Below are 72,089 nucleotides of genomic sequence, written 5' to 3'. Positions count from 1 at the left end.
AATCTGCACTAGCAGCAGGCTCAAAAGGAGAAAGAGTGAGTTTCTCCAATACAAAGTTAAGGTCCCAGGAAGGAGTTGGGGCTCTCCTGGGTTGTCTTAAATTTTTGGCCCCTCTGAGGAACTGCTTGAGCAGTGGATGAGAGAAGAGGGGAGGTTCTGTGTTATAGTGAGCTGAAATGGCTGAGGCTTGAATTTTGATGGAGGAAAAAGAAAGGCCCTTGTGAACCATCTCAGTTAAGTACTGTAAAATCTGAGGTAAGTTGGGCGCTGCTGTGCTCATCCCTTGAGATTGGTTCCAAGGACAGAATCCTTTCCATTTTTCAGCATAAGACTTTCTAGTACTAGACCTCCTTGCCTCTAAAATGACATCCATCACTGGTTTACTGAGGGATGGTAAAGGAGAGATTAGGTAATTAGCCAGGCTGCTAGGTTCAGGGTTTGAAGCAGCGGGTGCAGAATCTGGTTCTCCTGCTGAGACAACAGGGTTGGGGTCTGAGGCAGGTGCCATGGTGCCAACAGTGACACACTGCGTAAGAGGGGGTACCAGTGTTGGCGTGGCCAGTCTGGTGCAATCAATATCATCCTTAGTTTGTCCTGTTTGATCTTTAGTGGTACTTTGGAGAGGAAAGGCATAAACGGATAGGTTTTTCTAGCTGAAGGACAGAGCATCCACTTTCCAAGCTTGTTTGTGGGGAGTCCTTGTGCAAAAGTTGTCTAATTGGTAGTTCTGGGGGGAGGCAAACAGGTCTATATCTGGGCTCCCCCATTTGTTTGTCAACATGTTGAAAGTCTTTGGTTTCATTTTCCACTCGTGTGGGTCCATGAGGTTTCTGCTTAGTCCATCTGCCAGTGTATTTAGTTTTCCTGGCAGGAATTGAGCTTGTAGATGCACTTGGCAGCTCAAGGCTGTGTTCCGCAGTGCCATGGCTAGTCTGCAGAGGGGGTAAGAATGGGTACCCCCCTGCTTGTTTATGCACCACATAACAGTGGTATTGTCCGTCTTTACCATTAGTTGTCCTGGAAGAATGTGGTCCTTGAAGGCTGTCAGAGCATTCTGTACAGCTAACATTTCTTTTTGATTGATATGCAGGTGCATTTAACTTGGGTTCCATTTACCCTGAATGCAGTTCCCTGCCAGGTGAGCCCCTCATGCATAGTCTGATGCATCTGTTATTAGGGTTTGGGCTGCAGGAGGTAGAGTGAATGGCAGTCCCTTGTTTTGGTGGCAGGCCTCTGCCCACCAAAGCAACTCTAACCGTAGGCAAGGTATGATAGGAATCATTGCTTCTAGACCCTGAGAATGTTGACACCATAGGCTTTTCAGATACCACTGTAGTTTCCTCATATGCAGTGTTGCATATGGAATTAGAAGAATGCTGAAGGCCATGAACTCCAAGGCTTGCAGTATTTGCCATGCAGACAGCAGGGTTTTTCTGGCCATTTCGTTGTCAAATGAATTTGTTTCTCTGGCGTGAGGGAAGTTGTATTCACACTTGCTCCCAGGAATATAATTTGTTGACAGGGTACCAAGTGTGATTTCTTTTCATTTATGGTGTACCCCAGGGACGTTAGCACCCTTTGTACAAAAGCCAGATGATTCCAAAGTATGTCCTGGCTTTCTGCCTGAATTAGACAATCATCCAGATATGGGTATATTTGAATATTTCTTTGCCTGCAAAATGCAGTGACTGGAGCTAGGCACTTTGTGAATACCCTGGGTGCAGGAGATAAGCCAAAGGGCACTGCAGAGAACTGATAGTGCATGTAGCCTGCTTTGAAGCGTAGGTATCTTCTGCAATATTCCCTGATTAGGATGTGCAGGTATGCTTCCTTTAAATCGATTGTTGCCAGCCAGGCATCTTTGCCTAGCATAGGAAGCAACTGGTGAAGAGTTAGCATCTTGACTTTTGGAATCACCGAAAAAGATGTTTAAAGTAGACAGGTCCAGGATAGGACGCCATGAATTGTCTTTTCTGGGTACCAGGAAATGTCTTTAGTAGAAACCTTGTCCCTTTTCCTCTTCTGGTACAGTTTGAATAGCCTTTGTGCTTAAGAGAGAGAGTACTTGTTTTTGAGCCTCTGCCCACTGATTTAGGGGTAGATCTGGCCAACCGTTTGGGGTTGGTAACGTGTGGAAGTGAAATCTGTATCCTTGGGAAACTATATTTAAAACCCATTTGTCCTGGGTAATGAGTTCCCAGTTTTTTGCATGTAGAGCAATCTTTCCCCCCAAAAGGGGTAGTCAGTTGAGAAGTGCTTGGAAGTTTTAAAGGTAAGTCATTGAGACAGTTTACTATAGGGGGGAGTTTTACTACTCCCAGATTTGGAAGTGGGGGGCCCTCCCACTGCTTAGTCCTGTGCGTACCCTGGGACTGATGCCTGGGTGTTCTGCTGGATCTGGATTTGGACTGAGAAGGCCTGGAAGAGGCAGGAAAAGACCAGTTCTTAGAGGGCCGATGCCTACTAAATCTTGGTGGTTGTACTTGTAAGAAATCTTTAACAGTTTGCGTAGATTTAGCTTTTTCCTCCATCTATTTAACAACTTCTTCTGCCTTGTTGCCAAACAGGCGATCCTGATTTAAAGGAGCATCCAGTAATTAAGCTTTAACATGATCTGGCAAAGATTGCTCCTTAAGCCAAGTATACCTTTTAAGTACAGACCCAGTGACAGCAGCCCTGCAAGATGCCTCTAGTGAATCAAAACCACATTGCAAAGTATGTTTTCCAACCTGTTCAGCAGAATGCATTAAATCCTGTAGATCCTTATTTTCAGCACAATCAGGAATCAACATCATTTTCTGTTTAAGCAATCTAATAATATGTTGCTGATACTTTAACATATGAAACTGGCAGTTTAAGGCCCTAATGGCCAAAGTTGCAAGTGTATACTTTCTTACCCCATCTATCCAGCACCCTGGAGTCTCTATCATAAAGGGTAGGATTTTTTGCAGTAGTAGCTTTAATGCCCTTGGGTCCTTGTGAAATGGTCTCAGGATCCGCAGTAGGATTTTTAAAAAGGAACTTGTGAGAGTCAGGAACCCGGTAATATCTATCAGGTTTTCTGGGAGCAGGAGGTAAAGAATCAGGGGCCAAGCTAGACTCCGAAAAGGCATCATCAACAATGTCTAGTACAGGAGGGATAGCTAAAGGCCTGTGTTGAGGCAGGAGTAAGAAATCCCTAAGCCTCTTTTTAGAATCAGAGAAATACTGATTTTCCCTATGAAACTGCTCCCTAAGAGTATGCAGGGTTTCACCAAAAGAGAAATCCTCTGGGGCGGGGGGAGCAGAGGGAATAGAGTCCTCAGCAACAGAATCCTCATAGGTAGATAAGGGTAAATCCTGGCCATCAGAGAAAACAGAAATTTCAGAATCCTGGTCAGACGTATCATAAGCAAACTCAGTCCTAGGTCTCTTACAGGGGGAAGGTTGGCTTCCCCTGATTAAAGTAATATGGTCTTCAGCCATTCTTATTTGTTTTTTAGGCATAGAGGCATGACCATGTGGTCTGGGCGTTGGTTTTCTAGGCATGGTTCGAGTTTTAAACCTTGAAGAAGAAGATGATGATGATGATGATGAAGAAGAAGAAAAAGAAGATGGAAAGTCAGTAGGCCTGAATACACCCCCAGAAGCCGGTACCTGCGTAGCGGCTCCGGACCCATCCAAGGTAGAAACATCTGCAGGTTCCACAGTTGAAGCATCTCGTGGCATACCGGACTCCGAATGGGTCTCAGTAGAGGCCTGCCAATCTGAAGTAGTGGGTATCAGGGGCTGAGAAAGCACCTGACTGAGTACCGGCAAATTGGCGACTGGCTTAGGAGAAGTGTCGTCGGCAGCTTTGGACCTAGGCGCCCTCTGTCTTTATCTTTGCGTTTTTTTCAGAATGTCGGTAGTTGGATGGCTTACCAAAGACATTTCTGGATAATTGAACCGAGCACCAAAAAATTTAGAAGCAAAAATATACCGATGACGAATAGTTTGTTGTTTAAATAAGGCACAAAACCGACAGCAAGGTACGTCGTGGTCAGGGCCTAGGCAAGGAATACAGTACGAATGAAAATCTTTATGAGGTATTTGCTTTCCACAAGAAATGCAATTATTTACTTTTACTGACATCGGTTTAGAGCAAGAAAAAGTTTCCTCAATGGGGTACTTGGCTTTTATTTGAAGACTTCGGTTTTGAAATACAAAAATTTCAGGAGTTGGCTGACCGGCACTTGCGAACTGCTTCTGCTTCGGGCACCGCACGGCAAGAAAGACTGATGTAATGGCATCAGCTGCATGCTTTATACCCCTGACTACCTGACGTCATGAAAGATGAGACAGCAACCGACACAGGACCCAAGACTTTGATAATCAGGCCGACTGAGGGCTACTGCAAGCAGATAACCCACATGTGATGACTGCAACAGTGAAACACAAAGAACATCCTCTTGATGCTAACCTGACTAATAACTATTCATCATATAGTTAAACTCCACATACTAAGCTAAGCACTCAACTTCTAACATGCACAAAGATCAACCAGTCTTATATGTTATTTTTCCACATATTAAATTCCAAAACTGCTATACTATGCATTCTCCAAGAACATAATCTGTCATGTCTTCTACTTATGCGAACCATAAAGAATAGTTGTGTAAAATCTTACCATAACCATAGATGTCCTTCTCTTCCATGTTGCAGTATTCATACTGTGGGATTTCCAGCCCTCAGGCATCCCGACATCGACTCTTATACAAAAGTTTAAGCCTGGCTACCGTAGGTGCGTGGGACGTCACACATAGGGCCATAAACTTTGGAGTATAAATGTAACGTCGGCACGCACAGACCTCAGAACTTGAAGCCCACAGAAAAGACTACAAGGCCAAGGAGACGCAAAAGTAAATGTCCTTGCAGAGCTGCAATGAGTGGCCTGGAGTGAGGGTATACCCTAGAAGATAGAGGTATCAGGGGGATGGAGGATGGGAAGGAATACTGCAACATGGAAGAGAAGGACATCTATGGTTATAGTAAGATTTTACACAACTATTCTATGCCCTTCTATTCCCATTTTGGAGTATTCATACTGTGGGAAGAGTACCACACCTAGGAGGAATGTTGGGAGGAGGCTAATATGGAGGATTCTAGGAATCCTTGCAGGATTGCTCAGGCAAATCCTGCCCTGGCCCTAGAGACCTGGTCCAGTTTGTGGTGCTTGGTGAAAGTATGGATTGTAGACCAGGTGGCTGCCTCCGTGATGGAAGCTGTGTCCAGTCCTTTCATGAAGGCCTTAGAGGTAGCCATGCCTCTGGTAGAATGCACTCACACTCCTTGAGGCAATGGTTTGTGATGAGAGTAGCAAAAAAGGATGGCTTTTCTGATCCAGGAGGAAATAGTTTGTTTAGAGAATGCCTTACCCAAGGATCTGGGATGGAAGGAAATGAACAGTTGGTCAGATTTTCTGAAAGACTTGGTTTTGTCCAAGTAGAATCTCAGCTGCCTATGTACATCTAGGGAATGGAGGATCCTCTCCGTGGGGTTAGTAGGAGAGGGGAAGAAGGTGGACAGGTGATCAGACTGGTTTAAGGAAAGCTCATTAACTACTTTAGGCATAAAGGAGGGGTTAGTGCGTAGGGAAACCCTGTCATCGTGGAAGGTGGTGTAAGGAGGGCAAGCCTCAGGGCCTGTAATTCAGACACTCTTCTAGCAGAGTGGCCACTAAAAGGATGTTTTTTCATGTGCACATTTGAAGAGATGCTGTGCTGGCTGGCTCAAAAAGTACAGTTTTGTACCTACCATAAATGTAGATGATCGAGTGCTAATACAGCTGCAGTAATCACAGATGGGTTTTCAGTCATCAGGCGGTCCCTCGGTCGGCCGAATTCCAAAGTCTTGGTCCGGCGTCGGTTGTCGTCGCTTACTCTTCTGACGTCAGGAAGGCCAGAGTATATAAGACACAGCCGACGCCATGTTCTTCAGTCTTTCTTGCCCCAGATGTCAGGTGCCCCCAAAAGGAAGGCAATACATAAATAAGGCTTATCCACATATGCAAGCAATGCAATGTAATGCAAAATCAGAGTAAGCAAGCAAATAAAACATAGCAGGATAACCCAGTCAGGTGGTATGAAGAGGTTGTTAGGCCCCATGCCCTTACCAAGTGGGGAAGGAGGGAGGGAAACCTGTATTGCAGCTGTATTAGCACTCGAACATCTACATTTATGGTAGGTACAAAACTGTACTATGTTCATCGTGCATACAGCTGCAGTAATCACAGATGGGTAGAGTCCCAAAGCTATGCATAGGGTGGTAGGTGCTATGAGGAACTGGGTTGAGCCAGAATGCCCTGCAAAACAGCAGTGGCAAAGCCTGTTCTTGTTTTGGAATATAAGGGCAGGTGGTAGTGTTTTGTGAAGGTATGTACAGAACTCCAAGTGGCTGCCTCCAAAATATCCTTAGTAGGAACACCTCCGAGGAAGGCTGTAGAGGTGGCTGTGGCTCTGGTGGAGTGAGATCTGATACCAGTAGGGACAGATTTCCCATGATAGGAATAACAAAACCGTATGCAGTGGCCAATCCACTTGGAAATGGTCTGTTTGGTAACTGGTTTCCCTTGAGCCCCTACTGCATAGGACACAAAAAGTTGTTCTGATTTCCTGAAGGACTTTGTTCTGTCCAAGTAGTAACGTAGCTGCCTATGGATGTCTAAAGAGTGAAGCAGCCTCTCCCATTTGATTTGAGGGTTAGGATAAAAGGTAGGAAGGTGTATGGCTTGGTTTAAGGCTACCCTGGATACCACTTTTGGCATAAAAGATGGGTTAGTACGAAGGGAAACCCTGTCCTGATGGAAGATGAGGAAGGGCTGCACCACCATGAGGGCCTGTAGTTCAGAAACCCTACGAGCTGAAGTGATGGCCAGAAGGAAAGCTGTTTTCCAGGACAAATATTGCAGATCTGTTGAGGCAGCAGGTTCAAAGGGAGGTAATGTTAATTTTTCTAGTATGTAATTAAGGTCCCAGGCTGGTATTGGTTGCTTCCTTGGAGGTCTTATATTCTTAGCCCCTCTGAGGAACTGCCGTAAGAGTGGGTGAGAGAATAAAGGAGGATCCGTGTTGAATTCTGCAGAAATGGCTGAGGCATGTATTTTAATGGAAGAAAACGAAAGTCCACTGTTCAGCAGTTCAGCTAGGTACTGTAAAACCTGAGGCAAGTCCAATTTTCTAGGGTCCTGGCCTCTTTTCTCATTCCAACAGCAAAACCGCTTCCATTTTGCGGAGTAAGCTTTTCTAGTAGATGGTCTTCTGGCCTCCAAAATGACATCCTGCACCTCCTTGGAGAGTCAGGTCTGTTGTGGTGTTAAGGAATTTTCCATGCAGCGAGGTTGAGTGTTTTCAGCTGGCTGTGAAGAGTTTTGTAGCTGTTCTGAGTCAGCAGAAGAGGTATTAGAGGCAGGGACCAGGGAAGAGTATGTGTTAGGCTCCTCAGGAGTGGATACCAGTGTTGCCTTGGCCAATCTGGAGCAATCAGTATCATCCTCGGTTTGTCTGTTCTTGCTTTCAAAAGCACCTTGGGCAGAAGAGGCAGAGGTGGGAATGCATAAACTGTCCATGCTGTCCAACTGAATGAAAGGGCGTCCACTTTCCAGGCCTTTGGATGGAAGGTCCTTGAACAAAACTTTTTCAATTGATGGTTCCTGTGGGTGGCAAAAAGATCTATGTCTGGCCTCCCCCACGCTTGGATTATCTCTGTAAACACCTGAGGATGTAACTTCCATTCGCGTGGATCTGTCATATTCCTGCTTAGAGTGTCTGCCAGTGAGTTTCCCAGTCCTGGCAAGTACTGTGCTTGAAGTTCGATTTGCCTTTCCAGAGCCAAGTTCCAAAGAGTCATGGCTAGTCTGCACAAGGGGTATGAATGTGTTCCTCCTTGTTTGTTTATGTACCACATTACTGTGGTGTTGTCTGTTCTTATCAGTAATTGTCCTGGATGCAGGAAGTCCTTGAAAGCTGTAATTGCATTTACTACTGCTAGCATTTCCTTTTGATTGATGTGAAGGTGCTTTTCCTTTTGGGACCATCTGCCCTGAATGCACCTGTCCTTCATGTGCGCCCCCCAGGCATAATCTGAGGCGTCTGTGGTTATGACTTGTTTTGCTTGAGGCTTGCAGAATGGAAGGCCTGTGTTTACTTGACATGCTTGGGCCCACCATAGAAATTCCTTTTGCAAACATAGAATTATTGGTATAATTGCTTCCAAACTGTGACTGTGTTGAGACCATAGATTTTTTAGGTACCATTGAAGTTTCCTCATATGCAGCTTTGCACATGGGATTAAAAGAATGCAAGATGCCATGAATCCCAGAGCCTGCAGGATTTTCCTTGCAGTAAGCCTGGTACTTTTTGCTAGTGTTTTGAAGTACTGAGATAGTTGCCCTTGTTTTTCTGGCGTAAGATATGCCATCTGGGTGTTTGTGTCCAAGCTGGCACCCAGGAAGGTTATTTTCTGAGATGGTGTTAGCCTTGATTTCTCCTTGTTGATGGTGTATCCCAGAGAAAGCAGTAACCGTGTCACATATGCCAGATGTTCCAGTAGTATGTGTTTGCTGTCTGCTTGGATCAGGCAGTCGTCCAGATAAGGGTAAATTTGTATCCCTTGAAGTCTGCAATAGGCAATCACTGATGCCAGGCACTTTGTGAATACTCTAGGCGCAGTAGATAAGCCAAAGGGCAATGCAGAGAATTGATAGTGGATTGAACCTGCAAGAAATCTGAGGTATCTTCTGCAGCTTTGTCTGATTGGGACATGCAGGTATGCCTCCTTGAGGTCCAATGTTACCAGCCAAAACTCCTTGCCCAGCATGGGAAGAAGTTGCTGTAATGTGAGCATCTTGAATTTTGGTACGAGTAGAAATGTGTTTAGGATGGATAAGTCCAGAATGGGTCTCCAGTCGGTTCCTTTTCTTGGTACCAGAAAGAGTCTTGAATAAAAACCTTGACCTTGTTGGTGCGTAGGTACCTTTTGTATAGCTCTCATGTTTAGGAGCTTTGAAATTTGCAGTTGTGCCTCTGCCCTTTGATTTTGTGGCAGGTTTGGCATGCCTCTCATTTTTGGAATAGTGTGAAATTTGTAGCCTCTGTTTATAATGTCCAGTATCCATTTGTCTGTTGTGACAATATGCCAATTGCTTGCAAATAATGCTAGTTTCCCTCCCAAAGGTGCTGCCAGCTGAGACTTGCTTGGCATGGAAATGAGGGAGTCATTGGGTTTGCTTTCTGTATTGTTGTGCACTGTCTTCACCACCTCTTGGTGCTGCAGATTGCCATTGTCTGCCTCTATATGATCCTTGAGATTGCCCTCTGCCCCTTGTGCGTCTGTATCTACCTCTTTGGGGCTTGTCAGTGGCTGGAAAGGACCAGTTTTTTGAAGGCCAATTTCTGCTAAAACGTGGTGGTTGGACCTGTAAGAAAGCTTTGACAGTTTGCATAGATTTGGCTTTTTCTTCCATTTTCCGTAGTATCTCCTCAGCATTAATACCAAATAGTACATCCTTTTGTAAAGGAGCATCAAGAAGTTTAGCTTTCACATGATCAGGCAAATTTTGTTCCCTAAGCCAGGCATGTCTGCGAATGACTGATCCTGTAGCAGCCGCTCTACTGGAAGCCTCTAGGGCATCATAACCACATTGTAAGGTGTGTTTACCCACTTGCTCCACTATGCATCATATCCTGTAACTCTTTTAAATCTGGTTGTTCAGGTTGAGACATTTTGTTCCTTAATTGTGATAACAGGTACTGTTGATATTTAATCATATGAAACTGGCAGTTTAAGGCCCTCATGGCTAGGGTGGCCGAGGTATATACCTTTTTACCCCACCTTTCTAGAGATCTGGATTCCCTTTCTGCAGGAAGTGGATTCTTGGCAGTGGAGGTCTTTAATCCCTTGGGGCCTTGTGAAATGGTTTCAGGGTCAGCATTATGGCCTTTGTAGAGAAATTGGTGAGAACTGGGTACTCTGTAATACCTATCAGGTTTTACAGGTGCAGGAGGCAGAGAATCAGGGTTAAGGCAAGCCTCCGAATAGACATCATCCAGTACCTCCAAAACAGGGGGTATATAGCCAGAGGTCTGTGCTGAGGTAACCAAAGAAATTCCCTAAGTCTTTTCTTGGAATCTGAAAAGTCTTGGCCTTCCCAATGGAAGTGTTCCCTCAAGGTGTGCAAGGTTTCCCCAAAAGAAAAATCCTCAGGAGGGGATACAGAAGGAATGGACTGTTCTGCATCCGAATCCTCAAAAGGGGAGTAAGAGTGTTCCTCTGCATCAGAATGTTCTGATAAAATGGATCCCTGATCAGAAGAGGGAGACTCTTCCTCCACTCTGGGTCTCTTGTCAGGAGGGGGCTGAGAACCTCTGATAAGAGTAATTAGATCTTCAGCCATTTTAAGCATCTGTTTCTTAGGCATGGGTCCAGGGGATGGGCCCTGTGCAACAGGCCTCGTGGGATGCCTGGCTGCTTTGGATTTAGTAAAGGCCTTGATAGAAAAAGAAGATGAGGGCCTAAATACACCATGGGTGGAGGTGGACCTGTCCACATTAGTAGGCTCGACATTAGCAGGGCTTCGTTGTAGTCTGGGAAAGGGCCGAGGACCCAGCGGTCTCGGGTACAGAGGACACCGCCAAAGGAGTGTCGTCAGTAGTCAGGGACTGCAAAGGCGTCTCGCTGAGAACTGGACCACGTGTAGCCTGTTTTGGCGTGGTGTCGGCAGGGACCGCGGGCCTCGCGTGTCGGTCCTTTTCCTTGCGTTTTTTGGTCAAAACGGTAGTCGGAGTGTCCGACGACATTTTATAGTCAAAAGCTTTACCAAAGTAGTGTTGGGCGAACTCCGCCCGACGCTTGATAGTGCGTTTATTGAAGGTAGCGCAAAAGCGACAGCCCGAGACGTCGTGGTCTGGGCCCAAACAAGGAATGCAAAGGGAATGGAAATCCTTATGCGGTATTTGCTTCCCACAAGAAATACAATTATTAACTTTTTCTGACATCGGTCTGAGGCAAGAAAAGTTTCCCCGACGGGGTACTTAGCTTTAATGAAGACTTCGGTTACAATTATTTTCGTAATTCAGGAGCTGGCCGACCGGCACTTGCGAACTGCTTCTGCTTCGGGCACCGTGCGGCAAAAAAGACTGGAGAACATGGCGTCGGCTGTGTCTTATATACTCTGGCCTTCCTGACGTCAGAAGAGTAAGCGACGACAACCGGCGCCGGACCAAGACTTTGGAATTCGGCCAACCGAGGGACCGCCTGACGGCTGAAAACCCATCTGTGATTACTGCAGCTGTATGCACGATGAACATGGGGGAGGGTAAGCTTTTCTAGCACAAAGTTGAGATCCCAGGGAGGAGGAATGGTCTTTCTTGGTGGTCTGATGTGTAAGACCCCTCTCAGGAAAAGTTTTACATCCAGTCTAGAGAGAAGAGGCGGCTGTAAATGCAAGCATGCAGAAATGGCTGAGAGATGGACTTTGACAGAAGAGTAATTAGCCCCTCCTTAATGAGTCCGCAGGTATAGTTCAGGACTGGGGAGGATCTGCTAGAAATGGGTCCTTGTTTCTCTGAGAACACCATTTCGAGAATCTCTGCCATTAAGACAAGTAGTTTTTTCTGGTTGTTGGTTTCCTGGCCTTCCTCAGGACAGACAGCATGTCTTCTGAGTATTGTCATCTAAAAGGGATCCAAAGTTGATCACCCACAGAGTTAGTTGTAGTAAAGACAGTTGTGGGTGCAGGAGGGATCCCTGTTACTGAGTTAGTAGGTCCACCTGGTGGGGTAACTTGTGGTGATTGCCCTTGGCTAGTGAAAACAGAAGGGGGAAAGTACAGTTTTGTACCTACCATAAATGTAGATGTTCGAGTGCTAATACAGCTGCAGTAATCACAGATGGGTTTTCAGCCATCAGGCGGTCCCTCGGTCGGCCGAATTCCAAAGTCTTGGTCCGGCGTCAGTTGTCGTCGCTTACTCTTCTGACATCAGGAAGGCCAGAGTATATAAGACACAGCCGACGCCATGTTCTTCAGTCTTTCTTGCCCCAGATGTCAGGTGCCCCCAAAAGGAAGGCAATACATAAATAAGGCTTATCCACATATGCAAGCAATGCAAAGTAATGCAAAAACAGTGTAAGCAAGGAAATAAAACATAGCAGGATAACCCAGTCAGGAAGTATGAAGAGGTTGTTAGGCCCCATGCCCTTACCAAGTGGGGAAGGAGGGAGGGAAACCTGTAGTGCAGCTGTATTAGCACTCGAACATCTACATTTATGGTAGGTACAAAACTGTACTATGTTCATCGTGCATACAGCTGCAGTAATCACAGATGGGTAGAGTCCCAAAGCTATGCATAGGGTGGTAGGTACTATGAGGAAAGTACAGTTTTGTACCTACCATAAATGTAGATGTTCGAGTGCTAATACAGCTGCAGTAATCACAGATGGGTTTTCAGCCGTCAGGCGGTCCCTCGGTCGGCCGAATTCCAAAGTCTTGGTCCGGCGTCGGTTGTCGTCGCTTACTCTTCTGACGTCAGGAAGGCCAGAGTATATAAGGCACAGCCGACGCCATGTTCTTCAGTCTTTCTTGCCCCAGATGTCAGGTGCCCCCAAAAGGAAGGCAATACATAAGTAAAGCTTATCCACATATGCAAGCAATGCAATGTAATGCAAAATCAGTGTAAGCAAGCAAATAAAACATAACAGGATAACCCAATCAGGAGGTATGAAGAGGTTGTTAGGCCCCATGCCCTAACCAAGAGGGGAAGGAGGGAGGGAAACCTGTACTGCAGCTGTATTAGCACTCGAACATCTACATTTATGGTAGGTACAAAACTGTACTATGTTCATCGTGCATACAGCTGCAGTAATCACAGATGGGTAGAGTCCCAAAGCTATGCATAGGGTGGTAGGTACTATGAGGAACTGGGTTGAGCCAGAATGCCCTGCAAAACAGCAGTGGCGAAGCCTGCTCTTGTTCTGGAGTATAAGGGCAGGTGGTAGTGTTTTGTGAAGGTATGTACAGAACTCCAAGTGGCTGCCTCCAAAATATCCTTAGTAGGCACACCTCTGAGGAAGGCTGTAGAGGTGGCTGTGGCCCTGGTGGAGTGAGATCTGATACCAGTAGGGACAGATTTTCCATGATAGGAGTAACAAAATCGTATGCAGTGGCCAATCCACTTGGAAATGGTCTGTTTGGTAACTGGTTTCCCTTGAGCCCCTACGGCATAGGACACAAAAAGTTGTTCTGATTTCCTGAAGGACATTGTTCTGTCCAAGTAGTAACGTAGCTGCCTATGGATGTCTAAAGAGTGAAGCAGCCTTTCCCCTTTGTTTTGAGGGTTGGGATAAAAGGTAGGTAGGTGTATGGCTTGGTTTAAGGCTACCCTGGATACCACTTTTGGCATAAAAGATGGGTTAGTACGAAGGGAAACCCTATCCTGATGGAAGATGAGGAAGGGCTGCACCGCCATGAAAGCCTGTAGTTCAGAAACCCTACGAGCTGAAGTGATGGCCAGAAGGAAAGCTGTTTTCCAGGACAAATATTGCAGATCTGTTGAGGCAGCAGGTTCAAAAGGAGGCAATGTTAATTTTTCTAGTATGTAATTAAGGTCCCAGGCTGGTATTTGTTGCTTCCTTGGAGGTCTTATATTCTTAGCCCCTCTAAGGAACTGTCGTAAGAGTGGGTGAGAGAATAAGGGAGGATCCGTGTTGAATTCTGCAGAAATGGCTGAGGCATGTATTTTAATGGAAGAAAATGAAAGTCCACTGTTCAGCAGTTCAGCTAGGTACTGTAAAACCTGAGGCAAGTTCAATTTTCTAGGGTCCTGTCCTTTTTTCTCATTCCAACAGCAAAACCGCTTCCATTTTGCGGAGTAAGCTTTTCTAGTAGATGGTCTTTTCGCCTCCAAAATGACATCATGCACCTCCTTGGAGAGTAGGGTCTGTTGTGGTGTTAAGGAATTTTCCATGCAGCGAGGTTGAGTGTTTTCAGCTGACTGTGAAGGGTTTTGTAGCTGTTCTGAGTCAGCAGAAGGGGTATTAGAGGCAGGGACCAGGGAGGAGTATGCGTTAGGCTCCTCAGGAGTGGATACCAGTGTTGCCTTGGCCAATCTGGAGCAATCAGTATCATCCTCGGTTTGTCTGTTCTTGCATTCAAAAGCACCTTGGACAGAAGAGGCAGAGGTGGAAATGCATAAACTGTCCATGCTGTCCAACTGAAAGAAAGGGCGTCCACTTTCCAGGCCTTTGGATGGAAGGTCCTTGAACAAAACTTTTTCAATTGATGGTTCCTGTGGGAGGCAAAAAGATCTATGTCTGGCCTCCCCCACGCTTCGATTATTTCCGTAAACACCTTTGGATGTAACTTCCATTCGTGTGGATCTGTCATATTCCTGCTCAGTGTGTCTGCCAGTGTGTTTTCCAGTCCTGGCAAGTACTGTGCCTGAAGTTCGATCTGTATTTCCAGAGCCAAGTTCCAAAGAGTCATGGCTAGTCTGCACAAGGGGTATGAATGTGTTCCTCCTTGTTTATGTAGCACATAACTGTGATGTTGTCTGTTCTTATCAGTAATTGACCTGGAAGCAGGAAGACCTTGAAAGCTGTAATTGCATTTATTACTGCTAGCATTTCTTTTTGATTGATGTGAAGGTGCTTTACCTTGTGGGACCATCTGCCCTGAATGCACCTGTCCTTCATGTGCGCCCCCCATGCGTAATCTGAGGCGTCTGTGGTTATGACTTGTTTTGCTTGAGGTTTGCAGAATGGAAGGCCTGTGTTTACTTGACATGCTTGGGCCCACCATAGAAATTCCTTTTGTAAACATGGAATTATTGGTATAATTGCTTCCAAACTGTGAGTGTGTTGAGACCATAGATTTTTTAGGTACCATTGAAGTTTCCTCATATGCAACTTTGCACATGGGATTAGCAGAATGCAAGATGCCATGAATCCCAGAACCTGCAGGATTTTCCTTGCAGTAAGCCTGGTACTTTTCGCTAGTGTTTTGAAGTACTGAGATAATTGCCCTTGTTTTTCTGGCGTAAGATATGCCATCTGGGTGTTTGTGTCCAAGCTGGCACCCAGGAAAGTTATTTTCTGAGATGGTGTTAGCCTTGATTTCTCCTTGTTGATGGTGTATCCCAGAGAAAGCAGTAACCGTGCCACATATGCCAGATGTTCCAGTAGTATGTGTTTGCTGTCCGCTTGGATCAGGCAGTCGTCCAGATAAGGGTAAATTTGTATCCCTTGAAGTCTGCAAAAGGCAATCACTGATGCCAGGCACTTTGTGAATACTCTGGGTGCAGTAGATAAGCCAAAGGGCAATGCAGAAAATTGATAGTGGATTGAACCTGCAAGAAATCTGAGGTATCTTCTGCAGCTTTGTCTGATTGGGACATGCAGGTATGCCTCCTTGAGGTCCAATGTTACCAGCCAAAACTCCTTGCCCAGCATGGGAAGAAGTTGCTGTAATGTGAGCATCTTGAATTTTGGCACGAGCAGTAATGTGTTTAGGATGGATAAGTCCAGAATGGGTCTCCAGTCGGTTCCTTTTCTTGGAACCAGAAAGAGTCTTGAATAAAAACCTTGACCTTGTTGGTGCGTAGGTACCTTTTATATAGCTCTCATGTTTAGGAGCTTGGAAATTTGCAGTTGTGCCTCTGCCCTTTGATTTTGTGGCAGGTTTGGCATGCCTCTCATTTTTGGAAGAGTGTGAAATTGAAATTTGTAGCCTCTGTTTATAATGTCCAGTATCCATTTGTCTGTTGTGACAATATGCCAATTGCTTGCAAATAATGCTAGTTTCCCTCCCAAAGGTGCTGCCAGCTGTGACTTGCTTGGCATGGAAATGAGGGAGTCATTGTTTCTTCCTGTATTGTTGTGCACTGTCTTCACCACCTGTTGGTGCCGGAGATTGTCATTGTCTGCCTCTATATGATCCCTGTGAGTGTCCTCTGCCCCTTGTGCGTCTGTATCTACCTCTTTGGGGCTTGTCAGTGGCTGGAAAGGACCAGTTTTTTGAAGGCCAATTCCTGCTAAAACATGGTGGCTGAACCTGTAAGAAAGCTTTGACAGTTTGCATAGATTTGGCTTTTTCTTCCATTTTTCGTAGTATATCCTCAGCAGTAGTACCAAAAAGTACATCCTTTTGTAAAGGAGCATCAAGAAGTTTAGCTTTCACATGATCAGGCAAATTTTGTTCCCTAAGCCAGGCATGTCTGCGAATGACTGATCCTGTAGCAGCCGCTCTACTGGAGGCCTCTAGGGCATCATAACCACATTGTAAGGTGTGTTTACCCACTTGCTCTGCACTATGCAACATATCCTGTAACTCTTTTAAATCTGGTTGTTCAGGTTGAGACATTTTGTTTTTAATTGTGATAACAGAAATTGTTGATACTTAATCATATGAAACTGACAGTTTAAGGCCCTCATGGCTAGGGTGGCGAGGTATATACCTTCTTACCCCACCTTTCTAAAGATCTAGATTCCCTTTCTGCAGGAAGTGGATTCTTGGCAGTGGAGGCCTTCAATCCCTTAGGGCCTTGTGAAATGGTTTCAGGGTCAGCATTATGGCCTTTGTAGAGAAATTGGTGAGAACTGGGTACTCTGTAAAATCTATCAGGCTTTACTGGTGCAGGAGGCAGAGAATCAGGGTTAAGACAAGCCTCCGAATAGACATCATCCAGTACCTCCAAAACAGGGGGTATATAAAAGAGGTCTGTGCTGAGGTAACCAAAGAAATTCCCTAAGTCTTTTCTTGGAATCTGAAAAGTCTTGGCCTTCCCAATGGAAATGTTCTCTCAAGGTGTGCAAGGTTTCCCCAAAAGAAAAATCCTCAGGGGGGGATACAGAAGGAATGGACTGTTCTGCATCCGAATCCTCAAAAGGGGAGCATGAGTGTACCTCTGCATCAGAATGTTCTGATAAAATGGATCCCTGATCAGAAGAGGGGGATTCTTCCTCCACTCTGGGTCTCTTGTCAGGAGGGGGCTGAGAACCTCTGATAAGAGTAATTAGATCCTCAGCCATTTTAAGCATGTGTTTCTTAGGCATGTGTCCAGGAGATGGGCCTTGAGCAGCAGGCCTAGTTTGATGCCTGGCTGCTTTGGATTTAGTAAAGGCCTTAATAGAAAAAAAGATGAAGGCCTAAATACACCATGGGTGGAAGTGGACCTGTCCACATTAGTAGGCTTGACATAAGCCGGGGCTTCGGTTGTAGTCTGGGAAAGGGCCGAGGACCCAGTGGTCTCGGGTACAGAAGACACCGCCAAAGGAGTGTCGTCGGTAGTCAAGGACTGCAAAGGCACCTCGCTGAGAACCGGACCACGTGGAGCCTGTTTCGGCGTGGTGTCAGCGGAGACCGCGGGCCTCACGTGTCGGTCCTTTTCCTTGCGTTTTTTGGATAAAACGGTAGTCGGAGTGTCCGACGACATTTTATAGTCAAAAGCTTTACCAAAATAGTGTTGGGCAAACTCCGCCCGACGCTTGATAGTGCATTTATTGAAAGTAGCGCAAAAGCGACAGCCCGAGACGTCGTGGTCTGGGCCCAAACAAGGCATGCAAAGGGAATGGAAATCCTTATGCGGTATTTGCTTCCCACAAGAAATACAATTATTAACTTTTTCTGACATCGGTCTGAGGCAAGAAAAGTTTCAACGGGTACTTAGCTTTAATGAAGACTTCGGTTCCAAATATTTTCGTAATTCAGGAGCTGGCCGACCGGCACTTGCGAACTGCTTCTGCTTCGGGCACCGCGCGGCAAAAAAGACTGAAGAACATGGCGTCGACTGTGTCTTATATACTCTGGCCTTCCTGACGTCAGAAGAGTAAGCGTTGACAACTGACGCCGGACCAAGACTTTGGAATTCGGCCGACCGAGGGACTGCCTGACGGCTGAAAACCCATCTGTGATTACTGCAGCTGTATGCACGATGAACATCCAGTACTGCCTTGGCCAATAGTCACCAGCAAATTTTTTGGTTGTTCCTTCTTGATTTTCAGGATGACTCTCTGAATTAGAGGGAAGGCGTATAGGTACATTCCCTGCCATGAAAAATTGAAGGCATCCACTCTCTAAACTAGTGGTGAGTGGGTCCTGCTACAAAAGTTGTTCAGTTGTCTGTTCTGGGGGGAGGCAAACAGATCCAGTTGTTGTGTGCCCCACTGGTGGACTATGTGTAGGCAGGTATCCCTGTGCAATATACATTTGTGTTGCAAAGATGTGGTTCTGCTGAGCAAGTCCGCTTGTTTTCCTAAGAGGGGTTGTATGAAGCTTCAGGAAGAGGTTGTGTTTTGCTGCTATTTCCCAGATTAGCAGGGTAATACGACATAGCCGGTATGCCTTTGTCCCTCCTTGTTTGTTTAGGTATCACATGACAGTCGTGTTGTACGTCACAATGTGGAGTATTCCTGGTTGCAGCATGGGAATGAAAACTTTTTGAGCTAGGAGGACAGCAGTCATCTACCTGACACTGATGTGCTGTTTTTGCAGGGCAAGGGTCCAGCACTGTTGTACCCTGTAGCCCTGCAGGGTTTCTCCCCATCCTAGGTCTGATGCATCTGTGTGTACAGACTGGGAAATGGGAGGAAGTTGAAGAATAATTCCCTGATTGTTGGAAACCTGCTGAATCCACCACTTCAGCTCTAATTTTAGATAGGACAGAAGGGGGATGAGTTTGACTAGAGGTTGTTGGCTCTGGGACCAAACAGTCTAAGTACCATTGGAATTTCCTCATGTGCATCCTTGCTAGTGGGAGCATGGGAATGGTTGCAGCCATGAGGCCTATAGTTTAGAGAAACTGTCTTGCAGTTAGACGTGATTCTGTCAATAGACTTAGAAAATGGGAGGAGAGGGACTGTACCTTGTCTGGAGGCAAGAAGGATCTCATTAGATCTATTCTGATTCTGCACGCTAGGAAAACCTTGTCCTGTTGTGGGAGGAAAGTGTATTTTTGGAGGTTGAGAGTGAAACCCAGGTTGTTTAGAAGGGACATGGTGAATTGGAAATTTTCCCAAAGGGAGGACTGTGATTCTGCCAAAATGAGAATGTAGTTCAAGTAAGGGTAGATTTGAATTCCCTTGGTTCTGCAGTAGGCGATGGCAGGGGCCAAGCACTTTGTAAAACTCTGGGTGCCGTGGACAAGCCAAAAGGCAATGCAGTAAACTGAAAATGAGAAGAGGGCCCAAAGAAGCGCAGGAACCTCCTGTGGGAGTGTTTGACTGGAATGAGCAAGTATAAATCCTTTAGGTCCAGGGTAACCATAAAAGCTTGAGTTGGAATGAGGGGTAAAAGAGTTTGAAGGGAGAGCATCTTGAAGGGGGGAACCTGTAGGAACGGGTTTAGGTAAGAGAGGTCCAGGATAGGTCTCCAGGGGCCATCCTCTTTTGGGACTAAAAAGAGGCAGGAGTAGAAGCCTCATCCCTCCTGACCTGAGGGAACTGGTTCTATTGTTCCTTGGGAGAGTAGTTCCTGCAGGATGGGAGGAAGCAGAGGGAGTTGATTTTTGGGAGGGAAATTAATTTTTTTTGGTGTAGGTTTTTCTTTCCAGGAAAGAAAGTATCCTTTTTGGATGATGGAAAGAACTCAACAATCTGTAGTGATGGTTTTCCAAAAAGGGAGGTATTGGGTAAGGTGGGTGGGACAGGGGCACTTGGGCAAGGCAGTCACGCAGAGGAGGGTCCTCTATCTGGAAAGGGCTGTTTGTTGGGGGGTTGTGGTTGAGGGGGGCTGGGATAAGGTTGTCTTCAAGATCCCCTACATGGTCTGGCAGTAGCAGGGTGAGGTGTGGAAGTGGCCCTTCTAACAAAGGATGTTTTGGCTGGGTAGTTCATGTAATATCTGGGCAATGAAGACACCAGCAAGTGCTTAATGTCCTGCAGTTCCCTGCTTTTTTCTTGCAAGCTTTTAAATAGTTCTGCAGCATTTTTGCCAAATAGAAGGTTGTTATCCAGAGGAGCATCCATGATTTTGGGTTTAAAGTCATCTGGCAGAGGTTGTAGTCTGAGCCGGAGTATCTGTGCAAGGTGGAAGCAGTGGCAGCAGATCTGGCAACTGCTTCTGCAGCAACATAGCTGCAGTGAATAGAGTGTCTGGCTACCTGGGTGGCCAGTGACAATTTGGAGGAAATGTCAGATTTGGGTGGACAGTCTGGAGTGGTAGCCAACAAGGTGGAAGCCTGAGAGATTAGGTCTAGGGCATACTTCACCATGTGAGTCTGGTAGTTTATAGCCCTGAAGGCCAGGGTAGAGGAGGTGTATAACCCTTTTCCCCATCCTGTCCATGGTTTTGCTGTCTTTATCAGATGGCAGTAGGGAAGCAGAAGGCAATTGCCTAGACTGTCTGTCTGGGGATATTGCAATAACAGCTGCGTCGGCCAAAGGTGTTTTTTTGAGGAACTTGTAGTCGTCAGGGACTTTGTAAAACCTATCCAGCCTTTTAGGGGCAGGAGGTTGAGAGTCTGGGATCTTGGAAACCGAAGTGAAGGCATCCAAGAAAGCTGGGAGTACTGGAGGGATGGCTGAAGGTGAATGGGAATCAAGCTGTAGAATCTCAAAGTATCTCTTCTGGGTTTCAGAGACTAAAGTAGTATCCCACTTGAAATACTCTTTCATTTTTGAGACAGTCTCCCCAAATGATAAGTCTTCAGTTGGGGAGTCCTCTTCAACAGAGTCCTCTTCAGGTGAGTAATAGTCTATGGGGGAGGCAATCTGTGAAACATAGGAGACAGGTTCCTCAGAGGAGGAATAAGACTCTTCTGGGTCTTCCTGGGTACCTGTTTGCTGAGTAGATGCTAAAGGTAGGGAGGAGGCAGAAGCCGGCCTACGACTCAGCACAGGGATGCTGGTGGGAGTTGGGCCTGTAGACCTAAGAGCCATAAAGGCCTGCATCAAGGAGGAAGTGGAGGACTCCCAGTCCGGGGCTGCTGGGGGCATCGGGCTCAAGTATTTAGTTTTCTGCTTCCTTTTAGGAGTGTGCGTCTGGTTGGGTAAGGAAACAGAGGCCTACGCTGGTGTAGGAGAGGTCTTGGTTGGCCGGTTCAGTGATGGTTCCCCCTCAATGCCGGTTATGACCGATGTCTGAGTCAACCCTGCTGATGTGCTGTCCGTGGGTATTGACACGGCCTCTTCTAGAGGAGTCGTCGGAACCGGAGTAATGGGGTGTCAACCGGCCCCTAGAATGGTAGTCTGCGGGAAATCTGAAGGCGGAGTGGCATCTGAAGAAGGCTTGCAAACCTTGGCCTTCTTCAGCGGTTGTTCTGCTTTGACGGCCATCTCGGGAGCTATCCTAAGCACGAGGTGTTTAAACCTTTGGTTTTCTAGAAATAGATTTAACACAGACAGATGGTTGTGTAAGGTCTTGGGTACGAAGGATTGGCAAATAGAGCAGGCCTTGTGGTTGTGCTCCTTACCTAAGCAAGAGAGACAGCGGTCGTGGGACTCTGTGTCTGGAATCTGGCACCCGTAACTACATTTACTCTTTCTCCGACATTGGCTAGAGAAAAACAACTACAGCAACCAAACTAAAGCTTAAGAAAGTACAACAAGGCAAAAACCCCAATGGGGTAATTATCTTTAGACGTCTTTGGATTTGGGAGTGAAGCAGTCGAAGTAATCGTTGTCTGCGGCTGAAGAGTTCTGAGGTCTGTGCGTGCCGACATCACATTTATATTCCAAGGTTTATGGCCCTACGAGTGACATGCCATGCACCTACGGCAGCCAGGCTTAAGATATTGTGTATAGGAGCCGATGTCGGGTCACCTGACGGCTGGAAATCCCACAGTATGAATACTGCAACATGGGATTAGAAGGACATCTTTTTAATGTATCCCACTTTTCCGTATATATAAATGCACACATAAGCTAAGCCTGAATATGGTCCACATGGATCAGCTTTCTACCCCAGTTAACAAAATTCATAAACAAAATCTTTTTAGTGCAAGACTGGACTGCACAGTGGGGCACGTTTCACTGGTTGACAAACAGTGCTATTAACTTAAGTCTTGCTTTTTCACACTTTTTCCTCCTTGCGAGAGTAAAGGAAAAGTAGAGAAGCAAAAAAAAAAAAAAAAAAAAAACAACGAAACTTTCCAAACTCCATGGAACAAAAGGCATTCACTGCCTAGGCTCCCCTGCAGAATTATCCATCCATCCACACCTTATACCATTTTTTCACAAGGGCTGGGGTGTCACTTCACGAGTGACAATCATCTAGAGCCAAGGTTTACATCATCAGGTGGCTAGCCCTGCCACTGTAGTTCTTTCACACCACACACATACATGCACACACACATCTATGGCTAATTTAGTGTGTCCAATCCATCTACTGCATGTCTTTGGAATGTGGGAGGAAACCCATGCAAACACAGGGAGGGTATGCAGAGTCTGTACAGAAGCCACCCCAGCAGAGAACTGAACAGAGGGACCTCTTACTGTGAGGTGACAATGCTACCCGCTGTGTCACTACGCCACCCCAGCATAATTATCTGGCATGGAATTTTCATTGCTGGTGATTATGACATGAGCAAATAAGTAAACAAAACCACAACTTTTTGTACTAACCTTAGAAAGACCTATATGCCCAATTTTCACTTTGGTAGGTTGCAGGAAATCTACTCGCTGGTCTAACAAGCTAATCCCGGTTATAGCGGGATGCATGTAGCCTGGAGGATACAAATCAGTCTTGATACCAGTTTTTAGGCACTGCAGCCAAGTCGTGCAAGGGGATAACAATGGTTCTCCCTTCCTCATCTGTTGATGTCCCACATCACAGCGATTTTGTTAAACACAGTATTGGCCCTGGGTGCCACAACATCTCTGTTATACATACAATTATGGCCATCATCTCATTCACATTTAAATACCTGTCCATCTGTTGTGTGGTTCACTTTCCTCATACTTTGATTTCTTATTTGTGCCCTCAAGAAAAGTAACAGAGGTGCCTAGGGACACACATGTACCCCTGGGCTGACCTGCACTGGGACAGCTTGCCACCTGAAGTTCATTCTGACAACAGGGATCAAAGACAGCTCACCAACTTAAATTCATTCTGACAACAGTGATCAATGGGAAAACTTTCTGCAAAGAGGCTGTCAATTTTTAAGCAACGCAGCGTCTTCCTAAAGGAGGCACTTAGGAGCAGCTTTACATACTATAAAGTACAGCTGTTGGATATTACCACAAATACAAATGGTCAAGTAGCTTCACAGCTGCAGTAACTTTTGGGAGGTCAGACCAAACACCAGAGACTTTTCACCGTCCCCCATGGACTCCCATCTATCAGAAGTTTCTTTCTTTTGCATGGGAGGTTCTGCAGGACTAGTGGATGCCACAAGTATGCCTAGGCCATTGGAGAGATTACTTCTGCTCTGAATATTTTTGCAAGGATTTAGTCTTACGCCTAAAAGTGCAGGAATAACAGTTGCTCACTGGAGACAACTGTCATGTCCTCTTGACCCAGGAAAAAACAAACATGGAAATCCCAGCAGGAAATTTTTCTACACTCCAAGCAGTTTCTTCTGACATCTACAAAACCAATTACTGGTATGAGATAAAGGTTCCCCCATGGGGGACTTACCTGAAGTATTTTCTGCCTTCAAGACCAACCAGCATACCAGGATGTGAAGTTACACTGGTCTCCAAAAGTAAGAAAGAACTGAAGTTGGCACAGATTGATGATCGTTTTCAGCCCTGACATCTGATAAAAGGGTGTTCGCCAGGCCTTGGGAGAAGGGTAGTCTGTGGTATTTGATACAACTTCAGGGAAGAATTCTCAAGTTATTACTGCAACTGTGAATCTATTCAAACATCTGCCTTTATGGTAAGAACCAAAATCAAAGAACATGTAAGATTCTAGCTGCTTTTAAGTTTTTAATGCACCAGAATTCACAAAAGCTCCATGCAAACACATGTCAGCACCACCATCTTATCTCAAGGGCCACCCTTTTCGGGGGGGGGGGGCAGTATACGTCTGTGAACAATTCTAAAAAGAGAATTACAGCAAAGTTAGCCCTAAACAGTTTAATCACTCAAGTTTTGGAGTTTTGGGTAGGATGTAAAATTAAATACATTTTACTTATGGACTGGTGTGCATGGATTCACCTTTCAAAGACTGCTCAGATTAGACACCACCACCTTCACTACCAGCTGACCGGTAAAATAAATGGGCTTTACACTTTGCCCCTTTAAAAAGTGTGCAGTACTTGTGCACTAGCGTGGTACTTAATTCTGAAAAGTCCAACGTTAAAATGCACTTGACACAAAAGCTGATGCACAAGAGGTGTGGTAGCGTAAATAAGTGCATTTTGTAAATGCAATTTTACAAAGTGTGTATGTCTCACTGTTCCTTTGCTTTCAATACTTCTATTATGTCAACTAGACTGCAAGGTATCACTTTTTTTCTCTATTTGCACTATTAAGACAGATGAATGCATACAATTTATAGCCCTCAACTATTCTAAAATCTATAAAGGCATTATCTAGGATCTTTTCTCAGCACAGTATGTCTAAAAGACATTCCATCTCAACAAACTTAAGAATACAGGCTTCAACAGTGAATGAGTAAATGGGTAAACAACTATCACACATTAGGACACAATGTCAGCTGTTATGGTTTTAAACTGACAGTACATCGTACATTACTTGCACATTGTGAGGAGCCCAGATGGATATATTGGGATTTTCCGTGTTTACTTCTCAGTTAGAGCATCTTCTGTGTGTCGACATGCGTGAATGGGCATTCCTTCGCTGAAGGTTGTGCGTTAGGCCCGGCAAGCCAGCACGTTAAACTCTACTGCCAATCATTAGCGGACCGGATTTCCGCTGTGGCGACCCCTAACCGGGAAAAGTCGAAAGACAGTTAAGACATGCATCTACAAAAAAACACAAATGCCATAATGCAGAAATGCATACCTTTATTCAAAATCCTAAATTTATCATTTCTGGCCTACTCACTGCAAATCTGCTGCATATATCCCCTCTCCCTGAGAGTTTGTATGGTAATACCGGGGATGTATTTGTCATCACCTATCCATTCAAGTTTAAATTTGAAAAAAGCAAACTAATTTGTTTTAATAAACGATAACTTCAGGCACCCATCTCATATTCTCATGCCCATATTTATCAGTTTCCACCTCACCCCATTCCCTCCCTCTCAATGTAAAAGTTGTTACAATACCCCTCTTTACATTTCAATGCCATTATTGAATCAGAAAATGTTAAAATTCTACAGATGATTGACTATTCCTATCATCATTTCTTCACGCCATTCACCCTGACATTGTCAGGCTTGATAACAAATTATTTAGCAATCCCTCTCCTTCATCTTTAACCCAACCCTCACTACTGGTATTTTGCTTTATAGCATTAAGCATGTTCTTGTCTTCCCCTTCTCAAACTCTCTTCCCTTCCACAGTAAGTGTCTATCTTTTCTCCCCTTACTAAACTTCTTGAAAAAAGTCATTTGCACCCACATACTTGACTCTTATCTATATGAAATTCTCAATCAGAGACAACATGGTTTCCATCCCAACTACAGTAATACTGCTGTGAGATTTGTTTCTTATTGATCAGATTTACTCCAACATGGAGCAAGGTAAAATTACTGGAGCTATCTTTCTCAGTCTCAGTAGCGCCTTTGATCCTGTCAGCCATACTATTTTACTTCAAAACTTAGTGATATAGGTTTTTGTAATGGCATGCTACAGTAGTTCAAAAATAATCTCCTCAGTTGCACCCTAAAGAGGCCATATATTTTTTTTTTTTTTATTTCAGAAAGGCATTTCTCAATGCTCGTCGCTGGGGCTAAGTCTGTATTTTTCCTAAATGATCTTCCTTGGGGCCTTCCTCAAACTGTTTTCTTTACACCGATGATATTGATCTCTTTAAAGGGAATAAAACTGCTTCCTGCGTACAGAATGAACATCAAAACTAACATGCAGAGAGAATGTTTAAGAAGACAGGTCTCCGATACAGTAAGCAAAGATTAAAGTAAAAGAAATTTTAACACCAGATCTGATTGTTTTTTTGTACTAGCTACTGAACAAATATTTTCAGAGTGGGTCTACAGTCCTAAAATATTTACTTACTAAGCTAAGATAATGTATAGAATGAAGCACGCTACTTTTTAAAGAGTGTTAACTATTATAGCAATAGCTGATGACTGGGTGTGGTATAGTGAAGACTTTCCAATAGTTGCTATGGTTTAATCATGAGGGCGAAGCTCGAGTGATTAAACAAAGCCAACTGTGGGTGACTTCAATATACCACACCCAGGAGTCAGTTACTGATATTATACAATGACATTATTTAAGAAAAAAATCTGCTTTAGCAAGCAAGCAATGGAGAAAGGACAATCTCCATTGATATTTTTTTTGAAAGAAAACTGTAACCTCCTGATAGTCCCCAGACTCTGGAATAGACTGCCCATACATGCCAGCGCCTCTCTGGCCCTCTTCAAAAGGAACCTTGATGATTGGATAGGAGATAGGAAATTCACCCCGGGGATCATGTCAGTTGTCCTGCTAGACAGGGGTCCAGGGAAGTAAATACTGTGGGAAGAAATAGCCAGGGAATTGTTATAGCTAGGCTTGTATAGGCCCTAGGGCCGATAGCCTAGTACCAACCTATGAACCTATGCTGGCTTGCTTGTGTTTTTTGTTTGTCTTGTTTTAGTCCACTGCTGCTGCTTATTGTACTTTTTCCTTTCTTACGTCCTTTAACATTTTGATTTGCAGGTCTTCTAAATTTTCGATTTGCATAAATTCATAGATTAGTACTAAGCTAACTGCACTTGCGAGCCATTTTAAGCCTAGCCAGTTATCCCTTGTGAGACTCAAACCCTGCATCTTGTGTTTGTAAGGCAACCACCTTAACCATTAGGCCACTCTCCCAACCCCCATATTCCTTTAATTTTGAGGTAGTATAAGCTGCAAACTTCTGGTTGCTGGACTTTTTGGGGTTGGCAGACCTTCTGAATTTTGGTTTTGCAGAACCTTTAAGTTTTATGTTAGCTGTTTGTTTGAACCTTGAACTTATAGCCCCTTTAAAATGTGGGTCTGTTGTTTTTCTGAACTTCTGGCTTGCAACCCATTGCTTCTTAAGAAGTTTTGTGTTGTTGCCCTTGTGGATTGGACACTGGCCTATACTCTCTTTCCACCAGCCACTTTAGGTTTTTTGAACTTTTTTGGAATGTGGGGCTTTTCAGACCTTTTTCTTTTCCCAGCTCCCAGGAACATACCTGCCAAACACAAATGCAAACTGCTGTAGAACGTCAACACAACATGTTAAAGTTACTACTCAACTGTCCTGCAATTTTAACTTGCACATTTATGAAACCAAACCAGAAAGATTACAGAAAGATGTGTGCAGTAGGAAGAAATTATGTAGGTAGACTTTCTAAGCATACTTCTCGACAAGCCACTGATGCAATTTTTCTCCCGAGTAAAATGCACTCCAAATGCAGAAACAGTCTCTTCTTAACTCTGCACCTTAAGTGTGTGTGTGTGTGTGTGTGTGGGGGGGGGATATCTGCAGAACATGGAGTTCACCAAACCTTGATAAAAAAAAAAACATATATAACTTTCAACCATGCAAAATAAATACCATCTCAAAATGGAATGTTATAATAGCAACCTAATGTTCAACTATACGGTATGCTGCAGTATCACTATGCATGGCAGTTTGCTGGGCAGACATCTGACCTTCCAGTCTGAACACAACAGTTCTGGGGACAATCCCTTAAGTTGAATTCATCTGCTCCAGGTGTCAGTTTGAAGCGCACATAAAAAAAAGAGCAGCTTGTTCACTTTTGGTCAGAAATGACTAGTCAGTGCTTCTTAGCTAGATGCCAAGAAAAAAGCAGAAACCAGAACCAAATTCACCAATAATCCACCAAGGTATCTGGAAAAATGAAGCTGGAATATAAAATCTGTTGTTCAATCGTTTATTTAACTCAAACGCCAGCCACAGAATATCACAACCATTGTTTCTTTTTTCCAGATACCTTGGTGGATTCTTAGCTAGATGCATCATCTGCCCCTAGTCCATGGTTTGTACAAGGCCATAAGTGTCTATGCCCATATGTAGCCTAACAAGTTTTGCTGTAGTGATCCCTTTAAGGCCATAAATACTCAGAGGAGGCCCCCAGTCTACAAGCCCCAGCACTGATGGCAACTCCTTGCCATATCAAAGAAGTGTGTGCATTACATATAACACACAAAGCATATGCACATGTGTATACATATATGTATGTGTGCACTAAACATGTATATATGTATAGTATACATACATACACAAAGACCATCATCATTTCCTTCCTAGGAGTGAGAATATAGAACATATGATGCACAGTCCAACCCAAGGAGGTAGAATGGAGACAGCACGTACTACAGCAGTGATTCCCTTAAAATCTGACATTATAGTGAACTTCACACATAGCTACACTATATTTATTACAGGAATTGCTGGTGCAGAATTAATCCTAATCTACAAAGAGAAGTACTAAAGCAGTAAGAAAGATTTTGTCAGGATATAACATGCCCTGTAGAAGTGCTCTGAGCATTGACCTGCAATTACTTAGAGAAGATGGAAACAAATGGTAGTCTCAAATATCCTTTGCTGTTGCATACTTGAAAGCTGCTGCCTGGTAGTGTATGCTCTTAATAGCTGAGGGACTTCCCATCAGTATTCACAGGTTATACAGTGACTGATTACTATTCAAAAACAAGCAGGCTGATTGGACAGCCCAACCAGTGCCCATTGTAAACTGAGCATATACCACTAGAAGAAAGTCTTTCTGCTGGTACAATTGAGCAGGCAGACTTTCTATAGATATATGCTGAGGGACAGAGCACAATACGAGAAAAATCAAGTATGTTCTGCAAAAATATTGAGAATCAGAAGCATACCCGTTTTCCTTGTATTTCTGCACAGTCTCTCAGAAAATTTCAATTAAAAAAAAAGGTAAAACAGCAAAGGAGATTCTCTCTTCTATTGCTTCTCCTGCACTGTACTGATGTACTGTGCAAATGTGGGAATGTATGTCCCATACGCATGTGCAGTATATCAGTAAACAAGGAAGAATGCAGAGAAAAACTACAGAGCTATTAATTAAGAAAGGTAAACATTTTTTTCTTAAATAATGTCACTATACAATAGCAATAATCCACTTCTGTGTATGGGTATTTATCAGGATTTACCCACCCAGTTGTGGATGATTATAAAGCCACCTGAATAAGGTCTGATTGGAAACTGGTCTGTAGTCTTTTCCATGCATCAAGAGAAAAGTTTAATTATCTCCTGAGCTCTTTGGAATTTGGCCTACAACAGGACCACTTTTCCAACTGACAAAGGCATTTACTGCTACTCAGCTTATGGTAAACCAATCTACATGAAACCAGCTCAGAGTTTTCCCTTTTCTCAATGGTATGCTTATCTCAGACTAAGTATTCATAAGTAGCAAGGGTGGGGACAGTGCAGCCACTCACACTGGAGGGGAGGGTTGCTGCAGAAAAGCAATCCTCCCAGGCAGAAGATTTTAAATGACTGTCTACATTCGCTGTTCTGTACTTGATTTTTCCCTCTGTATTTTGGGGACTTACAATAATGTGCCTCACAGTTGTAATAGGGAACTTTTAGAATAGGTGTAATTAAATCTAAGTAGCTGCTGCTAAAATGAACTGGACACTGACCCCCAGAGGAATGCTGCTGCTACAGTGGTAGAATGGGCCTTTACAATTACTAGGACAAGTTCATCATTAACAGCATTAAGAAATGTTGTGTATATGCCATTTTGACAGCATCTGCTTATGGAATGACTTTTCTTCCTACAATTTTGCAGTAAAGAACACAGTTGATCACATTTTTTCTAACTCCATTTGTTTTGTCCAGATAAAGTTTCAGCTGTCTCAGCTAATCTAAAGAGTGTGGCCTTCTTTCTCATTTTTTTTCTGCAGCCTAGAGAAAAAACAGACAGCTGAATGATTTTTTTTTTTAAAGATATCACAGCTGCTATTGGTATGAAGAGAGGGGCTGGTGCAAAGGGACAGATTATCCTTGAAAAACACCACAAAAAGATTCCCTGCAAATGAGTGCTTGTAATTCTAGATGATGTTACAGTCAACCAAGAAGAGCATCATCCAGTATAAATAATTAAGGGGTGCAAAGCAACTGGTTCAAATAGGGTCAGAGTTAGTTTTTCTAAATTACAACTGAAATCTTATGAACTGATCTTCCTTGGAGGTCTGAGGTACAAAGCCCAACTCACAAGAAAACAGAGAACAGTAACAGTGAGGGCACATTAAACTAGGCTGAGATAGCAGAAGCATGGACTTTTAAGAAAGTGTAGAGAACAGAGACCAGTCTCGAAAAGGCCCAACATATAATCTAGGTTTTGAGCAGTGGTTAGGTTTTGGTCCCTGAATGGGCAGTGGGAGAAAGTACAGTTGTGCTCACTTACCATAAATGTAGATGTTTGAGTGTATTCACTGTTGCAGTCATCACATTTGGGTTATCTGCTTGCAGTAGCCCTCAGTTGGCCTGATTATCAAAGTCTTGGGTCCTGCGTCGGTTGCTGTCTCATCTTCCATGATGTCAGGGAGTCAGGTGTATAAAGCATGCAGCAGACGCCATTACATTAGTTTTTCTTGCCCCAGATGTCAGGTGCCCCCCCATAATGGGAAGCAATTAATATACAAGGTTACACCTCCAAAAAAAAAAAAGCAAATATACCAAAAAGCTTTAAGCATAGTAAACAAGAATAGAGGTATAGTCAATAGAAGTCTGAAGGAGAGTAACCAGGACTGCAACAGTGAATAGACTCGAACATCTACATTTATGTAAGTGTACACAACTGTACTATGTTCTTCGTGTTTCACTGTTGCAGTCATCACATTTGGGTAGATTCCCAAAGCTAAGGATGGGAGGAGGTAATTAGATAGCATTAGGACCAGCTATAAGGCCCTGCAAGACTGCAGTGGCAAAACCAGCTCTGGATTTAGAAAAAAATTGCCAAGTGGTACTGCTTGGTGAATGTATGGACAGAACTCCAGGTAGCAGCTTCTAGGATTTCCCTGGTAGGGACACCTCTGAGAAAGGCTGCAGAGGTAGATGCAGCCCTGGTTGAATGTGGTCTTATCCCCCCGAGGGGTAGGTTTTCCATGGTGCTTATAGCAGAAATGAATGCAATGGCCTATTCACTTAGAAATGGTTTACTTTGAAATGGCCTTCCCCTCTGCCCCTGCAGCAAATGCAACCAGCAACTGTTCAGATTTCCTGAGAGGTTTAGTACTGTCCAAGTAAAATCCAAGTTGTGTACGTCCAAGGAGTGCAGTATTCACTCCCCTTTGTTCTGTGGATTAGAAAAGAAGGTTGGCAAATGAATGGACTGATTAAGGGCCACACTGGATATCAACTTGGGCATGAAGGAGGGGTTGGTCCCGAGGGACACCCTGTCCACATGAAAGATGATGAAAGGCTCCACTGCCATGAGTGCCTGTAATTCCGACACCCTTCTTGCTGAAGTGATGGCTAGAAGGAAGGCTGTTTTCCACAAAAGGAATTTCAACTCTGCATTTGCAGCTGGCTCAAAGGGAGGTAGAGTGAGCTTTTCCAATATAAAGTTATGATCCCAGGCTGGAGTAGGGGCTCTCCTGGGTGGTCTTAAGTTTTTGGCCCATCTGAGGAATTGCTTCAGCAGTGGATGAGAGAAGAGGGGTGGTTCTGTATTGTAATGAGCTGAAATGGCTGAGGAATGAATTTTGATGGAGGAAAAGGAAAGGCCCTTGTGAAGCATCTCAGTTAAGTATTGAAGAATCTGAGATAAATTGGGCGATACTGTGCCCATCCCCCTGAGTTTGGCTCCAGGAACAGAATCTTTTCCATTTTTCAGCATAGGATTTTTCCAGTACTAGGCCTCCTTGCCTCCAGAATGACACCCATCACTTGCTTACTGAGGGATGGTAATGGAGAGATCAGGTAATTAAGCCAGGCTGCCAGGTTCAGGGTTTGAAGCTGTGGGTGCAGAATCTGGCCCTCCTGCTGGGACAGCAGGGCAAGGGTCTGAGGCAGGTGCCATGGTGCCAGCAATGACACACTGTGCAAGAGGGGGAACCAGTGTTAGTGTGGCCAGTCTGGTGCAATCAGTATTGTCCTTGGTTTGTCCTGTTTGATCTTTAGTAGTACCTTGGAGAGGAGAGGCAGAGGGGGAAAGGCATAAAATAGTTTTTTTTTCAGGTGAAGGACAGGGCATCCACTTTCCAAGCTTGTTTGTGGGTAGCCCTTGTGCAGAATTTGTCCAACTGGTAGTTCTGGTGGGAGGCAAACAGGTATATCTCTGGGCTCCCCCATTTGTTTCTCAACATGTTGAATATCTTTGGTTCCAATTTCCACTCGTGTGGGTCCATGAGATTTCTGCTTAGGTCGTCTGCCGGTGTATTTAGCGTTCCTGGCAGGAATTGAGCCTGTAGGTGTACTTGGTAGCTCAAGGATGTGTTCTACAGAGCCATGGCTAGTCTGCAGAGAGGGTACGAGTGGGTTCCCTCCTGCTTGTTTATGTACCACATAACAGTGATGTTGTCTGTCTTTACCAATAATTGTCCTGGAAGAATGTGGTCCTTGAAGGCTGTCAGAGCATTCTGTACAGCTAACATTTCTTTTTGACTGATATGCAGGTGCATTAGACTTGGGTTCCATTTAGCCTGAATGCACTTCCCTGCCAAGTGAGTCGCCCATGGATAGTCTGATGTGTTTGTTACGGTTTGGGCGGCAGGGGGTAGAGTGAATGGCAGTCCCTTGTTTTGGTGGCAGGCCTCTATCCACCAACGGAACTCTTTGATTCTAGAGCCTGAGAATGTTGGCACCATAGGCTTTTTAGATACCATTGTAGTTTCCTCACATGCAGTCTTGCATATGGAATTAGTAGAATGCAGGAGGCCATGAACCCCAGGGCTTGCAGTATGTATGTTCCTTGCAGACAGCTGGGTCTTTGTGGCCAGTAGTTTGAAGTAGGCTGTCAAATGAACTTGTTTCTTTGGCGTGAGGTAGGCCATCTGGGAAGTTGTATTCAAGCTTGCTCCCAGGAATACAACATGTTGGCAGGGTACAAGATGTGATTTCTTTTCGTTTATGGTGTACCCCAGAGAAGTTAGCAATTTCTGTAGAAACGGTAGATATTTCAATAGTATGTCCTGGATTAGACAATCGTCCAGGTATGGAAATATTTTTTTTATTTTTATTTATTTTACATTTGTTGACCGGGCTAGTCTATCTGGCTATATGTCCATTTTCAGTAGAGGCCCGGGGAGAAAAGCTCCAATGAGTATTACATGGTTTCAGAAGGTGTTACAAAAGAAATAATAACAAGTATAAAACTAACAGTAAACTAGTAAATGAATTTTTTTTTTTTTTTTTAATCAGGAGATTGCATATTACAATCTGAGAACCAAAAAATACATAAACTACAATCTTATGTAAGGTGCTTCAGAAAGAACATTACAATACAAAAATTTAATATATAAATTTTGGAATGCTGAAGTGTAATGAGAGGTAAAGAAAAGCTGAAAGGAGTGTAGAGAGAAAAAAATAGGGAAGAAGGAAAGTAAAGAAAAAAGGAGAACAGAGTAAGTCTTGTTATCTTGTTATGTTTCCAACAGAGTTTGAGAATAGGCAGTCACCTGTAGAGTTATTAGGACATAGACTTTTTAAAGAAGTACTGTGTAGATGGGTCTAAAAAGTGGGGGAGAGGTCTGGGATCAGATATCTGAGGGTTGATTATAGCATATTTTCCACCAAAGTTGGAGAACAGGCAGTGTGTGTTGAGTTATAGGGTGTAGTAGGGAAAAAAAGGCAGAAGAAAAGAAATAGTATTAGTCTGGGTTACTACAGGGGCATAGCCATTTTGTGTTGAGATGCAGTTTTAGATTCCTTTTGAAAAGTGGGAGAGAAGTCAGAGATGAGATATCTGAGGGTAATTTATTCCATATTTTTCCAACAGAGTTTGAGAACAGGCAGTCACCTGCAGAGTTTTTAGATATAGTGGTTTTGATTAATAGTTTGCTTGAAGAGCGTAGTTGTTTCTGATTATAGTAAGGTGTGATGTGGCAAGAGAGTATTGGAGTTTTGGAGGGTTGGTGCAGGGTTTTGTGGGCTATTATGAGTTGTTGAAGTTTGAGCTGATTAGGAAGTTCCAACCAGCTTAGTTGTTTTAGGTTCAGGCAGTGATGTGTTCTAAAATGGGCTCCTGTAACAAATCTAGCAATATTATTGTAAGATATTACTAGCTTGTTGAGGTTTTTCTTTGATAGATTGGTGTATATAGGGGAAGCATAGAGTAAAGTAGAGATAAGGTGAGTAATATTTGTATATTTCTTTGCCTGCAAAATGCAATAACTGGAGCTAGGCACTTTGTGAATACCCTGGGCGCAGTAGAAAAGCCAAAGGGCAGTGCAGAGAAAGTATAGTTGTGTACACTTACTATAAATGTAGATGTTCGAGTGTATTCACTGTTGCAGTCATTACATTTGGGTAATCTGCTGGCAGGTTGCCCTCAGTCGGCCTGAATTCCAGTCTTGGGTCCTGCGTCAGTTGCCGTCTTCTCTTCCATGACGCCAGGTTGTCAGGGGTACAAAACATGCAGCCGACGCCATTTTCTTTAGTTTTTCTTGCCCCCGATGTCAGGTGCCAACCAAAAGGTAGCAATATTCTAAATATTTATATATATATATATATATATATATATATACATGCATCAATATAAACTTTACCTTCATCTATAAGCAAATACACCACATAGGTTGTAGAAGATAGAGAAGGAAAGATAAACTGTAGAATGACAGGGGGATGGCGGGAGGGTAATCTGGACTGCAACAGTGAATACACTCGAACATCTACACTTATGGTAAGTGTACACAACTGTACTATGTTCTTCGTGTTTCACTGTTGCAGTCATTACATTTGGGTAGAATCCCAAAGCTGTGGTTGGGAGGCTGGAGCTAAACAGCATTAGGTGAGGCTATAAGGCCCTGCAGCACTGCAGTGGCAAAGTCTGCCCTGGACCTAGAGTAGAGAGCCAAATGGTAATGCTTTGTAAAGGTGAGAACAGAACTCCAAGTAGCAGTCTCTAGAATGTCCTTGGTTGGTACTCCTCTGAGAAAGGCTGCTGAAGTAGCTGCAGCCCTGGTGGAGTGAGACCTAATGCCCTTGGGCACAGGTTTGCCATGGTGTATGTAGCAGTAACGGATGCAATGGCTTATCCACTTTGAAATTGTCTGCTTTGAAATAGCCTTTCCTTCTGATCCTGCAGCATATGACACTAGTAATTGTTCGTTTTTTCTTAGAGCTTTAGTCCTGCTCAAGTAGAATCTTAGCTGTCTATGTCCAAGGAATGCAGAATTCTCTCCCCTTTGTTCTACGGATTTGGATAAAAAGTTGGCAGATGAATTGTTTGGTTAACAGCAGCACTGGAAACCACCTTAGGCATAAAAGTAGGATTTGTCCTCAGAGACACCCTGTCTGGGTAAAATATGATAAAAGGCTCTACAGCCATGAGGGCCTGTAGCTCTGAAACTCTTCTCGCTGAAGTAATTGCTAGTAGCAGAGCTGTCTTCCATGGTAAGAACGTTATATCAGCGGTAGCAGCTGGTTGAAATGGAGGCAGGATGAGCTTTTCCAACACATAATTGAGGTCCCATGCAGGTAATGGTGATCTTCTAGGAGGCCTTAAATTTTTGGCTCCTCTAAGATACTACTTTAGTAAAGGATGAGAAAAGATTGGTGGCTCTGTATTGTAATGAGCCGAAATGGCAGAGGCATACATTTTGATTGATGAGAAAGATAAGCCTTTGTTCAAGCATCTCAGTTAAGTATTGTAATATCTGAGAAATATGCGGTTCTGCTGTATCAGTTCCTTGTGCTTGATTCCAAACGCAGAATCTCTTCCATTTCTCATCATAAGATTTTCTAGTACTAGGCCTTCTGGCTCCCAAAATGACATCCATCACAGCTTTACTGAGAGGTGTCGTCTGTATGATTACAGGATTAGCCATGCTGCCAGGTTCAGAGTCTGTAGTTGATTGTGCAGGATCTGATTGTTTTGCTGGTACAGTAGTTGTGGTTTTTGAAGCAAGGTCCAAGCTGGATATTGAGACAAGTTCCTTAGGATTGGGTACCAGTATTGGTGGGGCCAGTCTGGGGCAATTAATATCATCTATGGCTTCTCTTGTCTGACATTTAGGAAGACCTTGGGTAGAAGAGGCAGAGGAGGAAAGGCGTAAACTGATAGGTTTTTCCAACTGAAGGATAGGGCGTCCACTTTCCATGCTTGTCCGTGATAAGTCCTTGTGCAGAATCTTTTCAGTTGATAATTTTGAGGAAAGGCAAATAGGTCTATGTCTGGGCTCCCCCATTTCTCTGCTATCATGCTGAAGACTTGTGGATTTAGTTTCCACTCGTGAGGATCCAGAAGATTTCTGCTTAAATCGTCTGCCAGAGTGTTTTGTTTTCCTGGCAGGAATTGAGTTTGAAGACTTATTTGGTAGGTCAAAGCTGTGTCCCACAGTGCCATGGCTAATCTGGAAAGCGGGTATGAGTGTGTGCCCCCTTGCTTGTTTATATATCACGACTGTGGTGTTGTCCATCTTTATCAGTAGTTGTCCTGGATGACGTAAGTCCTTGAAGGCTGTTAGGGCATTTTGAACAGCTAGCATCTCTTTCTGGTTGATATGTAGATGCATTCAGGGCATATAGGCGCCAAATCAAATGCATCTAACTGCCATGTGGGCCCCCCAGGCATAATCTGATGCGTCTGTTGTTAAGGTTTGGCTGGCAGGGGGTAGAGTGAAGGGCCATCCCATGTTTTGGTGACAGGCCTTTGCCCACCATAGAAACTCCTGGGGATGAGAGGAATCATTGTTTCCAGACTGTGTGAATGTTGACTCCATAAACTTTTTAGGTACCATTGAAGTTTCCTCATATGCAGTCTTACATATGGAATTAGTAGGATGCAGGATGCCATGAAGCCCAGAGCCTGCAGAATTTGTCTTGCAGAAGATTCGGTTTTTGTTGCCATCAGTTTGAAGTAAGTAGTCAGTTACCTTTGTTTGTCTGGTGTGAGGTAAGCCATCTGGGCAGTTGTATTCAAGGTTGCACCCAGGAATGTTACATTTTGAGAGGGTACCAGTTGTGATTTATTTTCGTTTATTGTGCACCCTAGACATGTTAGAAACCTTTTCACAAATGCCAGGTGTCGTATTAGAGTGTCCTTGTTCTCTGCTTGAATGAGAGAGTCGTCCAAGTAAGGATATATCTGAATACTTCTTTGTCTGCAAAATGCAATTACTGGTGCCAGGCACTTTGTAAAGACCTTGGGCGCAGTAGATAAGCCAAAGGGCAGTGCAGAGAATTGGTAATGCATTAAGCCAGCCTTGAATCTGAGGTATCTTCTGCACGAATGTCTTATTAGGACATGCAGGTATGCCTCTTTTAGGTCTAAGGTCACCAGCCAAGCATTCTTGCCCAGCATGGGCAGAAGCTGTTGCAAGGTGAGCATTTTGAATTTTGGAATGTCCAGATGTGTGTTCAAAATTGATAAATCCAGTATTGGCCACCAGGCCTTGTCCTTTCTGGGTACCAAGAACAGTCTTGAGTAAAAACCTTGTCCTTTTTCCCTGTTCTGGTACTGTCTGAATGGCCCCCATATCCATGAGGGACATAACCCATTTCTGTGCCTCTGCCCATTGTTTTTTTGGCAGATCTGGCCATCCATTTGTCATTGGCAGAGTGTGGAAATGGAATTTGTATCCCTGTGATACGATGTTTAGTACCCGCTTGTCCTGGGTTATTAACTGCCAATTTTGAGCAAAAAGTGCTAATTTTCCCCCTATGGGTGCTGCCAAAAGATAAGTGCATGGTGTAGGCAGAGGGAAGTCATTGGGATTGCTTTCTGTAGGTTTGCACTTTATCTCCTCCAGATTTGGAGGTGGATGCGCCACATTGCTTTGACCTGTATGACTCTTGAGCCTGGTACCTGGAACCCTTAGGGCATATGGATTTGCCCCTTTGAGCCTGGTACCTGGAACCCTTAGGGCATATGGATTTGCCCCTTTGAGCTCTGACACAGGAAAGGACCAATTTTTTGTAGGCCAGTGTCTACTGAATCTAGGTGGCTGCACTTGTAAGACATCTTTAACAGTATGCATAGACTTTGCTTTGTCTTCCATTTTCTTTAAAACCTCTTCTGCCTTAATACCAAACAGAGAATTATGCTGTAAAGGTGCATCTAGCAATTTAGCTTTAACATGATCAGGCAAATTTTGTTCCTTTAACCAGGCATGCCTCCTAATCACAGATCCAATAACTGCGGCCCTGCAGGAGGCCTCTAAAGAATCAAAACCACATTGCAAAGTATGCTTTCCAACTTGTTCAGCTGCATAAAAAAATTCCTGCAATTCCTTATTTTCTGCACATTCTGAAATCAACATCATTTTCTGTTTCAGCAATCCCATAACATGTTGGTACTTAAGCATATGAAATTGACAGTTTAAGGCCCTGATTGCCAAGGTTGCAGATGTATAAACCTTTTTTTCCCCATCTGTCCAGTGCCCTTGAATCTCTGTTGGAGGGGGTAGGGTTTTTTGCTGTTCATAGGTTGATAGTAGAATATCTGCCCTAGGGCATTTATAAGCCTAGCCAGTGTGTGTTTGGCTTTCGCCACCCTTTTAGATTAGTTGACTGTGCCTCTGTATAGGTCACAGAAGATAGCCCTTTTAAGGTTAGTTTACTGTGCCTCTGCCTAGTAGGGACACAGAAGAGATCCCAGGGGTAAACCTACGATCTCCCATCCACTAGTCAAGATTTCTCTTGAAGAGGGTCATTGAGGGGCTCTGCCTAACACGGATTGGGATTTTGTTCCAGAGTGAGGGGAGCCTCTGGGATATGAATCTGTCCCTCCAGCATACCCTATTTATTTCTGTGCTGAAGTTTAAGTCCCTGGAGCATGTAGCTCTAAGGGATTTGGATTTCCTGAGGTGGAGCATGTCCATTAAGTCTGGTTTGGACATGGCTTTATACATCAGGCACAGATCGCCTCTGAGTAGGCAGTAAGCAACTGAGTAGAGCTGGAGTTTCTTTAGCCTAACTGCGTAGGGCATCTGTTTGAGCCCCCGTGATCCTCTTGGTGAAGTACTTTTGGGGTCTTTCCAGTTGCTGCAGGTGTCGGGTAAGGTACATCCCAAATGGGGCATTGTATTCAATTATGGGCCTGATGAGTGATGAGTAGAGGGGCACAATGACCTCTCTTGATCTAGATGTGAACCCTTTTGTGATTGTCAAAGGAGAGATTGCTATCTACTTGGGTCCCCAAATCCCTAATTACTTCTTCCGTACTTAATGGATTACCACCTATGTGGTAATTTGTGGGCACTTTGTTTTTCCCAAAGGGGATATCTATGCACTTTTTGGCATTTAACTTTAGGCCATGGCTCTGGTACCAGTTATCCGTCTCTGTGAGACCCTTTTGGAGGATGCTTGTGTCAGTCGGCAAGTCGATTATGGCACCCAGTTTGCAGTCATCTGCGAACTTGGTCAGCCATAGTCCTCCCGTGTTAGCCTGTACCTCAGAGAAATATATACCGAACAAGAGAGGTCCCAGGACTGAGCCTTGTGGGATGCCACTTGTAACTGGTTTAGAGTCTGACATGGCACCTGCAATTCTGACCATGTGGGTTCTATCCCTGAGCCAGTTTGCAACCCATCTTGTGACATAGGGGTTGATATTTAAGCTGGTGAGCTTATTTATGATGCCCGAGTGGGGTATTGTGTCGAAGGCTTTTGCAAGGTCCAGGTAGGCTGTGTGGACTACCTTCCCTTCATCTATGGCCTTGGTGACTGTTTCAAAGAAGTCGACCAGGTTCAAGAGGCAAGATCTGCCCTTAACAAAGCCGAACTGGGTAGGATCCAGTCTTTGGAGGTTCCCAATGTCTTTGTTTATGAGTTCCATGATGATACGCTCCATAGCTTTGCAGACCAGGCTAGTCAGGCTTATACGGCGATAGTTTCTGGGGTCCGTTGTGGCACCACCTTTGTGGAGTGGGACCACTGTTGCTGTGCGCCATTCCTTGGGTACATATCCTGTAGTAAGGCTGAAACTGAACAGTGACTTTATGTGAAGGTTCAGTTCTTCTTGGAGTGCATGTAAGATGCAGCCCGGGACACCGTCCGGTCCCATTGATGCTGTGTTTTTTGCTTTGGAGAGGGCAGCTCTCACCTGTGCATCTGTGATGTCAGGGAGGCTACACTATGTTGGGATAGACATTTGCTCTTTATGGGGGAAGTGGGGGAGAAGTTTGCACTGAACCTGTCTGCCAGGATGTTGGCAATGTCTGTAGGTTCAGTGTATTTTTGTCATTTTGCACTAACTCTGAGCATATCTGGGAGTTGCCACCCAGGTTCCTGACATAACTAAAGAAGGCCTTGTGATTATCTTTAGCGTCTTGTGCAATTTTTCTTTCGAAGCCGGCCTTAGACAATTTTATGAGGGGATCGTAGTTTCTTGCTAGTACTGATCAGAGATGCCTTCCCTTTTTGGGATTTTGCTCTATCATGTAGTAGCTTCCTCCTTCTGTTGTATAGCTTATTTATGGCTGGGGTCCACCAGACAGGTCTCCTGGAGGAGTGAGTCTTGGTTTTATTTGGGATAGCACGATCCATGCATTCCTGCAGGTGTCCATAGAATCTGTTTGTAAAGGATTCTGCGGTTTGGGCCGTATATTCCACTGGCCCGGGGGCTTTGAAGGATTCCACCTCAGTTTTGAGAAGTGTGAAGTTTGCTTTTGAGAATTCTTCACCGTGGTTTCCTTGGCTGGGGGTGGGGACGGGATATGGATGTCCAGTGAGATTAATTTATGGTCAGATCTTACCAATGAGGGGTATAGCTCTGGTATGGAACATAGAGTCCCCATGTTGGTGATGATCAGGTCCAATATGTTTTCCCCTCTTGTGGGAGTGGTGACCAGTTGTTCCATAGCATTTGAGTTTATAAATTCTAGGAACTGTAGGGCAAGGGTGTTGGGGCTTGAGTAGTGCTCCCAGTTTATGTTTGGGTAGTTGAAGTCACCAAATATGATGGTGTCTGGAGAGACCTTCATATTCTCCAGTGTTCTCAGGAAAGCTGAGTGGGGTTCCTGAGTTTGGGAGGGTGGTCTGTAGCAGGCTACAAACTGAAAGGCAGTTTTGCCCACTGTTAGTTGCACATGGATGGTCTCCGATGCTTCGTGCAGTGCCCCTAACCTGGAGGTGCGTGGGTATCTTTGATGAATATGGATACTCCCCCTCCTTTTGTGGTTTGGTCCGAGTTTTGGGGCCGAAAAGCATGGTATGAGGTATAACCTGGTAGTGCTGGGGTGCTCTCGGGAGCCTTGAACCAGGTTTCTGTTACTGCACAGATATCGATATTCTCCATACTGAGGAGAGCCTCGCGTGCGTGCATCTTGAGGTTTAGAATTCTGGCATTGAGCAGCATTACCCTTAGTTTCTTTTTCCTTGTGTTGTCTATGGAGGTGGGTTTGTCTTTTGAGCCTTGCCTAAAAAGGCACTATGGGGGTGGCAAGAGCCTTAGCCAATATTCGAAAGCCCAGGGGTGACAGGTGCAAGCCGTCCCTAGCGAAGCAACGTGGCTTGTCGAGCATGTCATCCCAGGCTGACAGACACTGGATCCCCTTTGAATGACACCAATACTTTAGCCAATTGTTAAAATTGATAATTTTGTCTTTATACTGTGGCATCATTCTTGGTGAGGGTAAGATGCTACTCAAGGTCAGGGTCATACCGGCCTGGGCTACATGATCAGAGAGCTCCTCTATGTCTCTCTTCATGTTGTCCAGGGAGGTACGTCTCAGGTCATTCATACCAGCATGGACAATGACTGAGTCATATTTGTACTTGCTTTGGAGTGACCTGAGTGCTTGTGTTATGTGGCGGATCCTGGCACCAGACAGGCAGCTTACAGTGACCTTCTCCTTGTTCAGCCTGGTGAGTGGGATGTCAGTGTGTCTGACAACAGTCACCTATTACAAGTGTATTAAGTGTGTTGTTTAGCCTTAAGGGCTGTGACTGTGTGGCACACTGACTTTGTGAACTATGTGATATGTGGGTATTGTTGTGGGGTAGCGGTTGCTTGGATGTCTGCTTGGAGGTCTCTGCTGCTTGGGCAGATTTTTATTTAGAGCTTCCGAGTATGTTTTTGTGTGTTTGGTTTGCTGTTGCGATAGGTCTATGTGAGACTGGATTTGTGGTGTGTGTGGTTACCTTCTCCTCCTGACTGACTGCGCCAGTACTGGGTTGAGAGAGCTCAGCCTCCAGTTTGGCTATATAGTTGCATCTCTCACATATATTTGAGCTTGTTGGGAGGAGGAGAGGGTGGTCTGTGTACATAAGGCAGTTGTAACATTGCATCAAGATTCCCAGATTCACCAGCTGGACTGGAGAGTAAACCTGAAACTGACTTTTGGACATGCCAGAATAGTATAAGGAACTACTTTTTGACTGATCAAAAAGGACCAATAAGGAGCCAAGTACTTAAAGGGAGTATAAGAGGGTGTAGTGCTTTAGTTTATTAGTGCTTACTTATAAGATTACTTATACGAGCAACTGCAGGGTTTTAGAATGAAAACAGAGTGCTTACTTTGAGATTTAGAACAGTGCTAAGGGAAAAAGTGAAGAGCAGACTTTGTGGAGCCGGGAATACTTTAAACCTGTTTAAGCGGCGCTGTCAGATGCTGCCCTATGCGCAAAATCGTGCAAAACTGTGCAAATGCGGGTTTTAAAGCAGGGAAACTGACAGAGATAGGAGGCGTCAACTCCCTTGGGACCCTGTGAAATAGTTTCAGGATCGGCAGCAGGGTTTCTAAATAAAAATTTATGAGAGTCAGGGACCCTGTAATATCTGTCAGGCTTACTGGGAGCCGGAGGTAAGGAGTCAGGATTGACTACGAAAACACATCATCCACAATGTCTAAAACAGGGGGAATGGCTAAAGGCTTGTGCTGAGGGAGAAGAAGGAAATCCCTGAGCCTCTTTTTTGATTCTGAGAAGTCTTGACTCTCCCACTGAAAATGCTCCCTCAAAGTATGCAAGGTTTCTCTAAATGAATAATCCTCAGGAGGAGATGCAGATGAAATAGACTCTCAGCATCAGAATCCGAATAGGGAGGTGGTAAAGATAATTCCTGATCAGAAGAGGAATCAGAAGAAATAGAAACCTGATCTGAAGATTCATAGTCAGTGTCTTGCCGAGGCCTCTTATCTTGAGGGGGATGGGTACCTCTGATCAAGGTAATAAGGTCTTCAGCCATTTTGATCATCTGTTTTTTAGGCATAGAGGACTGTGCACATGGCTCAGGCATCAGTTTTTTAGTTTTAGAAGGTGTCGCTGCCTTAGGTTTTGCAGCTTTTGTCGGTTTGATATAGAAATGTTGAGGTCTGAATACACCCTCAGAAGCCGGTGCCTGCTCAGCAGCTCCAGACACATCCGAGGGAGATACATCCATCGGTCCAATACTTGAGTATCTTGCGGCATGCCGGACTCCACATGGGTGTCGGTAGAGGCCTGCGACTCTAAGGTAGTGGGAATCAGGGGCTGCGAAAGCGCCTCACTGAGTACCGGCGACTGGCTTAGGAGAAGCTTCATCGTCGGTTTAGGATCTCGACTACTTTTCTCTGTCCTTTTCTTAGCGTTTTTTTATGTACTCCGGTCTGACGTTTAATATTGCATTGGTTAAATCTAGCAAAAAAACGAAAGCCACAAGGAATACAGTATAAATGGAAATCCTTATGAGGTATTTGCTTCCCACAAGTAATACAATTATTAACTTTTTTTGACATCGGTAAAAAGCAAGAAAAAAGTTTCCCCAATGGGGTACTTAGCTTTAGTGAAGACTTCGGTTCTTAAATTCAAACTGGAATATTTCAGTAGTCAGCCGACCGACACTTGCGAAATGCTTCTGCACCGCGCGGCAAGAAAGACTAAAGAAAATGGCTTTGTCTGCATGTTTTATACCCCTGATGTCATGGAAGAGAAGACAGCAACCGACGCAGGACCTAAGACTTTGGAATTCAGGCTGACTGAGGGCAACCTGCCAGCAGATTACCCAAATGTAATGACTGCAACAGTGAAACACGAAGAACATCTGATGGTGCATGTAGCCTGCTTTGAAGCATAGGTATGTTCTGCAAGATTCCCTTATTGGGATGTGCAGGTAAGCTTCCTTTAAATCCAGTGCTGCCAACCAGGCATCCTTGCCTAGCATAGGAAGCAGCTGGTGAAGAGTTAGCATCTTGAATTTTGGGATCACCAAAAATGTGTTTAGGATAGAGAGGTCCAGGATAGGACGCCAGGAGTTGTCTTTTCTGGGCACCAGGAAAAGTCTTAAGTAGAAACCTTGTCCCCTTTCCTCTTCTGGAACAGGTTGAATAGCCCTGATGCTTAAGAGAGAGAGAATTTGCTTTTGAGCCTCTGCCCACTGATTTGGGGGTAGATCTGGCCAACCGTTTGGGGTTGGTAAGGAGTGGAAGTGGAATCTGTATCCTTGGGAAACTATATTTAAAACCCATTTGTCCTGGGTAATGAGTTCCCAATTTTTTGCCTGCAGGGCAATCTTTCCCCCCCTAAAGGAACAGTCAGTGGTGCAGGGCTTGGAAGATTTAAAGTTAAGTCATTGAGACAGTTTACCATAGGGGGGAGTCTTACCACTCCTTGCTTTGGAAGTGGGAGCCTCCCACTGCTTAGTCCTGTGAGTACCTTGGGACTGAAGCCTGGGTGTTCTGCTGGTTCTGGGTTTGGACTGAGAAGGCCTGGAAGAGGGCAGGAAAGGACCAATTTTTAGAGGGCCAATGCCTACTAAATCGGAGAGTCTTTTTAAGTACTACTTCTCCTTTGTTGCCAAACAGGCGGTCTTGGTTTAAGGGAGCATCCAGCAATTTAGCTTTAACATGATCTGGCAAAGATAGCTCCTTAAGCCAAGCATGCCTTCTAAGTACAGACCCAGTCACAGCAGTCCTGCAAGATGCCTCTAGTGAATCAAAATCACATTGCAATGCATGTTTCCCAACTTGTTCAGCAGAATGCATTAAGTCCTGTAAATCTTTATTTTTAGCACAGTCTGGAATCAACATCATTTTCTGTTTAAGCAATCCAATAATATGCTGCTGATACTTTAACATAAGAAACTGGCAGTTTAAGGCCCTAATGGCCAAGGTTGCAGAAGTGTATACCTTTTTACCCCATCTATCCAGCACCCTGGAATCTCTATCAGAGGGGGTAGGACTTTTGGCAGTAGTAGCCTTAATGCCCTTGGGTCCCTGTGAAATGGTCTCAGGATCCACAGTAGGACTTTTAAAGAGGAACTTGTGAGAGTCAGGAAAGTACAGTTGTGTACACTTACCATAAATGTAGATGCTCGAGTGTCTTCACTGTTGCAGTCATGACTGTAGGGTTCTCCCCTGCCGGCAGGCAGTCCTCAGTCGGCCAGAATCCCAAAGTCTGGGTCCGGCGTCGACTGATCAGCCATGCTCCCTGACGTCAGAGCGCCAGGAGTACAAAGCTGACAGCCGACGCCATGTTCTCCAGTTTTTCTTGCCCCAGATGTCAGGAGTTCCAAAATGAGTAAGATCCCATACCCTATGCAAATACACCTCAGAAGAAGGGTGAAAAAAGGAACCACACAAAAGAAAAAATAAGAGGGGACAGGAGGGAGGGAAACCCAGACTGCAACAGTGAAGACACTCGAACATCTACATTTATGGTAAGTGTACACAACTGTACTATGTTCATCGTGTTTCACTGTTGCAGTCATGACTGTAGGGTTGAATCCCAAAGCAGAATAAAAGGGAGGTGGTCATAAAGTAGAGGGGGCTGCTAAAAGGCCCTGCAAGACTGCAGAAGCAAAGCCTGCCCTAGACTTAGAGTAAAGAGGTAGATTGTAGTGCTTAGAAAAAGTATGCACTGAACTCCAAGTTGCAGCTTCCAAAATGTCCTTGGTAGGAAACTCCTCTGAGGAAGGCAGCTGAAGTGGCAGCAGCTCTGGTAGAGTGAGTCCTTATAGTCCCTGGGATTTGCTTTCCATGGTGTGAATAGCAAAATCTGATTCCATGAGCAATCCATTTGGAAATGGTCTGTTTTGAAATAGCTTTTCCTTGGGAACTTGAAGCATAAGAAACAAACAATTGCTATGATTTCCTGATGTCCTTGGTTCTGTCCAGGTAAAAACGTAGTTGTCTGTGTACATCCAAAGAATGCAAGATCCTTTCCCCCTTATTTTGAGGAGTGGGGAAAAAAAGTTGGCAAGTGAATAGTTTGATTTAAAGCCACTTTGGAAATCACCTTAGGCATGAAAGTAGGATTAGTCCTTAAAGACACCCTGTCTTGATGAAAAATAATATAAGGTTCCACAGCCATGAGAGCTTGCAACTCCGAAACTCTCCTGGCAGAGGTCAGAGCTAACAGGATAGCTGTCTTCCAAGATAAAAACTTGATGTCAGATGTGGCAGCAGGCTCAAAAAGAGGTAAGGTGAGTTTTTCCAAAACATAGTTGAGATCCCAAGCAGGAATGGGAGGAGATCTAGGGGGCCTTAAGTTCTTAGCTCCTCTGAGAAACTGTCTCATGAGCTGATGGGAAAAGATTGGAGGGTCTGTATTATAATGAGCAGAAATAGCAGAGGCATGTATCTTTATGGAAGAGAAAGAGAGACCCTTATGCAACAGGTCTGTCAGGTAAAATAAAATCAGAGGAATGTTAGGAATAAGAGGATCAGAATCCTGAGCCTGCATCCAGGAACAAAATATTTTCCATTTTCCTGCATAAGATTTTCTAGTGCTAGGACGTCTGGCTTCTAAAATGACATCCATAACCTGCTTGGGTAGAAGCAAATGAATCAAAGACCCTGGATTAACCAGGCCGCCAGGCTGCGAGTTTTGACATGGGAGTGCAGAACCTGACCCTGGTGTTGGGACAGAAGGTTCGGAGTCTGTGGTAAAATCCAAGGGGGCTCCAGACAAAGGTTTTTCAGTGTTGGGTACCAAAACTGTCGAGGCCAATTTGGGGCCAGCAAGATTATCATCTTGGGCTTGTCCTGTTTGATCTTTAATAATACCCGTGGAAGAGGCGGAAAGGCATACCCCGAGAGGTTTCTCCAACTGAATGATAGTGCATCCACTTTCCAAGCTAGTTCGTGGAATATCCTGGTGCAAAAAATCTGTAGTTGATGATTGAGGTGGGATGCAAAGAGGTCTATGTGAGGACATCCCCAGACTGCTGTAATCATCTTGAATATTTCGGTGTCCAGCATCCATTCGTGTGGGTCTGATAGGTTTCTGCTCAGACTGTCTGCCAGGGAGTTTTGCTTCCCTGGTAGAAACTGAGCTTGAAGGTCCAGTTTGCAAGCTAGAGCTGCGTTCCAAAGATTCCTGAAGGCCAATAGAGCTTTCTGAATGGCTAACATTTCCTTTATATTGATATGCAGGTGCTTCTGATCCTGTGTCCAAAGGCCCTGCAGACAGTTGCCCTGAAAATGGGCTCCCCATGCATAATCTGAGGCGTCCGTGGTTAGTATCTGAGTGGCAGGAGACAGACAGAAGGGTTTTCCTTTGTTTAGAGTACATGCCTTGGACCACCAAAAAAATTCCTTTTGAAGACAAGGCAGGACGGAGATCTGTATGTCTAAACTGTGGTAATGCTGAGACCATACACTTTTTAGGTACCACTGTATTTTCCTCATATGTAGTCTTGCATATGGTACGAGAAGGATGCAAGAGGCTATGTAACCCAAAGCCTGCAGGAATCTCCTTGCAGATAGCTGAGTTAATGTTGCCAAGGTTTTGAAAGTTGAAGCCAGCTGTAATTGTTTTTCGTATGTCAGAAATGCCATCTGGGTTGTTGTGTTTAGAGAAGCGCCCAGAAAAATTATCTGTTGTGAGGGTGTCAAATTTGACTTTTTTATGTTTACAGTGAATCCCAGGAACTTAAGAAGATTCTGAACAAACTCTAGATGCTGGAGTAAGATATCCTTGCTGTCTGCCTGAATAAGACAGTCGTCCAGATAAGGGTAAATTTGAATTTCCTTGAGTCTGCAATAAGCTACTACTGGAGCCAGGCATTTGGTGAAGACCCTGGGCGCAGTAGACAATCCAAAGGGCAGCGCAGAGAATTGATAGTGCCTCGATCCGGCCTTGAACCTGAGGTATTTTCTGCATTCCTGCCTGATGGGAATGTGTAAATATGCCTCCTTTAAATCCAAAGTTACCATCCATGCATTTTTGGTCAGCATTGGAAGTAGCTGCTGTAGAGTTAGCATCTTGAATTTTGGTATCTCGAGAAAAGTGTTCAAGACTGACAGATCCAGAATGGATCTCCATGAATTTTGCTTCCTGGGGACTAGAAAGAGCCTTGAGTAAAAACCTTGTCCCATCTCTGAAAGTGGAACTAGTTCTATGGCTTTCATAGCCAAGAGAGCTTCCACCTGGTTTAAGGCCTCTAACCACTGATGTTTTGGAAGATCTGGCCATCCGCTTGGTCTTGGTAGGGTATGAAAATGGAATTTGTAACCTCTTGAAACCACATCCAGAACCCATTTGTCTTGGGTTATTTGAGTCCAATTTAGGTGAAAAAGAGAAAGTTTTCCTCCGAGAGGGGCTTCCAGGCAAGAAGTTCCTGCAGCCCAACAGAGGGAGTCATTGAGTCTGTTTTCTATGAGCTTGCGACCTGTCCTCTCCTCCCCTAGGGGTGGAAGCAGTCCACTGTCTTGGTCTGTAAGAGGCTTGCGTTTGAGGCCTTCCTCGGGAGCGTCTGTATCTACCCCTCTGAGGCCTGTCTGAATTGGGAAAGGACCAATTTTTTGTAGGCCAATTCCTACTAAATCTGGGTGGCTGTACTTGTAAGAAATCTTTAACTGTTTGCATGGATTTTGCCTTGTCCTCCATCTTCTTTATCACCTCTTCAGCTTTAGATCCAAACAAAACATTATGCTGAACAGGAGCATCCAATAATTTAGCTTTTACTTGATCTGGCAAATTTTGTTCCTTTAACCATGCATGCCTTCTAATGACTGTGCCAGAGGCAGCAGCCCTACAAGAAACCTCCAAGGCATCAAATCCACAGTGTAAACCATGCTTCCCAACTTGTTCAGTGGCATGCATTAGGTCATGTAATTCCTTATCATCTGCACAGGCGGAAATGGAAGTTAGCTTTTGTTTTAAAACAGACAGGAGAAATTGCTGGTATTTCAGCATATGAAACTGACAGTTTAAAGCCCTAATAGATAAAGTAGCAGAAGTGTACACTTTTTTTTTTTTTTTTGCCCCATCTTTCTAAAGATCTGGAATCCTTCTCAGTGGGAATGGGATTTTTAGCAGAAGCGGCCTTAACCCCCACCTTAGGACCCTGAGAAATGGTTTCAGGGTCAGCAGTAGGATTCTTGTATAAAAACTGGTGGGAATCAGGAACCCTATATCATCTGTCTGGCTTAACAGGAGCTGGAGGAAAAGAGTCAGGAGTTAAGTTAGCCTCCGAGAAAGCATTATCCACAATATCCAAAATAGGAGGAATAGCCAGGGGTCTATGTTGGGGAAGAAGAAGGAAATCCCTTAGTCTTTTCTTAGATTCCGAGTACTCCTGTCCTTCCCAGTGAAAATGTTCCCTTCATTTCATGCAAAGTTTACCCAAAAGAGAAATCCTCAGGGGGAGAAGCTGAAGGAATGGATTCCTCAGCATCAGAATCCTCATAAGGAGGGAAAGAATATTCCTGGTCAGAAGAAGAAACTGAAGAAACAGAAGCCTGATCAGAGGAGTCATAATAAACTTCCTGCCTTGGCCTTTTATCTCGAAGGGGTTGTGAACCCCTAATCATAGTAAGTAAGTCCTCCGCCATCTTAAGTAACTGTTTCTGAGACTTGGGTGCCGGATCAGAAGAGGCCTGGGCTGCAGTCTTTGATTTGGAAGGAGTCTTTGCCTTTGTCTTTGCCTTTATTAGAAGCTGAGTAGGCCCGAAAACCCCTTCGGAAGCCGGTACCTGCACAGCGGCTCCAGACCCATCTGAAGGAGCATTGTCCGAAGGTCCTGCAACAGAAATATTCAAAGGCCTAGTTGGCTCCTCGTGGGAGTCTGTTTCAGCCATCGGTTCCGAAATGGCCGACGACAGGGGCTGCAAAAGCGCCTCACTGACGATGGCCGAACCTGAAGCTGGCTCTGCTTGTACAACATCATCTGATTTGGACCTCGGAGGTCTGTCTTTATCCTTGCGTCATTTGTGAACTCTGGTAGCCGGAACCGTATCCGACATTTTATAATTAAAACGCCTACCAAAGTAATGAAATGCAAAATCGTACCTTCGTTTAATCGTACGTTGATTGAATCTAGCACAAAACCGACAACTAGCTACGTCGTGGTCAGGGCCTAAGCAAGGAATACAGTAAGAATGAAAATCCTTATGAGGTATTTGCTTCCCACATGAAATACAATTATTAACTTTTTCTGACATCGGACTGGAGCAAGAAAAAGTTTCAACGGGTACTTAGTTTTGAGTAGGAGAAGAAAGTCTTGGACTGAAATGCTTATAAAAATTGTCAGGAGTCAGCCGACCGGCACTTGCGAACTATCACCGCATGGCAAGAAAGACTGGAGAACATGGCGTCGGCTGTCAACTTTGTACTCCTGGCGCTCTGACGTCAGGGAGCATGGCTGATCAGCCGACGCCGGACCCAGACTTTGGGATTCTGGACGACCGAGGACTGCCTGCAGGCAGGGGAGAACCCTACAGTCATGACTGAAACAGTGAAACACGATGAACATCCCTGTAATATCTATTAGGTTTCTGGGAGCAGGAGGTAAAGAGTAAAGGGACATGCTAGATTCTGAGAAGGCATCATCAATGTCCAGTACAAGGGGGATAGCTAAAGACCTGTGTTGGGGCAGGAGTAAGAAATCCCTAAGCCTCTTTTTAGAGTCAGAGTAATCCTGGCTTTCCCAGGGAAAATGCTCCCTAAGAGTATGCAAGGTTTCACCAAAAGAGAAATCCTCTGGTGGGGAAGCAGAGGGAACAGAGTCCTCTGCATCAGAATCCTCATAGGTAGATAAGGGTAAATCCTGGTCATCAGAGGAAACAGAAATTTCAGAATCCTGATCAGAAGAATCATAAAGAAACTCAGTCCTAGGTCTCAGAGGGGGAAGGGTGGCTTCCCCTGATTAGAGTTATAAGGACTTCAGCCATTCTTCTTTGTTTTTTAGGCAGAGGCCTGACCATGCGGTCTGGGTGTCAGTTTTCTAGTCATGGATCGAGTTTTAGGCCTTGAAGAAGATGGCATCGGTTTAATATGCAAGTCAGTAGGCCTGAATACACCCTCAGAAGCCGGTGCCTGCACAGCAGCTCCGGACCCATCCAAGGTAGAGACATCCGCAGGTTCCACAGTTGAAGCATCTCATGGCATACCGGACTCCGAATGGGTCTCAGTAGAGGCCTGCGAATCTGAAGTAGCAGGTATCAGGGGCTGCAAAATCATCTCACTGAGTACTGGCGACTAGCTTAGGAGAAGCGCCGTCGGCAGCTTTGGACCTATGCGGTCTGTCTCTGTCTTTATCTTTACGTTTTTTCGGAATGTCTGTAGTTGGGTGTCTTACCACAGCCATATCTCGATAATTGAATGGAGTACCAAACTATTTAGAAGCATAAACAGATGACAAATAGTTTGTTGTTTAAATAAGGCACAAAACCGACAGTGAGGTACGTTGTGGTTAGGGCCTAAGCAAGGAATGCAGTTGTCTTTCAGCTTTTCCTGGTTAGGGGTCGCCACAGCCAAACTCCGGTCCGCTAATTGGCAGTAGATTTTCACGAACGCCGAGGTGCCAGCTCAACGTCCAACGAAGGCACGCCCATTTACGCGTGTCTTTCGAACGCCCACCCAACCGCGGGGAGGACATGCAGACCACACAGAAGGCACTCCCCACACTCCAGCTGAGAATCGAACGGGAGAACCTCTTGCTGTGAGGCAACAACGTTACCGCTGCACCACCGCGGATGTATAACGAATTAAAATCTTTGAGGTATTTGCTTTCCACAAGAAATACAATTAAGTTTTGCTGACATCGATTTAGAGCAAGAAAAAGTTTCCCCAATGGAGTACTTAGCTTAGTTGAAGACTTCGGTTCTGAAACTCGAAAACGAAAATTTCAGGAGTCGGCCGACCAGCACTTGCAAAGAAAGACTGATGTAATGGCGTCTTCTGCATGCTTTACACCCCTGACTACCTGACATCATGGAAGATGAGACAGCAACTGATGCAGGACCCAAGACTTTGATAATCAGGCCGACTGGGGCCTACTGCAAGCAGATAACCTAAATGTGATGACTGCAACAGTGAAAGACGAAGAACATCCTTACACTAGGACAGGCACAATTTCCTTCTGGTTTGCTAGCTTCCCTCATAACAATCAGTAAGTCTCCTAAAATACATAAGCCTGGATGGGATTAAGGTTAGATCATCCTAGTTGTCAGCCTTAGAGAGATCAGAGTGGGGCGCATGAGAGACTTGAGTTAGTACATCTATACTCAGCAATAGCATTCTTGATTTTCCACTTGTTTAGCAGGAGGAAGAAAAGTACAGTTTTGTACCTACCATAAATGTAGATGTTCGAGGATCCCCATTGCTGCAGTCCTTACTATTGGGTATAGTCCGCGTCCAGTCGGCCCGAATACCAGAGAGTAAGGCTGGCGTCAGGGCGCATTAGACTGACAGGGTACTAATGCGCATGACCGACGCCATATCCTCAGTCTTTTCTTGACCCAGATGTCAGAAGACCCTAAAAAGACAAGGCCCAAAATACCTGCACCAAAAATATGTACAATATATACAAGAATATATACAAAAATATAAGCATGTAACCTCACCTACACAACCACCCCAAACACAGAGGGGAAGGAGGGAGGGCAGCAATGGGGATCCTCGAACATCTACATTTATGGTAGGTACAAAACTGTACTATGTTCTTCGCTCCCCATTGCTGCAGTCCGTAGAATCCCAAAGCAGAGGTAAGGGAGGCTGGCAAATCATAAAGAAGCAGGAGCTGACAACATGCCTTGCAAAACAGCTGTGGCAAAACCAGCCCTAGACTTAGAGTAGATAGGAAGGTGATAATGCTTAGAGAAAGTATGCACTGAACTCCAAGTAGCTGCTTCCGAAATATCCTTAGTTGCCACCCCCCTTAGAAATGCTGTTGAAGTGGCAGTGGCCCTAGTGGAATGAGGCCTAATCCCAGCTGGAATCTCCTTGCCATGATGGGAATAACAAAATGCAATGCAAAAGCCAATCCACCTAGAAATAGTTTGTTTTGACACAGGCTTGCCCTGTGAACTCAAAGCAAAAGAAACAAACAACTGCTGAGACTGCCTGAAATCCTTAGTCCTGCTTAAATAATAACGCAATTGCCTGTGTACATCTAAAGTGTGCAAAATCTTTTCCCTTTATTTTGGGGGTCTGCATAAAAGTAGGCAAATGAATAGTTTGGTTTAAAGCCACACTAGAAACCACCTTAGGCATAAAGGAAGGATTAGTACGTAATGATACCCTATCCTTATGGAAAATCAAAATGGCTCTACTGCCATAAGGGCCTGCAACTCAGACACCCTTCTTGCAGAAGTAATAGCCAACAGAAAAGCAGTCTTCCATGACAAGTATTTCAATTCAGCAGTAGCGCTCAAAAGGTTGTAGAGTAAGTTTTTCCAACACAAAATTGAGATCCCAAGCAGGAGTAGGAGCTCTATGGGGGTCTTATATTCTTTGCCCCTCTAAGAACCTGCCTGAACTAAGGAGGTGAAAACAATGGTGGGTCACAATCATAGTGAGCTGAAATTGCTGCAGCATGAATCTTAATGGAAGAGAAGGACAAACCTTTGTCCAATAACTCAGTAAGATATTGAAGAGCCACACTCAAATTAGGCTCAGAAACCTGCAAATTCTTTGCTGTACTCCAAAATAAAAATCTCTTCCATTTTTCTACACTTTTCTTGTACTAGGTCTTCTAGCTTCCATAATCACATTTAAAACTTGTTGAGGAAGTTGAGACCTGCTGTGTTTCAACACAGAATATGCCAGGCTGTTAGATGAAGAGAGTGAAGCTTGACATTGAGCAGATGACCATCCTTCTGAGATAACAGATGAGGAATCAGAGGTAAAGGCCATGGAGGCTTCCTTACCAGACTCAGTAGTGGGTACCAGTGTTGCCGAGGCCAATCTGGAGCTATCAAAATCATCCTTGGCCTGTCTTGTCTGACCTTTAATAGTACCTTTGGAAGAAGAGGCAGAGGAGGAAAGGCATACACATGAAGGTTTTTCCAACTGAAAGACAGAGCATCCACTTTCCAAGCTGTGTGATGAAACCCCTTTGTGCAATACTGTGGCAGCTGGTGGTTTAGTGGAGAAGCGAACAGATCTATGTCACTGTCAATTTTTGAAATACATGAAGATCCAGTTTCCACTCGTGGGGATCCATGATTTGTCTGCTTAACACATCTGCTAAGGAGTTCTGTGCTCCTGGCAGAAACCTTGCCTGAAGAGTTAGTTGCAAGCTTAGCGCAGTCTCCCATAAAATCATTGCTTGCCTGCATAGAGGATAAGAATGTGTTCCCCCTTGTTTGTTGATGTACCACATGACAGTTGTGTTGTCTGTTAGAATCAACACCTGCCCTGGAAGAAGTAACTCCTTGAAAGCCATTAATGCAAACTGGACTGCTAACATCTCCTTCATGTTGATATGTAGATGCTGTAGTCTGGCAGGCCACTTGTCTTGTATCCACTTTCCATTTAGATGAGCTCCCCAAGTAATGTCCGAGGCATCTGTCGTTAAAATCTGACTCGCCTCTGGCCGGGTCACAGAGAGTCCCTTGTTTAGGTGACATTCCTGAGCCCACCACAAAAATTCTTTTGAAGGCAAGGTATTATTTGAATGACAGTGTCCAAATCCTGGCAGTGCTGTGTCCATACATTTTGAGATACCATTGTAGCTTCCTCATATGCAGTTTGGCATTGGGAAGCACCGGAATACAAGATGCCATGAACCCTAATGCTTGAAGGACTGTCCTTGCAGTCAGCACGGACTGATGAGATAGTTGATGGAAGTAAAGTGACAGACTCTTTTGTTTGTCCGGGGTTAAAAAGGCCATCTGGGCTGCTGTATTCAGTCTCACACCCAGAAAGCACATGTCTTGAGAGGGTACTAGACTGGACTTTATTTCGATCACAGAATACCCTAGGCATCTTAGCACTGCTATAACATATTCCAGATGCTGTAGGAGGTCTTCCTTTTCTTGAGCCAGAATCAGGCAGTCGTCCAAGTAAGGATAGATTTGAATTCCTTGAAGCCTGAAGTAAGCTATCACTGGAGCCAGAACCTTTGTGAATACTCTGTAGATAAGCCAAAGGGCAATGCAGAGAACTGATAATGAGAATTTCCAGCTCGAAACGCAGATACTTCCTGCAACTTAGTCTTATAGGCACATGAAGGTAAGCTTCCTTGAGATCTAAAGTTACCATCCAGTGATCTTTGCCCAGCAGAGGTAAAAGCTGTTGTAACGTCAACATCTTGAACTTGGGAATGTCCAGAAAAGTGTTGAGGAGAGATAAATCCAAAATTGGTCTCCACGTGTTCCCCTTCTTTGGTACTAGGAACAGGCGAGAATAAAATCCTAGGCCCCTTTCTGATACAGGGACTGGCTGAATGGCCCCCATCCCGAGTAACTGAGAAACTTGCTTGTGAGCCTCCTTTCTTTGTGGAGGAGGAACGTCTGGCATGCCTTTGAAAGGGGGCATTGTATGGAAATAAAATCTGTAACCGTGGTGAATGATATCCAACACCCATTTGTCTTGAGTAATTAAATCCCAATTTTCTTTGAAAAGAGACAGTCTTCCTCCCAAAGGAGCTGCCAGGCGAGAATCTACTGGCAGCTGAAAAGACAGGTCATTGGGTCTGTTTACGAAAGGACTGACCCCTGTCCTCACCAGAAGTCTGAGCAGGTGAACTCCTGTTCTAGGCCTAAAGAACCTTGAGCCCTGCCCCTACCACGTCTAGACCTACCCCTAGACTGGGAATCATAAGCAGGATATGTCCACCCCTTAGCAGGCCAATTTCTACTAAACTATCGTGGCTGCACCTGCAAAAATCTTTAACAGTTTGCATAGACTTAGCTTTGTCTTCCATTTTCTTTAAAACTGCTTCCACAGGCGATCCAAACAACACATCAGACTGTAAAGGAGCATCCAAAATCCTTGTCTTAACATGCTCAGCTAAATTCTGATCCTTCAACCAGGCATGCCTGCGAAGAACAGAACTAGTAGCAGCCACCCTCGAGGAGGCCTGTACAGCATCAAAACCACATTGCAAAGAATGCTTACCCACTTGTTCAGACACATGAACCAAATCCAGCAACTCTTTACACTCAATACCTTCCGCCAAAGCATCCACCTTAGATTTTAATTGTGAAAGGAGATAATTCTGATATTTTAGCATGTGAAACTGACAATTCAACGCCTCATGGCTAGAGTGGAAGAAGTATACACTTTCTTTCCCCACCTATCCAAAGCCCTTGCCTCTTTATCAGTGGGAACAGGATTTTTAACCACAGAGGCCTTAACACCTTTAGGCCCTTGAGAAATAGTTTCTGGGTCCCCTTGGACTCTTAAACAAATACTTATGAGCTTCGGGCACCCTATAATACCTATCAGGCTTAACAGGAGCAGGAGGCAAAGAGTCAGGGTTCAGTGAAGCCTCTGCAAAACATCTTCCACCACATTCAACACAGGAGGAATAGCTAAGGGCCTATGCTGGGGTAAAACAAGAATTCCTAAGCCTTTTCCTGGAATCAGAGTAATCCTGGCCTTCCCATTTAAAGTGCTCCCTCATGGAATGCAGAGTCTCTGAAAATGAGAAATCCTCAGGAGGAGAAGCTGTAGGAGTGGAATCATCCACATCAGAATCAGAATAAGTAGGATACTCCTGCAAGTCTTCTGCAGAAGACTCTGAAGCCTCTGAACACTGTTCAAAACTATCAAACTCGGTTCCACCCTAGGCCTCTTATCAGGCGGGGCATAGAACCTCTAATCATAGTAATCAAATCTTCTGCCATTTTAAGCATATGTTTCTTAGGTACAGAACCGAAATGCTAGGAGAAGCCCCCACTGAAGCTGAACTAGGCCTACCTCTCAAAGAAGTTTTGGCAACAGAAGGAGAGGCTCTAACTACCTTGGGAAGAGAGGGAAGAACAGTTACCTGTGAAGCCCCTCAGCCTGGCCTACCTCCTGAGAAGGCACATCCTGTAACAGTAAAGTTTCTGCCTGAGACTCCATGGAAACTCCTGGCAAAACCTCTGGCTCCACTGAGCCTTCTAAAGAACCGACGTCCGGGACTGCGGTTCATCAACCCTAGGCTTCGCTGTTTTGTCCTTGCGCTTCTTGGGCCAGCGGGCGCCGGAGCATCCGGCGGCATTTTATAATTGCAACGCTTCCCAAACACTAACCTGGCACAGTCTAACCTCCTCTTAATAGTGCGTTTGTTAAACCTAGCACAAGAGCGGCAACCAACAACGCCGTGCTCAGGCCCTAAACAAGGTATACACAAGGTATGGTAATCCCTATGAGGTATCTGTTTCCCACAAGAAATACAGTTATTCACTTTTCTGACATCCGGTTAAATACTGAGGCAAGAAAAACCAAAATGTTCCCCAACGGGTACTTAGCCAACTCTGTTTCGGTCTGAAACTCCGTTTGAAATATTTCAGAACGCCAACCTGCACTCGCAAAACTGCTTCTGCATCGGACCATGCGGCAAAAAAGACTGGGGATATGACGTCGGTCATGCGCATTAGTACCCTGACGTACTGACGTCAGTCTAATGCGCCCTGACCGACGTCAGCCTTATACTCTGGTATTCGGGCCGACTGGACGCGGACTATACCCAATAGTAAGGACTGCAGCAATGGGGAACGAAGAACATGTACAGTTGTGCACACTTACCATAAATGTAGATTTATTATTTTATTTATTTATTTTATTTTACATTTGTTTACCGGGATAGTCCGACTGGATACATGTCCATTTTCAGTGGAGGCCCAGGGAGAAAAGCTCCACATAGACAAACTTGCATAGATTACGCAGAAGTTAGCAAACAATTACAAAATAAAAGTGATTATATACAATGGGTTAGTAGTGTTCCCTAGTAGGGGCTCAATTCTCATGGACAGACAATTAAAAGTAAGAGACATCAGATTGGAAGCAGAGCTTGGTGATGTAGTTACAAGTTATGATAATTGCAGAAAATGCTTTTAGTTTATAACTTAACCAGGGTTGGTACATGGACATAGCCAATTCACTTTGAGATACTGTTTGAGGTTTTTTTTGAAGAGACTTTTGGAGGACTGTAGGGTTATATAGTTTGGCAACGAATTCCCGGTTTTGCCAGTGAAGTTGGCAAACAGGGATTCACCAGCAGAGTTATTAGCTTTGTGGGTTTGGACCAGCATCTTACTGGCTGACCATAGGGATCTTAGGTTGCTATATGGCTTAATAATATTTTTAAGTGAGAGGGTATCCTCATGGTGGTACAAAATTTTGTGCACTATTAAGAGTTGATTGAACTGAATTAAGCTGGGCAGTTCTAGCCACTCTAGTTGTTTAAGGTTCTGGCAGTGGTGGGTTCTACAGATGGTGCCAGTGGCGAATCCGGCAATATGACTGTAGCTATGGGACAGCTTACCTAGTTCAGATTCGTTGAGGTTTGAGAGTACAGACGAGGCATATAAAAGAGTAGAGAGTAAGTGTGATCGGGCGATTGCAGTCCTAGCCAGTGGGGTTAAAAAAATCTTGTTTCTATACAGTGATCCAAGTTTCTTATTGATGGTCTGTATGGTTTTGTTGACCTGTAGGTCAAATTTGAGATTATTGTCTATGATAACCCCTAGCAGTTTGGTGTGATTATCTGGGGAAATAGTGGTACCACTGTTAGATGTGACAGAGAATATAAGTGTGGTGGCTCTACTAGTGGGAGAGAAGAGTAGAAATTTAGTTTTATTGGGGTTCAGAAGTAGGCGTTGGTTGGTGAGCCAGTTCTCAATAGTGTTAAATGTATTTTGGGTTAAGATTTGCAAGTCGGATGGGGAGATGTGAGTGGAATCATCTGCGTATTAAATGCAGGTGGCTTTAGGGATAGCAGTGTGGAGGTTGTTGATAAAAATAGAGAAGAGTAGTGGACCTAGTATGGACACTTGAGGGACACCAAGTCTGAGAGGTAACTGGCTGGAGAGTTTGCCCTGCCATGTTCAAGTGTATTCACTGTTGCAGTCATTACATTTGGGGTAATCTGCTTGCAGGTTGCCCTCAGTCGGCCTGATTAACAAAGTCTTGGGTCCTGTGTCGGTTGCTGTCCCTTCTTCCATGACATCAGGGGTATAAAAACATGCAGCAGACGCCATTACATCAGTTTTTCTTGCCCCAGATGTCAGGTGTCCCCCTAATGGGGAGCAAATAAACACAAAAACACAAAAATATACCTCCAACAAAAAGCAAATACACCAAAAAGGCTTTTAAGCAGAGTAAAGGAAAGTAGAGGTATAGCCAGAAGAAATTAGGGGGCTGGAGGGAGGGTAACCAGGACTGCAACAGTGAATACACTCGAACATCTACATTTATAGAAAGTGTACACAAAGTACAGTTGTGTACCTACCATAAATGTAGATGTTCGAGTGTATTCACTGTTGCAGCCATTACACTTGGGTTATCCTGCTGGCAGGCTACCCGCAGTCAGCCTGAATTCCAAAGTCCTGGTCCGGCGTCGGTTGCTGTCGCCTCTTCCCTGACGTCAGTGCGCCAGGGGTATATAAGATGCAGTTGACGCAATTTTCTTCAGTTTTTCTTGCCCCAGATGTCAGGTGCCCCCAAGAAGGAAGGCAATACATACTGCTTATAACAAACATGCACCAAAATAAACAATACCTTCATAGGTTGATACTAGGCTATCTGCCCTAGGGCATTTATAAGCCTAGCCAGTGTGTGTTTGGCTTTCGCCACCCCTTTAGATTAGTTGATTGTGCCTCTGTATAGTAGGTCACAGAAGATAGCCCAAATACACCACATAGGTTGTATAGCATAGAGAAGTATAGATAAGTCCCAGCAAAGAAAGGGGGAGGGTGGGTGGGTAACCTGGACTGCAACAGTGAATACACTTGAATATCTACATTTATGGTAAGTACACAACTGTACTATGTTCATGTTTCACTGTTGCAGTCATTACACTTGGGTTGAATCCCAAGGCTGAGGTAGGGCGGCTGGGTCTAAATAGGACTTGGAGAGGCTATGAGGCCCTGCAAAACTGCAGTGGCAAAGCCTGCTCTGGATTTAGAGTAAAGAGGTAAGTGATAATGCTTGGTAAAAGTGTGCACTGAACTCCAAGTTGCAGCCTCCAAAATTTCCTTGGTTGGTACTCCACTGAGAAAGGCTGCTGAAGTGGCTGCTGCCCTGGTAGAATGTGACCTAATATTCTTAGGCACTGATTTGCCATGCTGTGCATAGCAGAAACGAATACAGTGTCCTATCCATTTTGAAATAGTCTGCTTTGAGATAGCCTTTCCTTGTGATCCTGCAGCATACGCTACAAACAGTTGTTCAGTTTTTCTGAAAGCTTTTGTTTTGTCCAAGTAGAAGCGTAGCTGCCTGTGTATGTCCAAAGAGTGCAGAAGTCTCTCCCCCTTATTCTGGGGATTTGGACAAAATGTTGGCAAATAAATGGTTTGGTTGAGAGCCACAATGGATACTACCTTTGGCATAAATGTTGGGTTTGTCCTTAGAGAAACCCTGTCCGGATGAAAAATGATAAAAGGTTCCACTGCCATTAATGCCTGTAACTCTGAGACTCTTCTTGCTGAAGTTATTGCTAGGAGCAGAGCAGTTTTCCATAATAAGTATTTTATTATCAGCTGTATTGGCTGGCTCAAAAGGAGGCAGTGTGAGCTTCTCCAAGACAAAGTTGAGGTCCCATGTAGGTATTTGGTGCTCTCCTTGGGGGTTTTATGTTTTTTGCCCCTCTGAGGTACTGTCTAGCAGTGGATGTGAGAAAATAGAAGGTTCCGTATTGTAATGAGCTGAAATGGCAGAGGCATGGATTTTAATTGATGAGAAGGATAGGCCTTTGTCCAGCATCTCAGTTAGGTATTGTAAAATCCGAGGAATATTTGGAACAAGTGGTTCAAGTCCTTGTGCCTGGTTCCAAGCACAGAATCTCTTCCATTTTGCTGCATAAGATATCCTGGTGCTGGGCCTCCTAGCTTCCAAAATGACATCCATAACAGCTTTAGAGAGAGGTGTGTTCTGAGAGGGTATATTATTTGCCATGCAGCCAGATTTAAGGTTCTGAGTTGGCTGTGCAGGATCTGATTGTTTTGTTGAGTCAGAAGATGAGGAATTTGAGGTAAAGTCCAAGCTGGGCCTTGAGACAAGCTCTTTAGAATTGGGTACCAGTGCTGGCGTAGCCAGTCTGGGGCAATCATAATAATTTTTGGCTTCTCTTGTCTGACTTTTAGGAGTACCTTGGGGAGGAGAGGCAGTGGTGGAAAGGCATAAACTGTTAGGGTCTTCCAGCTGAATGATAAGAGCATCCACTTTCCATGTTTTTGTGCCTCTGCCCATTGATTGTGCGGCAGGTCTGGCATACCTTTTGACCTTGGTAGGGTGTGAAAGTGGAACCTGTAACCCTGAGAAACAATATTTAGAACCCATTTGTCCTGGGTGATCATGTGCCAGTTTTGAGAGAAAAGTGCTAGTTTTCCCCCCAAGGGTGCTGCCAAGAGGTAAGTGCTTGGTATTTGTAGAGGAAAGTCATTGGGACTGTTTTCTATAAGGTTGTGATTTGTCTTCTCCGCCTTTGGGGGCTGAAGCACCCCATTAATTAGGTCTGTATGAGCCTTGGGGCTGAGATCTGCCTCCTGGGCGTCTGTATCTGCCTCTTTGTGGCCTGTCTGACACTGGAAAGAACCAGTTTTTAGTAGGCCAGTTCCTGCTAAATCTAGGTGGGTGAACCTGTAAGAAATCCTGTCTGCATTGATTTTGCTTTATCCTCCATTTTCTTTAACACCTCTTCTGCATTAACACCAAACAAAGTATCATGCTGTAAAGGAGCATCCAATAATTTTGTTTTAACATGATCAGGTAAACTCTGTTCTTTTAACCAAGCATGCCTTCGAATGACAGAACCTGTAACTATGGATCTGCAAGATGCCTCTAATGAATTAAAACCACATTGCAAAGTATGCTTTCCCACTTGTTCAGCTGCATGCAACAAATCCTGCATTTCCTTGTTCTCAGGACATTCAGAGCTTGTAAGCATTTTCTGTTTTAACAAAGACATTAAGTATTGTTGATATTTAAGCATGTGAAACTGGCAGTTTAAAGCCCTTACAGCTAAAGTAGCAGAGGTGTAAACTTTCTTCTCCCATCTGTCCAGTGCTCTAGAATCCCTATCAGAGGGAAACAGGGTTTTTTGCAGTGGAAGCCTTGACCCCTTTGGGACCCTGAGAAATAGTTTCTGGATCAGCAGCAGGGTTTTTATGAATAAATTTATGAGAATCTGGAACCCTGTAGTATCTATCTGGCTTAACTGGTGCAGGAGGTAAAGAATCAGGAGTCAAACTGGATTCAGAAAAAACATCAACAACAATATCCAGTACAGGGGGGATAGCATGAGGCCTGTGCTGAGGCAATAAAAGAAAGTCTCTAAGCCTTTTCTTGGATTCTGAATAATCCTGGCTCTCCCAATGGAAATGTTCCCTCATGGTGTGCAGGGTTTCCCCAAAGAGTAGTCCTCAGGAAGAGAGGCTGAAGGGTTAGATTCTTCAGCATCAGAATTCTCATAGGGAGGAAGAGAATATCCCTGTTCTGAAGATGAATCAGAAGAAATAGAAACCTGGTCAGAGGAGTCATAATCAGTGTCTTGCCTAGGCCTTTTATCAGGAGGAGGATGGGAACCCCTGATCTAAGTAATTAGGTCCTCGGCCATTTTGAGCATCTGTTTCTTTGGCATGGATGACTGTCCAGGAGAATGCTGTACTTGTTTCTTTGTCTTTAAAGGTGTTTTAGACTTTGCCTTGGCTGCTGAAGTGGTCTTGATAGTAAGCTGTGTAGGTCTGAAAACACCCTCAGAAGCCAATGCCTGCTCAGCGGCTCCGGACCCATCTGAGGGAATTGTTTCCGTAGGTCCAATACCTTGAGTTTCCAGAGGCCTAGCTGTCTCCACGTGGGAGTCGTAGGCAGCCTGTGGCTCTGAGGTAGCGGGTGTCAGGGGCTGCAAAAGCGCCTCACTGAAAACCGGCGAACCAGCGACTGCCTAGAAGAGGCTTCATCGTTGGTTTTGGACCTTGGATGCCTGTCTTTTTCTTTGTCTTTGTGCTTTTTATGGACTCCGGTCATCGGCTGTTCCAACGGCATTATATAGTTAAACCTTCGGCCAAAGTAATGTAGAGCAAAATCGAACCGATGCTTAATAGTGTGTTGGTTGAATCTAGCACAAAACCGACAGCTAGCAACGTCGTGGTCAGGGCCTAGGCAAGGAATACAGTAAGAATGAAAATCCTTATGAGGTATTTGCTTCCCACAAGAAATACAATTGTTAACTTTTACTGACATTGGTCTGGAGCAAGAAAAAGTTTCCCCAACGGGGTACTTAGCTTTACTGAAGACTTTGGATCTGAAATTCAATTTCGAAAATCTCAGAAGTCGGCCGACCGGCACTTGCGAAAGTACAGTTTTGTACCTACCATAAATGTAGATGTTCAAAGACCCACATTGCTGCAGTCCTTACATATGGGTAGTCCGCTGTCCTCGGTCGGCCCGAATACCAAAGTATTAGGCTGACGTCGGTCATGGGCGCTCAGATCTGACATCAGAGCGTCAGGTATAAAAGCGCATGACCGACGTCATATCCTCAGTCTTTTCTTGCCCCAGATGTCAGAAGGCCCTAAAAAGAAAGGCCACAGCCCAAAAACAGGATACCTCCCAAAAATATGCCCAACAACAACCATCACCCCAACCATATAACCATGCCAAACTACAGAGGGGAAGGAGGGAGGGTAAATTGGACTGCAGCAATGTGGATCTTCGAACATCTACATTTATGGTAGGTACAAAACTGTACTATGTTCTTCATCTCACATTGCTGCAGTCCTTACATATGGGTAGAATCCCAAAGCAGAGGTAAAGGGAGGATGGCAAAATCATAAAGCATTAGGGGCTGCTAAAATGCCCTGTAATATTGCAGTGGCAAATCCAGCCCTAGACTTAGAATAAAGAGGAAGGTGGTAATGCTTGGAAAAAGTATGTACTGAACTCCAAGTGGCTGCTTCCAAAATATCTTTTGTAGCTACCCCCCTTAGAAAGGCAGTAGAAGTGGCAGTAGCTCTAGTGGAATGAGGACTGATTCCAGCCGGAATCTCCTTACCATGATGGGAATAACAGAAAGAAATACAAAACCCAATCCATTTAGAAATAGTTTGTTTTGAAACAGGTTTTCCCTGAGAACCCAAAGCAAAAGAAACAAACAACTGCTGAGACTGCCTGAACCCCTTGGTTCTGCTCAAATAATAACGTAACTGCATGTGAATATCCAAAGTATGCAAAATCTTCTCCCCTTTATTTTGGGGGTTTGCATAAAAAGTAGGCAAATGAATAGTTTGGTTCAAGGCCACACTAGAAACCACTTTAGGCATAAAGGAAGGATTAGTACGCAAAGATTCCCTATCCTTATGAAAAATCAGGAAAGGTTCCACTGCCATAAGGGCCTGTAATTCAGAAACCCTTCTTGCAGAGGTAATGGCCAACAAAAAAGCAGTCTTCCATGATAAATACTTTAACTCGGCCGTAGCTGCAGGCTCAAAAGGTTGTAGAGTAAGCTTTTCCAACACAAAATTGAGATCCCAAGCAGGAGTAGGAGCTCTACGGGGGTCTTATGTTCTTTTCCCCTCTAAGAAATTGCTTAAACAAAGGATGGGAAAATAAAAGAGGGTCACAGTCATAGTGAGCAGAAATGGCTGCAGCATGAACCTTTATCGAGGAGAAAGACAAACCCTTGTCCAATAACTCAGTAAGATATTGAAGAGAAACACTTAAATCAGGCTTGGAAACATCAAAGTCCTTCGCTTTGCTCCAAAGAAAAAATCTCCTCCATTTATCAGCGTAAACTTTCCTTGTACTAGGCCTTCTGGCCTCCAAAATAACATTCAAAACTTGTTGTGGAAGCTGAGACCCTCCAGGGTCTAAAACAGAATATGCCAGGCTGTGAGATGCAGAGACTGAATCTTGACATTGAGAAAGTGATTGCCCTCCTGAGACAAAAGATGCGGAATCAAAGACAGAGGCCATGGAGGCTCCGCTACCAAACTCCTCAGTAGTGGGTACCAGTGCTGTCGAGGCCAATCCGGCGCTATCAGAATCATGGTTGGCTTGTCTTTTCTGGCCTTCAGGAGTACCTTGGGAATGAGAGCCAGAGGTGGAAAGGCATAGACATGAAGATTGCTCCAACTGAATGATAGAGCATCCGCCTTCCAAGCTGTGGGATGAAACATTTTTGTGCAAAACTTTGGCAACTGGTAATTTAGTGGAGAAGCGAACAGATCTATGTCTGGAGTCCCCCATAACACTGTCAACTTTTGAAACACATGAGGATCCAGTTTCCACTCGTGAGGATCCACAATTTGTCTGCTCAACACATCCGCTAAGGAGTTCTGTGCTCCTGGTAGAAACCTTGCCTGAAGATTGAGGTGTAAACTGAGAGCAGTCTCCCACAAAATCATCGCTTGCCTGCAAAGAGGGTACGAATGGGTTCCCCCTTGCTTGTTGATGTACCACGTGACAGTAGTGTTGTCTGTTTGAATCAACACCTGTCCTGGGTGAAGTAAATCTTTGAAAGCCATCAATGCCAATTGGACTGCTAACATCTCCTTCAAGTTGATATGCAAATGTTGAAGTCTGACAGGCCACGTGTCTTGCACCCATTTTCCATTGAGGTGTGCTCCCCAAGCCTTGTCCGAGGCATCTGTCGTTAGAATCTGACTCGCCTCTGGTCGGGTCACAGAGAGTCCCTTGTTTAGGTGACATTCCTGAGCCCACCACAAAAATTCTTTCTGAATGCAAGGTATTATCTGAATGACAGTGTCTAGATCTTGGCAGTGTTGTGTCCATACATTTTGAGATACCATTGAAGCTTCCTCATATGCAGTTTGGCATTGGGAAGCACCAGAATACAAGATGCCATGAACCCCAAGGCTTGAAGGACTGTCCTTGCAGTCAGCCTGGACTGTAGAGACATTTGATGGAAATAAAGAGAAAGGCTTCTTTGTTTGTCCGGGGTCAAAAGGCCATCTGGGAAGCTGTATTCAGTCTCACACCCAGAAAGCACATGTCCTGAGAGGGTACTAGACTGGACTTTGTTTCGTTCACAGAATACCCTAGGCATCTTAACACTACCATCACATACTGTAGATGCTGCAGAAGTTCGTCTTTGTGTTGTGCAATAATCAGGCAATCGTCCAAATAAGGATAAATCTGTATTCCTCTTAACCTGAAAAAGGCTATCACTGGAGCCAGAACCTTCGTGAACACTCTGGGCGCAGTAGATAAGCCAAAGGGCAATGCAGAGAACTGATAATGTAAACTTCCAGCCCGAAAACGCAGGTATCTCCTGCAATTGGGCCTGATAGGAACATGGAGATAAGCCTCTTTGAGATCCAGAGTTACCATCCAGTGATCTTTTCCCAACAGAGGTAAAAGCTGTTGTAACGTCAGCATTTTGAACTTTGGAATGTCCAGATAAGTGTTGAGGATAGATAAATCCAAAATTGGTCTCCACGTGTTCCCTTTCTTTGGTACTAGAAACAGGCGAGAATAAAATCCTAGTCCCACTTCTGACAGAGGAACTGGCTGTATAGCTCCTATTTGAAGAAGTAAAGAAATCTGCTTGTGAGCCTCTATCCTTTGCCGAGGAGGAACGTCTGGCATGCCTTTGAAAGGAGGCAATGTATGGAAATAGAACTTGTAGCCTCGGTTTATAATGTCCAATACCCATTTGTCCTGGGTGACTAAAAGCCAGTTTTGCTTGAAGAGTGCTAACTTTCCTCCCAAAGGAGCTGCCAGGGAAGAAGAATCTGGCAGCTGAAAATGCAGGTCATTGGGCCTGTTTACGAAAGGACTGGCCCCTGCCCTCACCTGCAGATTGTGCAGGTGAACTCCAAGTTCTAGGCCTGAATGTACTGTGAGCTCTGCCCCTGCCACATCTAGATCTACCCCTAGACTGAGAATCAGAAGAAGGGTAGGTCCACCCCTTAGCAGGCCAATTTCTACTAAACTTTGGAGGTTGCACCTGCAAAAAATCTTTAACAGTCTGCATGGACTTAGCCTTGTCTTCCATTTTCTTCAAAACCGACTCCACATGGGGACCAAACAAAACTTCAGACTGTAAAGGGGCATCCAGAATTCTAGTTTTAACATGCTCGGACAAATTCTGATCCTTAAGCCAGGCGTGCCTACGAAGAACTGAACCAGTGGCAGCCACCCTAGAAGAGGCCTGTACAGCATCAAAACCACATTGCAAAGAATGCTTACCCACCTGTTCAGAGACATGTACTAAATCTTGCAATTCTTTACACTCTATGCCCTCTGCCAAAGCATCCACTTTAGATTTTAGCTGAGAAAGGAGGAAATTCTGATATTTCAACATATGAAACTGGCAATTTAAAGCCCTCATTGCTAAAGTAGAAGAGGTATACACCTTCTTACCCCATCTATCCAAAGCTCTAGCTTCCTTATCTAGAGGAACCGGATTCTTTACAACAGAAGCTCTAACACCCTTAGGCCCCTGACTAATAGTTTCTGGGTCGCCCTAGGACTCTTATACAGATATTTATGAGCCTCAGGCACCCTGTAATACCTGTCCGGTTTAACTGGCAGGAGGCAAAGAATCTGGATTAAGGGAAGCCTCCGAGAAAACATCTTGAACAACATCCAAAACAGGAGGTATAGCCAAGGGTCTATGCTGTGGTAAAAACAAGAATTCCCTAAGCCTCTTCCGTGAATCAGAGAAATCCTGTCCTTCCCACTTAAAATGCTCCCTCATGGAATGCAGAGTTTCCGAAAATGAAAAATCCTCTGGAGGAGAAGCAGAAGGAGAGGAATCCTCTGCATCAGAATCCGAATAAGGGGGAAAATCTTGAATATCTTCAGCAGAAGAGTCTGAGTCATCGGAGGCCTGATCCAAACTTTCCAACTCTGGCTCCACCCTAGGCCTCTTATCAGGAGGGGGCATAGAACCTCTAATTAAAGTAATCAAATCTTCTGCCATTTTAAGCATGTGCTTTTTAGGCACAGACCCTGAAGTACCTGGAGGAACACCAGAGGAAGGCAAAACAGACCTGCCCTTAGAAGAAGCCTTAGAAATAGTAGCAGAAGGCCTAACCACCTTAGGCATAGAAGGGAGAACAGTAACCTGAGAGGCCCCTTCAGCTTGACCTGACTCCTGTGAGACCACATCCTGCAAAATCAAAGTTTCCCTGAGACTCAACAGAAACTTCAGCGGATCCACCTGCTCCACTGTAGGTTCTGCAGGACCGGCATCCAACGGACGAATCAACCTGTCTAGGTTTCAAGGATTTGTCTTTGCGCTTCTTCAGAAGCGGGCGTCGGAGGATCCGACGGCATATTATAATTACACCGCTTACCAAAGACTAATCTAGCACAATCTAACCTTCTTTTTATAGTGTGCTTATTAAACCTAGCACAAAACCGACACCCGACTACGTCATGGTCCGGTCCCAAACAAGGGATGCAAAGAGAGTGATAATCCCTATGCGGTATCTGTTTCCCACAAGAAATACAATTATTCACTTTTTCTGACATCCGGAATTAACTGAGGCAAGAAAAACAAAAATATTCCCCAACGGGGTACTTAGCCCAACTTGGTTTCGGTCTGAAACTCAGAATACGAAAATTTCAGAACGCCGAACGGCACTTGCAACGCTGCTTCTGCATCGGACCATGCGGCAAAAAAGACTGAGGATATGACGTCGGTCATGCGCTTTTATACCTGACGCTCTGATGTCAGATCTGAGCGCCCATGACCGACGTCAGCCTAATACTTTGGTATTCGGGCCGACCGAGGACAGCGGACTACCCATATGTAAGGACTGCAGCAATGTGAGATGAAGAACATCTGCTTTTGCTTTGGGCACCGCACTGCAAGAAAGACTGAAGAAAATGGCGTTGGCTGCATCTTACATACCCCTGGCGCACTGACATCAGGGAAGAGGCGACAGCAACCGACGCCGGACCAGGACTTTGGAATTCAGGCCGACTGCGGGTAGCCTGCCAGCAGGATAACCCAAGTGTAATGACTGCAACAGTGAAACACGATGAACATCTGTACTATGTTCTTTATGTTTCACTGTTGCAGTCACTACATTTGGGTAGATTCCCAAAGATATGGTTGGGAGGAGTTTATATAGCATTAGGGCCAACTATAAGGCCCTGCAAGACAGCAGTGGCAAAGCCAGCTCTGGCCTTAGACAAAATTGGCAAATGATAATGCTTGGTGAAAGTATGTACAGAACTCCAGGTAGCAGCTTCTAGGATGTCCCTGGTAGGAACACCTCTGAGAAAGGCTGTAAAAGTAGATGCAGCCCTGGTGGAATTAGATCTGATCCCTTGGGGGATAGGTTTTCCATGGTGCTTATATAGCAGAAATTAATGCAATGGCTTATCCATTTAGAAATGGTTTGTTTTGAATAAGCCTTCCCCTCTGCCCCTGCAGCAAATGCTACCAGCAATTGTTCAGATTTTCTTCGGGGTTTAATCCTGTCCAAGTAGTATCTAAGTTGCCTGTGCATGTCCAAGGAATGCAGAATCCATTCCCCTTTGTTCTGTGGATTGGGAAAGAAGGTTGGCAAATGAATAGACTGATTAAGAGCCACACTGGATACCACATTTGGCATGAAGGATGGATTGGTCCTGAGTGACACCCTGTCCGCATGAAAGATGATGAAAGGCTCCACTGCCATAAGGGCCTGTAATACAGATATTCTTCTAGCTGAAGTGATTGCTAAAAGGAAAGCTGTTTTCCAAGAAAGAAATTTTAAGTCTGCAGTAGCAGCTGGCTCGAAAGGAGGTAGAGTGAGTTTCTCCAATACAAAGTTAAGGTCTCAGGCAGGGGTTGGAGCCCTCCTGGGTGGTCTCAAGTTTTTGGCCCCTCTGAGGTACTGCTTGAGCAGAGGAAGAGAGAAGAGGGGAGATTCTGTGTTGTAATAAGCTGAAATGGCCGAGGCGTGGATTTTAATGGAGGAAAAAGACAGGCCCTTGAGAAGCATCTCAGTTAAGTATTACAAAATATGAGGTAAACTGGGCGCTGCTGTGCTTATCCCTTGAGATAGATTCCAGGTACAGAATCTTTTCCATTTTTCTAGTACTTGGCCTCCTTGCCTTTAAGATGACATCCATCACAGGTTTGCTGAGGGATGATAAGGGTGAGTTTAAGTAATTAGCCAGGTTGCATGGTTCAATGTTGGAAGCTGAGGGTGCAGAATCTGGTTTTCCTGCTGAGACAGCAGGGAAGGGGTCTGAGGCAGATGCCATGGAGGTAACTGTGCCACACTGTGCAGGAGGGGGTACCAATGTTGGCGCGGCCAGTCTGGAGCAATCAAGATCATCCTTGGTTTGTCCTGTTTGACTTTTAGTAGAACTTTGGAGAGCAGAGGCAGCGTAGACGGATAGGTTTTTCCAACTGAAGGACAGAGCATCCACTTTCAAGGCCTGTTTGTGGGGAGTCCTTGTGCAAAACTTGTCCAATTGGTAGTTCTGGGGGGAGGCAAATAGGTCTATGTCTGGGCTCCCCCATTCTCTTGTCAACATGTTGAAAATCCTTGGTTCCAAGTTTCCACTTGGGTGGGTCCATGAGGTTTCTGCTTAGTCCGTCTGCCAATGTATTTAATTTTCCTGGCAGGAATTGAGCTTGTAGGTACACTTGGTAGCTCAAGGCTGTGTTCCACAATGCCATGGCTAGTCTGCAGAGGGGGTAGGAATGTGTACCCCCCCCTGCTTGTTTATGTACCACATAAAGTACAGTTTTGTACCTACCATAAATGTAGATGTTCGAGTGCGCATACAGCTGCAGTCATCACACTTGGGTTATCCTGCCGTAAGGCGGGTCCTCGGTCGGCCGAATTCCAAAATCTAGGTCCGGCGTCGGTTGTCGTCGCATCTTCCCTGACGTCAGTGCGGCAGGGGTATAAAAGAGGCAGCCGATGCCATTTTCTTCAGTTTTTCTTGCCCCAAATGTCAGCTGCCCCCAGAAAGGAAGGCAAAACATGATGTTATGCAAACATACACAAGTAGATAAATCAAAACAGTAGTTGCAAGCAAATACACCATAAAGGAATACCCCAAATAGGTTGTATGATAAAGGTGTTTGGCATACGCCCTGTCCTAAGAGGGGATGGAGGGAGGGTAACCTGGACTGCAGCTGTATGCGCACTCGAACATCTACATTTATGGTAGGTACAAAACTGTACTATGTTCATCGTGCATACAGCTGCAGTCATCACACTTGGATAGAATCCCAAAGCTAAGTAAGGGTGGCTGGTACTAAGCGGAATTAGGAGGGGCTAGAATGCCCTGCAGGACTGCTGTGGCAAAGCCCGCTCTAGATTTTGAGTATAGTGGAAGGTGGTAGTGCTTGGAGAAAGTGTGCACTGAACTCCAAGTTGCTGCTTCCAAAATGTCCTTGGTATGGACCCCCCTGAGGAAAGCTGCTGAGGTAGCTGTAGCCCTGGTGGAGTGGGATCTGATGTATACAGGCACTGATTTTCCATTAAATGAATAACAAAAGCGTATGCAGTGAGCTATCCATTTTGAAATAGTCTGTTTGGAAATAGCCTTTCCTTGAGCACCTGTAGCATAGGACACAGAGCTGCTCAGATTTTCTGAATGACGTTGTTCTGTCCAGGTAATAACGAAGTTGCCTGTGAATGTCCAAGGAA

This window comes from Protopterus annectens, chromosome 9.part0 (assembly GCF_019279795.1).
Source record: "Protopterus annectens isolate FY-2018-M chromosome 9.part0, PAN1.0, whole genome shotgun sequence".
In the NCBI taxonomy this organism is placed as follows: Eukaryota; Metazoa; Chordata; order Ceratodontiformes; family Protopteridae; genus Protopterus; species Protopterus annectens.
The sequence above is the reverse complement of the archived record's forward strand: the minus strand, read 5'-3'. Positions refer to the sequence as shown.